The 71,518-nt window shown below is 48.3% G+C and overlaps 1 protein-coding gene and 1 pseudogene across 1 annotated transcript; one reads left to right on the forward strand and one right to left on the reverse strand.

Annotated features, from left to right (window-relative positions):
* Positions 1-22,624: 22,624 nt before the first annotated feature.
* On the reverse strand, positions 22,625-28,441 carry DMBX1 (diencephalon/mesencephalon homeobox 1). Its single transcript, XM_007521364.2, has 4 exons — positions 28,290-28,441; positions 24,758-24,953; positions 24,142-24,487; positions 22,625-23,362 (listed from the first exon to the last, which is right to left on the reverse strand). Exons 1-4 carry the CDS (start codon positions 28,439-28,441, stop codon positions 22,905-22,907), a joined length of 1,152 nt encoding a protein of 383 aa, XP_007521426.1. The 3' UTR covers positions 22,625-22,904.
* A 2,718-nt stretch (positions 28,442-31,159) lies between these two features.
* LOC103112035 (proteasome subunit beta type-10-like) lies at positions 31,160-32,114 on the forward strand (annotated as a pseudogene).
* Positions 32,115-71,518: the final 39,404 nt, after the last annotated feature.

The raw sequence follows: 71,518 nt of genomic DNA on the forward strand, positions 1-71,518 counted from the left end.
ACCTCCCAAACATAACCACCATAGTTCTCACAAGTCTTACAGTTTGCTTGCTTCTATTTTGTTTGAATTTTTTTTTTTGCAAGTTCATGTAAATCAGATCTCTAGATTCCACATAGGAGTGAAACCATCTGGTAGTTAGTTGCCTTTTATCTCCTATTTCACTAAGCATAACCACCTCCAGTTCCATCCATTTTGTCCCAAAGGACACAGTCTGATCCTGACAGCAACATAGGAATATTAAGCTCCCTGGCTGCTACTGAGGGGGTCTTCGCAGGGGCTGGGTGCTCATGCAGGGACACTGCAGAAGGCTCTTGTAGGCTAAACCCTCCCAGCCCCACTCCTGACCAAGACAGAATGGAGTCCCCAGAGCTTGTCCTCAGAGGTCAGGGGGCTAGAATGGAGCACACATCCCTAGGGCCTGGGGGAGCCCTGGGGGAGCCACAGTGAACCCACCTCCCAGAGAGAGCTACTGATAGCCTGGCCAAGGAAGCTCACTAAGAGGCAAGAACTCAGATCCCTACACTTACTTCCCACTATAAGAAATGAAAGAAGTTGCCAAGAACTTAAAAAACAAACAAATAAACAAAAATCTCTACAAATAAACCCTGAGTCCTTCTATGTACCCAGCAGTTGGAATATAGTGGTAGACATGTTCTGGTGGAACTTCCATTCTACCTGGGGAAGACAGACAATGAAGAGATGATAAGCAAGCAAGACCAAAAATGTTCGTTTAAAAACATGCAGAGGGGGAGTCGGGCGGTAGCGCAGTGGGTAAAGCGCAGGTGGCACAAAGCGCAAGGACCAGCATACGGATCTCGGTTTGAGCCCCGGCTCCCCACCTGCAGGGGAGTCGCTTCACAAACGGTGAAGCAGGTCTGAGGTGTCTATCTTTCTCTCCCCTCTCTGTCTTCCCCTTCTCTCTCCATTTCTCTCTGTCCTATCTAACGATGACATCAATAACAACAATAATAATAACTACAACAATAAAAAAACAAGGGCAACAAAAGGGAATAAATAAATAAATATTTTTAAAAAATGCATACAGAGAATCACTCATGACAGGAAGGTGATTGAGGGATGGTGCAGGAGGTATGAGAGCCAACACTTAAACTACCCTCTGACTGTGAGTCAGCCATCAAAGACCTAGAGCAAAGTGGCAAGCTCCAGAAATAGCCAGTGACCTCAGGTGCGAATGAACTCAACATCTATGTGTCAGATGAAGAAATGATTATGTAGGGATCAGGCAGTGGTACACCTGGTTGAGCACTTCATGTAAGGACCCAGATTCAAATCCCCGGTCCCCATCTGTGGGGTGGGGGGGAGCTTCACAAGTGGTAAGGCAGTACTGCAGGTATCTCTCTCTCTTTAAAATTTGTTTATTTATTTATTATTGGATAGAGACATAATGTGCACTTGTAATCTGTGTGACTGAGTGCACCACTACCTGGCTTCTCTCTCTCCCTCTCCTTCCCCTTTCCCTCTCCCCTCTCAATTTCTCTCAGTCTTATGAAATAATAACTTTTAAAAAATGGCCACTAGGAGCAGTGAATGTTTTGTAAAAGCACTGAACCCCAGAATAATCCTGGAAACGAAAAAAACTAACTAACTAACTAACTAAAGGTTGTGTGCTGGGGTTAGCACAGCAGCAGCAGAACAACTGCCTTGCATTACTGATGCCCCAGTTCTATCCCCAGCACCACACAGGAGCAGCTCCATGATGTCTCTGATGATGGAACAGTGCTTTGCTCTCCTGCGTGTACTCTGTCCTTGCTTTAAAATTTTTTTTAAGTGTTTAATTTTTCAAATATTTTGTTTCATTTTTATTTTTGGGTAGAGACAGAGAAATTGAGAGGGAGGAGGAAAGACTGAGAGAGAAAGACACCGGCAGCACTGCTTCAATACTTGTGAAGCTTCTTCCCGACAGGTGGGGACTGGGGGGCTTGAACCTGGATCCTTGCACATTGTAGTGTGTGTGCTCTATCAGATGCACCACTGCCCAGCCCCTTTTTCTGTCCTTCTCTCTTGCTTTCTTACTTTCACTCTAAAAATAGAAAGAGGGAAAAAAGTTAGACTGGGGTGGTGGTTCAGTGGTGATGTATATGCAAGAGACGTTGGCTTTGACCTCCTGCATCATATTAGAACAAATAAAGAAGGACTCACAGAGATGCAGGTGAGAGATGAAGTTGACAAGAATGGGAAGGGTTTAATGTTCAATTCATATAAAGCTTAGTGTGTCAGGGTGGAGAGCTGGGATTTTATTCTTGGTAATGTGGGAGCCACTGGAGGGTTTTAAGCAGGGAAATGACATGATCTGATTTATTATTGTAAAGATCACTCTGCCTGCTGTGTGGAAAATAGAGTGTTGAGGGGCAAGAGGGGAAATGGGGTGGGTTAGAAGGTTATGGCAGAGACACACTGTGGGCTCGGCCTGGAGTGTTGACTGTTAAGTAGACGGAGTCTACACCCATTTTTCAAGAGGTCTCCCTGTTAAGGGGGATGGGGTGTTTAAGAACAGTGAAAGAAATCTGGGAGACATTTTATAATTTTGGTTTGAGTGACTGGCTCTAAGGGAAAGGGAAAAATGTGACTGTGGTAAAGGAAAGGTCAGTTGACTTCAGTTTTCTAGGAGCTGGAGTCATAGTCAGTTTTGGGAAAAGGAGACCACAGAGCTGCAGCATTAGAAGCCACTGGCAAGGGAGTTGGGTTAAGCGCAGTGGGTTAAGTGCAGGTAGCACAAAGCGCAAGGACTGGTGAAAGGATCCTGGTTCAAGCCCCCGGCTCCTGCAGGGGAGTTGCAGGTAAGCAACTCTTTCTCTCCCTCTCTCTGTTTTTCCCTCCTCTCTCCATTTCTCTCTGTCCTATCCGACAACAACAATAATACTAATAACCACAACAATGATAAAACAAGGGCAACAAAAGGGAATAATAAATAAATAAATAAATAAATAAAAGCAACCCACTAGCCAAGACTCTGATTTTAGGGATCATTTCTGTAGTTTCTTAGAAACCATAACTCCAGCTGAAGAGAAATGAAAATAGAAAACTCAGAACTGGCCCATTTCTGAATCTTACCCAATCTTCTACTGGGAGGAGATAGGGAGAAATGAGTGGAATGTCAGCATCCAGAGGTAGTAACTTTGCTTTCTACTCAGTGCCTACCTGGCCCAAGGTAGGTGATCAAATGACTGAATGACTTAAAGGTGTGACTCTTTTTTTTTAATATAGTGATTTAATAATGATAAACAAGATTGTAGGATAAAAGGAGTACAATTCCATACAGTTCCCACCACCAGAGTTCTGGGTTCCATCCCCTCCATGGAAAGATTCTCTATTCTTTCCCTCTGAGAGTATGGACCAAAGATCTTTATGGAGTGCAGAAGGTGGAAGGTCTAAGTCCTGTAATTGCTTCTCCACTGAACATGGGCAGTGACAGATAACCCCATCCTGTTTCTAGCTTTCCCTGATGGGACAGGACTCTGGGGAGGTGAGGTTCCAGGACACATTGGTGAGGTCATTTGCCCAGGGAAGTCAAGTTGGCATCATGGTAGCATCTTCAACTTGGCTGAAAAGCATTAAGATACAAAGCAAAACATTGTTTAATAATCAGGAACTTAAAGGTAAGAGTAGAGCAGATGGAACAGATGGTCTTCATGTGGGAAGAAGCTACAAAGCCTATTTTAGGTATTCCGAGGTGCCTATGACTTTACTAATTTTTTTAATATTTATTTATTTCCTTTTTGTTACTCTTGTTGTTTTATTGTTGTAGTTACTTTTGTTGTTATTAATGTCATTGTTGTTGGATAGGACAGAGAAATGGAGAGAGATGGGGAAGACAGAGGGGGGAGAGAAAGATAGACCCATGCAGACCTGCTTTACCACTTGTGAAGCAACTCCCCTGCAGGTGGGGAGCAGGGGGCTCGAACCGGGATCCTTATGCCGATCCTTGCACTTTGCGCCACATGCACTTAACCAACTGCGCTACCACTTGACTCCCAACTTTACTAATTTTTTTTTTTTTTTTTGCCTGAGCCCAACAGCTAACATGCAGGTGGGCTAAAAGTATAATCTGGTAAGATGCTGTCAGAGTTGAGAATAGGACTAGAAAGCTGGATCAGGGAAGAGAGTAGATCCCAAATATAGGAAAAGTATATAAATACCACTAACTGCAAAATGTGTGACTCTTACCACACTACTGAGGCTTCAGGTCCTCAGTGAAAAGGAATTACCAAGATGTTTGAATTCTGGGCAGGAAGGGAAGTTCCTTATGTGTGTGAGAGAGTTTCCTAGCCAATTCCTGTTTTCTCCTTTTTTGTAGGGAGGTGCAGTGGTGCAGAAATGTAGCTCTGACTAGATGGGCATTGGTAGGCACACACACACAAGGATTAGGCTCCCCAGAGTAGCAATGAACCATCTGAGGAAATCAACACTGTTATAAGAGTGCCACCAGAGGGCACCCTGGGCACATGACAGGGGGGCTAAGGGGACAGCCCAAGTCTGCCTTTTCCACTCTGAAGGGTCTGGGCCCAGAGGAATAAAGATAGTGGGTGGAGGGAGCAGGGTTGTTCAGTCACTGACATTTACTAAGTGAACCTCCAGCCCTGGAACCTCACCTGTTACGGAGGGAGCCAGGTAAATCCTGAATCTGGCCAAAGACAGAGCCCACAAAAAGATCTTAGACTTAACTTTGACTCTGGTCTATACCGAGTTCTGATCTTAATCATAGATTGACCTTGATTTTAGTCTTACTCTGAGCTCATATACTTATAAGCCCAGTCCATACACTGAATTCTGGTCCTGATCTTAGTCTGAATTCTAATTCAGTCTTTAGACTGAATTCTTGCCTTCTCATGTGGAGACAGGCTGTCTTGATTTCACACATACATTAAACTCTTTTCTGCTAACAGGCTGAGCCTGAGCCTGGTCACAGAGCCCTGAATCTGATGCCTCTTTAACCTCAGACTCTGATCCATACATTGAACTCTGACCCTGGGGAAAGACTAAGCTTTCATCTTGGCCACAAACTGAGCCTTGATCCCTAAGACTTGCTCCCCCAACACCCCAGAAGAGACTCCAGACTTCAGCTATCCCCAAAAGAACCACCTCCGAAAGGGGAGAGAAAGAATCTCTTTAAATGATTCATAAACTCCTGAATATTGGACCTCCAGAAGATCAAGCTAAGAAAAAAGTCAATCCTGGATGGAGCATGAAGGAATCATGTTAAGTGACATAAGCCAAAGAGAAGGATGAATACCAAATGATCTCACTTACTGGTGAAATGTGAGAAACAAAGATAGAAAGGGAAAACACAACATGAAATTTGGACCATTTGGCCCTGTAAGTAGCTAAAATACAAAGTGGGGGTGGGGGTTAGGCGGTAGCGCAGTGGGTTAAGCACATGGTGCTAAGACCGGCATACCGGTCCAGACTCAAGCCCCTGACTCCCCACCTGCAGGGGGGTCACTTCACAAGTAATGAAGCAGGTCTGCAGGTGTCTATCTTTCTCTCCTCTCTCCATTTCTCTGTCCTATCCAACAACGAACAACATCAACAACAATAATAACCACAACAAGGCTACAACAACAAAAAGGGCAACAAAAAGGGGGAAAAATGGCCTCCAGGAGCAGTGGACTAGTGGTGCAGGCACTGAGCCCCAGCAATAACCCTGGAGGAAGAAAAAAAAAAAGCTAAAATGCAAAGAGGTTCAGATTCCACTAAAAGGGTTCAAAGCATAGTGAAGTCAAGTATACTAATACAGATACTAACCACTCAATTGTCATAGAAAAACAAATGCCCAGCTAACCTGGTTATAATAATAATTAATAATTGATATTCTAAACTCTTTCTAAGACTATAAGAAACAACTTGCACTCTCTTTAAGATCCTCATTTCTGGGGAGTTGGGTGGTAGCGCAGTGGATTAAGCGCACATGGCACAAAGCACAAGGACTGGCATAAGGATTCCGGTTCGAGCCCCTGGCTCCCCACCTACAGGTGGGTTGCTTCACAATTGGCGAAGCAGGTCTGCAGGTGTCTATCTTTTTCTCTTCCTCTCTGTCTTCCCCTCCTCTCTCCATTTCTCTCTGTCTTATCCAACTATGATGACATTAACAACACCAATAATAACTACAACAACAATAAAAAACAACAAAGGCAACAAAAGGGAAAATAAATGAATATTTTAAAAATAAAGAAATATATATTTTTTTTTATTTAAGAAAGGAGACATTAACAAAACCATAGAATAAGAGGGGTACAATTCCGTACAATTCCCATAACCCGATCTCCATATCCCATCCCCTCCCCTGATAGTCTTCCCATTCTCTATCTTTCTGGGAGTATGGATCCAGGGTAAAGAAATATATTTTAAAAAATCCTCATTTCTCCTAGTTCTGGTACTCCTAGACTATGCCCATAGTTCTTGATATTTCTTCTCTATGATTCCTTACCACCATACCACCTCTGTTACCTCCAACCAAATCGCTACTGGTGCTGCCACCCCGCATTATGCTGCTATTGAAATCCTACTGTGGACTGTAACCTGAGATACCAGCCTGAGAAGTCAACCTCTTGACTCTTCAAATCTGGTGAGACCTTTCCTAACACCTGGGACTACCTACATCCAAGTTAGATGGTGTGTCATTTAACTAAGTAACAGAAACCAGATATAGGCTAGGGTTTAGGGTACTGGGTACAGGTATTCATGTATCCATAAACAAGGGGCAATCATATAACTCAAAGTCAAAGTGCTCAGTAATGGTTGAAGTGCCTAAAGAAGGCATCATAAATTCTCTAATTGAATGGACTTAGATTAAATTAGCTGGGCAGCCTAGCACAAAGGCCCAAAAAAAGACAGATCCCCAAAACCTAATTCTGGCTGGTCTCAACAAATGATACTCAATGTCTAAATAACTGAGAGGAAGTCTAAAGTCATCAGATAAAGAGAGGACTACAAAAGTTGGATTAAGGGCAAGAGACTGGCCCACTTAATAATGGCCTGTTTGGTTAATATCATACCACCTCATCATCTGGGGCTCTAGCAAGGGATTTCCACACACATATGATGAGCCTAGACCTCTAAGGGATCCCTCTCTCCACAACCAGTGGTCACTTCCATCAGGAACGGCATCTTGTGGGCCCTCCCAGGACCTTGTCCTCACCATAAAGCAATGGCAGTAGAGATAGCCCCAGTCTCCGAAGAGAGAGGTTGGGGTATTCTGCCTTGCCAGTTGAGGAAGACTGGTCCTGAAATGAGTGCAGCCTGCAATGTTCCTCAAATGTGACCATGAGCTATAAGCTCAGACCACTAGAGGTTACACAGGTTCTGGTGCTAAATATATATATATATATACATATATATATATATATGTATATATATATATATATATATACATATATATATATATATATATTACCTGGAGCAGGTAGATGGAGGTAAACAGTTAATTTTAGCCACAGAACTTTTTTTTGAATTTTAAAAGTTTTATTCTTAATTTTTATTTCCAAAAACAGAATTTTTTTTCAAGAACGGGAGCTACTCTCTGCCCTAATCCAACTTTCCAGCCCTTTTCTCTACTCTGATACCATTCTCTCAGACAATATTCTTATCCAACTTCAGGCTAGCTATCAAACTCAAGCAAAACTACCATAGTTCTGTGCCCCCAAGAACATGCATAAAATGGATTTCCTAGCTTTCTTTTACCCTAAAATCCCTAATCTCATTTGCTCTGATCCTGCTTTTTGGTTCCTGTTCATTAACCATTTTTTCTCAACTTAGGTCATGCCACCTTCCAGACACCAAGTTACAGATGCTACTACCATGACTCCACTCCAACTTCTCTGGGCAGACAGCCTCACCAATGTGTCCTGGATCCTCACACCTACAGAGCTCCAGTCCACTAGGGAAAGAGAGAAACTGGCTGGGGCATGGATCGACCTGTCAACGCCCATGCTCAGTGGAGAAGCAGCTACAGAAGCTAGACCTCCTACCTTTTGCTCCCCATAAACAACCTTGATCTATACTCCCAGTAGGGGAGAAGTAATAGGATGAAGATAAGAGGGCTCTGCACTCCAGCTCCATCAGCACCCAGAGAGAGAGAAGGAAAAGGAGAGGGACATATGGAGGTAGTTATGTTGCCATGAGTAGCTTGAAGTGGAAGAGAAGATTAAAGCAGAAAAAAAGAAGAAAAAAAACAACACTAGTATAGCTACAAGCCCTTTGGAAGATAACTAAAATATGCCTACTAGCTATCTACAAAATAGAGGACCCCCCCCAACACTTCATCTGGACTATTCAGCCTTTATGTCCATGATTGTTAACAATACGTTTGGCTTTGTATGTTAACTGTCTTTTCAGCCAACAAGTTCCAGATGCTAGCAGGATACGACCAGACTTCCCCAGACAGACAACCCCACCAATGTGCCTTGGACCTCCGCTTCCCCAGAGCCCTTCCCCACTAGGGAAAGAGAGAGATAGGCTGGGACAACCTGTCAACGCCCATGTTTAGTGGGGAAGCAATTACAGAAGCCAGACCTTCAACTTTCTGCATCCCACAATGATCTTGGGTCCATACTCCCAGAGGGGTAAAGAATCGGAAAGCTACCAGTGAAGGGGATGGTATAACAGAGGTCTGGTGGTGGGAATTGTGTGAAGCTGTACCCCTCATATCCTATGGTTTTGTCAGTTTCCTTTTTATAAATAAAAAATTTAAAAAAGAGAAAAATAATAAATAAATCAGAAAAAGGGAGCCATTATGTATAAATGTGGACAAATAGTTGTAGAGATGATGGTTGACCCATGTCTAGAACCTTAGGGGAACTGTGATGGATTGCAGTGGGGAGACTGAAGATTCAGAGCTCTGGTGGTAGGAATGGTCACACACACAGATTTAAACCCCTGTTGACATGTAATTTTGTAAAATAAAATTAACTTTTAAAAAAGTGAAAGGTGCCATGCCTGCAAGGGGGTTGCTTCACAGGCAGTGAAGCAGGTCTTCAGGTGTCTTTCTCTCCTCCTCTCTGTCTTCCCCTCCTCTCTCCATTTCTCTCTGTCCTAACAACAACAACAAAGTGAAAGGTGGTGTATTGCACCAAAGCAAAGGACTCTGTGGAAGGAGGGTGGGGGAGGCTGGGGGTCCTGGTGCATGATGAAGAAGGACCTATGTTGGGGGTGAGAGTGTTTTGCAGACACTAATCATAGTGAGATGAGAAATAATACCGCCTGTGTGTCAACAACTGTACTGTAAGCCAGTAACACCCCCCCCCCCCAATAAGAATTGTTTTTAAAAAGAAGAAGGAAACTCAGTCCTAGGTCTCCAGGAAGAAGAAAAAGTGAGGGGATATGAGCTCATAAAGGAGGAAGGAGCAACTGGTCTCTCTCCAAGTACCCCTGGAGCTCCAGGGTGGGGCCTTCTGCACCTGGGTGTATGTGTATGTGGGAAGAGGGGGTGTAAGCTGGGAGCCTCTTTTAACTGCATTTCTGACTCCTTAAGAACCTTGAGTCAGTCCCTTACATTCCACCTCTTGTTAATTTTTGGTGGAAATGTGAGAGGACCGAGACCTTCCGGGGGAGGAGAATGGGATAAACCTGATGGCCCAAGCGGGAAGAGATGCCCACTCACTCTGGCTAGTCAGGTAGCACTAGCAGCCAGACCTCAAATGGGGAGTGGCTGAGAGTTAGGGTCACACACAGATTTGTGGGCCAAAAGATGGGAAGTCCAAGGGGTCCCTGTAGAGTCCTAGAGTGTGATGTACTAGGGGCCACAGGTCCACAAGGGCCCACACAGTCCTTCCTGAGGGCACACAGGCTAAACCAGTTTCTGCCCTAAACAGAATTAGACCTGGGTGTCTTGCCCTTATGGACCAACCTGGCCTCTCCAGGCCCACTTAACTCCCAGCTCACCTTGGAAGGCACCAAGGACAGGGAGGGGCGAGCCAGGCGGGAGCCCCAGCGGGGGAGGGGGCTGCTAGAGTCAAAAAACGCTGACGCTGAAGACAATGAGCTCTCCGAAGCTGAGGCAACTCATTTGGTGCTGGCCACGCTTTATTAAATTCTCATAAACCTGTCAGGGGGGACAGGGCTCGCTTCAGTTTACCTCATTAGCCCGACACAATGACAGTGGGTGGGTGGGGGGGTTGGCAGAAGGAGGGGGTGGCAACGGGAGGCCCAGCCAGTGCTGAGAACCGAGCCAGCCGGGAAGATAATTGAATTAAGTGGCTTTTGTTAATGGTTTTTAAGACTCCGAAGTGTAAATAACATTTAGGGGCTTTCTTTTAATGTGGCTGGGTTTTAGAGGCCCACGGAGCTTAGAGAAGGCCGGGATGGTCCTGGCCCCCCACCTCCCACACCAGGGAAACTTTGGAGGAAAGAGCCCAGGGACCAGGAAAGTTAGGCTGGGAGGAGCCAGGGGAGGGGCCAACAAGGTAAGACAATTTCCTGGTGGGTCTCTGAAGGGGGGTGGGGCCCAATGATTCTCTTGCACAGAAGCAGGGTCAGACCAAAGTGACTGTCCAGGGCCTGCGGAATGGCATGACCAGTGATTTCATGTTGCTGGAGCCATAGCTATGAATGTTCAGGGAACCTGGCCCCTTGGGGTGCCAACTTCCATTCTTCATTGAGAGGTCAGTGGAACTAGGCATTTAGGGTTTTATGGATTACTGTCCTTGGGGGGGGCTCCCCTGGAAGGTAGTGGGAAATGAGGAAGGCTGTGAATCCTGTTTCCAGCCTATGAGAGGGAGGGGTGGTAGATTCAATTTGCCAGCCCCACTTCCTGAATGAATTTGAACTGTGCTATAAGAAAACTCATGGGTCAGAGTAGGGACCTCGTTTTTGTTTGTGTATGTTTTTTTTTTATTATTATTTCAGAGAGGGACCTGAGGCACTGTGTGTAATGGAACAAGGACATGGACACGCTGTTATTGACTCCAAGCCCTGGCTGGCTTCTGTGACAGCCCCTCTTTCCCAGCAAACGAACTGGGTCCAGCTAGGCTGAAGGCAAATGGCTCTGAGCTAGGTCCCAAAGGGCTGGAAGTGAGATGGGGTAGTGCTGCCCCTACCTCTTGAGTTTGGCTACCTTCTTCTTTGAAGTTTTAGAGCTGTTTTACTCATGCACCCCCACCCCCACCCCCCCACTGCACACATACACAATGGCATCAGGTTTACATAAAAACTTTACACATACCTTCTGGGATAACTAAATACCAAAGAGTCATTCTAGTCAAAATTATTGATTGAGCATCTTCTAGATAAGGGTTTATTAGAAGAGGCTGTGAGTAACTCAGGATTAACAGAAATAAAGCTTAAAAATTATTACAGATAACAGATGTTTACTAAGGGACTTCTGATGGACCATAGCTGGTCCAGAAAGGGTTAAGGTGTTAATCGCCCTGCATGCGACAAAGGGAAGTGGGTTTTCTGATCCAGAAAGGATCAGTCCCTGGGATGCACCATCAGGCCCTTCAGCGTGAAATTACACCCCAGCGGGGTGCTCCCCTCCCCCCACCCCCACATTATTTGCCTATGCCTGGCATGGGATTAGGGCCTGAATTATCAGTTTAATAGTTCCCCCCTGCCCCTTTCCCCTAGCCAGTCTCTTTCCTTCTGGCTGGTGATCTCTCTGGTCATCTTTGGTCTCACTCTTGGTCTGATTATTCCATCTGTCACCTCAGCTGAGCCCAGACTGTAGTCATGCATTTAACCCCAAATCCCATTCCTTATTTTGGTTTCTTCATTACTTTTTAAAAATTTGTTATTAATGATTTAATAATGATTAACAAGATTGTAAGATAACAGGGATATAATTCCACACAGCTCCCATCACCAGAGTTCTGGATCCCATCCCCTCCATTGGAAGCTTCCCTATACTTTACCCCTCTGGAAGTATGGACAAAATTCTTTTTTAAAATTATCTTTATTTATTGGGTAGAGACAGCTAGAAATCAAGAGGGAGGCGTGATAGAGAGGGAGAGAGACAGAGAGATACCTGCAGCCCTACTTCATCACTTACAAAGCTTTCTCCCTGCAGTTGGGGACCAGGGGCTCGAACCCCGGTCCTTGTGCATTGTAACATGTGCACTCAACCAGGTGTACCACCCCAACAAAATTCTTTATGGGATGCAGAAGGTGGAAGGCCTCACTTCTGTAATGGATTCTCAGGCTGGGAGACAGCATAATGGTTATGCAAAAAACTTTTATGCCTGGGGATTTGAAGTCCCAGGTTCAATCTCCAGCACCACCTGTTGGTATGCTTTTATAAACCTCTTCTGTTTCATTTGGTTTAATCCTCCCTGCTTAACACTATTCTATTTACATAACCACTGTATTCTATTTACATAACCACTGCAGGGCATTGGTTCAATCCCCACTGGTTCATGATATGTTTTTGCTCCACCCCCTCTCCTTGTCACACTCTGATTTTCACCAGTCACTTTTCTCTCCACCCTCTCTGTGTCACATCCTGTTTCCACCCTACTTGGCAAGTATATATAGAGACAGCATTGTGAGTTTTAGGGTACTTTAGTTTAGCTTAGCTTGACATAGATTGTGCTGCGTCCTGCAGAGATGCTGCGTACAACCCAGCCATGAGTCCCTGGTCGTCTGTTACCCGCCCGTGAAGCCAGCCCGGATAAAACAACAACCACCATCATAAACCAGAGCTGAAAAGTGCTTCTGTCCACCCCCTCAGTCTCTCTTTCTCTCTCTATCATTCTGTGTCTCTCATTAAAATAAATATTTTTTTAAAAAAAGGAAATTGTAGTCACTTCTCTGCTGGACATGGACATTGGCAGGTCAATCCATACCCTCCAGCCTGTTTCTATCTTTCTCTAGTGGGGTAGGGCTCTGGTTAGGTGAGACATCAGAACACACTGGTGAGGTCATCTTCCCAGGGAAGCCAGGACAGTATCATAGTGTGTCTGCAACTTGGTGGTGAAAGGTGGTAAGATATAAAGCAGGACAAATTGCTTAATAAGCAGGAACCTGAAGGTAGGAATAGAGCAAGGGACTGGGAGCTTGAACCCAGATCTTTGCACATACTCATGTGTGCTCTCAACCTGATGTGTCACTGCCTGGCCCCTTCATTACCTTTTTTTTTTTTTCACCAGCACTCCAAGTGTATTTATTTCATCATTTATCTCTTTGCTACCTGTCTTCTCGATAGCCCCGAAAAGCCCTGAGCTCACAAGGACCACCTCCTGAAGCACTGTCTCCCCAGCACCCAGGCTGAGTCTGGCCGGGAGATGCTGCTCTATATGGATTAGTTGGCAGATGGCCCTCCCACCCAGTTCACAAAGACTGGGGCTGTGGTTCCTGAACTCTGGACATTGGTGCTCCAGTCAGAGAAGGGAGCTAAAGCTGTGTCAGGACAGGATCCTGTTCTCAGAAAAGGTTAGAGTGGTGGTATGAGGTGTGGCTTCTGCCTAAGGCTCAGCCTTATTACTTAAGGATGCCAGGGGTGAGACAGACCAAAGGCTGTTTATTCATCCCTGGGTTCCATCCTAGGATACTGTTCCTTGGTTTATTTTTATTTATCTAATTAGTTAGTTATTTGCCACAAGGGTTAATGCTGAGGCTTGGTGCCTACACAATTCCACTGTTCCTGGTAGGTACATTTTTTTTTCCTTTCTGCTTTTGATAGTGAAAGACAGAAAGTTAGAGAAAGAGAGACACCTGCAGCACTGTTCCATGCTTTTGAAGCTTCCTTTTTACAGGTAGGGACTGGGGATTTGAACCCATGTCCTTACGCATAACATATGTACTATACTGTGTGCACAATCATCTGCCCCCTACACACACACACATACACACACACACACACACACACACACTCCATTAGGATGCTGGTCCTTCGCCTCTTAAGTGTCTCTAAGCCCCATCTACACAGCTGAGTGTACCCAGCATAGGAAGAGGTCTGGAATGGGATAACTGAGGAATGGGGAGGTGTCTATCACATGGAAGAGAAACCCAGTAGGACCTTTAGAAATCGAGGCTGTCCAAGGCAGGGGAGGGTGATCTTTATAGATTGCCCTTCAACCTCTATATGAGAAGTAGAAGCCCAGAAAATGCCAGGTTTGTGCAAAGCCACACATCATGGTTAGATAGGAGCCAGGTCCCAGAGGTCCCAGCTGAACCTGTCCCTCACACTGTTTTTCCAGTTCATTTAGACAATTGTGGTACTGGTTGAACACCAGTGTTTAGCCTGGTCATAGCAACTCCTGCTGAGTGAGCTCCACGTAGATGGACACAGATAAGAACTGCACATTGGGGGTTGGGTGGTAGCACAGTGGCTTAAGTGCATGTGGCACAAAGCACAAGGGCCCACTTAAGGATCCCGGTTTGAGCCCCCAGTTCCCCAGCTGCAGGGGAGTCACTTCACAGACGATGAAGCAGGTCTGCAGGTGTCTATCTTTCTCTCCCCCTCTCTGTCTTCCCCTCTTCTCTTCATTTCTCTCTGTCCTATCTAACAACAACAACATCAATAACAACAACAATAATAACTACAGCAACAATAAAAACCAAGGGTAACAAAAGGAAAAATAAATTAAAAAATTAAATATATATATATATATATATTGCACACTAAGGGTGGGGAAAACAGCATAATGGTTTCATAGCATAAAGACTCTTGCCTGAGGTGTCAAAGCCCCAGGTTCAGTCCCTCACACCACCAAAAGCCAGAGTTGAGCATTGCTCTGTCCTCTCTCTCTCTCCCTCTCTCTCTCTTTCTCTGTGTGTATGTGTGTCTATCTCATCAAAATAAAACAAAATATATTTTTAAAAAAATGCACACCATGGCCAGAGAGGGTCATTATATCCCCAATAAAGTATTTTAAATATTTTTAAATTATAAATAAATAAACTCACACTCCTTTTCATCTTTCCTTGTCAGGCATCCACATCAGCCTAACTGGAATTCATCTGAAGGCCCTAGGACTCCTTGTTGTGAATTCTCACCTCTGAGAGACTCTCATAGTGAAAAAGATCATCTTCAGCTAGGGGAAGAGTTCCACTGGTAGAGCATTGAACTTGCATGTCTGAGGTTCCTGGTTCGTTCCTGGTTCAGTCCTTGGCATTGCATATGCCAGAGTGGTGCTGACTTGTCTTTCTCTCATTCTACCTGCCTCTGTGAAACTATGTAATTAATCTTAAGGGGAAAAAAAGTATGGGTTCATTCCCTACTGTCTGCCCAGCCTCTATGTACAGAAGGAAGGGAATGGAGAGGGTGACCTGTGAAGGACTCAGGCCTCCAGGTTTGCCAGCCTGCTCAGATAGGGGTGATAACAAAGAGTAGCTTTGTGCGCACACACACATGCAAGCTCACACACACCCACACATGCCCGCCCATACTGGCTCTTTCCAAGAACAGCTCTTCCAGCCCACTTGCCAAGATAAAGGAGCCACTAGGCGGTCGGCCCCCAGGAGGAAATATCGCTGCTGTGGCCTTTGTTGATCAAAGGGTTTTGTGAAACCTCCAGATTCCTCTTGGACAGGATCCCAGGCTGAGGTGGTGATCTCCACAGCTGGAGACATGAACAAGGCCTAGCAGGGGAGGGAGCCTCAGGGAGCAGCAGGCTTGGAGTCCTTAGTGGCAGCTCAGTTCACTAAATTCCCACCAGCCTGGGAGTAGTCAGTGATCTCCCCATTTTACAGATGATAAAACAGAGGTCCAGAGAAGCCTAGTAGCTTCTTAACTGGTCTTACCATGACTCACTGCTAAAAATGAGACAGTCTTGGCACCAGTCACAAACTTAACTCAGTCCTCTTCCTCCTGGCCCTATTCTAAGCCCCAATTTTGATCTCTAATTGAGCAGTGATCTTAGGCTAATCTCTAATTAGCCTAAGCTGAACCCTATCCACAGCTCCAACTGACCCCTGGTCCCAGTCATAGGCCTAGCTCTAAGTATGACTGCATTCTTAGCCACAGCTCTGGCCCTTAATTCACAGAGCTGTGACTCTAGCCCTGCAAGAGCTCATTTACCCCTGCCACTTACCCTCCTTGTACATATGGCTACTAGAGTAATCTCTTCTTTACTCACTGACTATACAAAGGGCCAGGGGGCTAGTTCTACTTTTGTTTGCTATCACTTATATTGCTGCCATAATAGTAACAATGGAAAGCATATATCAAGCATTTCCTAAATGCCAGACTTTGTCCTTAAATGGTTTACAGATGTTATCTTATTTAATCCTCAACCAAACCATCCCAAAGTAGGTGTTATCATTAACCTGACTCACACATGAGGACATGGGTCCAAGGCCATACCAGGAGATGTGTAGAGGTTGTCCTATATGTCCACCACATTCACCTGCCTGCTGAGGCAGGGCCTTGTGTAAGGACGCCTCAACTTTAAGAAGTGGGAGAAGCTACAGGCTTTCTAGGGACCCTGGGTTTCTGAAATCACAGAAGGGCTGGTGGATCCAACTGAAGGAGGGAGGGTGCATGAACAGAAATTAGACCAGCTATATTATTTGTGGAGTCCCGTTACCTGGGAAGGTATCTGGTTTGTCTGCATGCAGTCCAGGTTCAGGCCACAGGCCCCCAGATCATATGCTCAAAAGTGGCCCCCATGGGAGGGCAGTGGGGAGATTCAAGGCATTCCCACAGGGTGGATTGTGGGCCAGAGTGCATGGTGCTATGGGGCTGTAAACTGGGTCTGACTCTCCAGCAGGCTCAGGTCAGTATCATGGGGTTTCTCAGGCACCAAACTGTCAGTGTGGCTGAGAAGGCCTGTCTGTGGAGGAGAATCAATGCCCCTGTCTGAATGTTTGACGGTGGGAATGTCTGGTGTATGTGGATCAAGAGGGCTGTTTGCAGTGGGGCAGAGGGCATGGAAGATCAAGGTGACAGACCAGGACTCTGTGTGTGTGTGTGTGTGTGTGTGTGTGTGTGTGTGTGTGTGTGTGTGTGTAGAGAGAGAGAGAGAGAGAGAGAGAGATGGGGGGGAGGTAGATGAAAACACACTCCAAGACCATATGGCCTAATGCAGAAGTCAACATATCTCATGTGTATGGGACAAAGTACGTATGTGCATGTGTGTGCTTGTGAACAGTGTGTGAGTGTAGTTGGAAGTGTGTGTGTGTGTGTGGGGGGGAGACTGTGTGAGAGTGCATGTCTAGCCCTACCTGTCCTTCTCCGTGCCTGGCTGGCTGCTTCCTAGCTGTGAGAAGCTCCCAGGCAAACATACACCCCCAGACTTACCCTAGCCAAGCCCTGAGGCCTGCCTGGGGCCAGGCCTCCTCTGAGAGACATTCCTGCCTGCCATAGGGAGGGCAGAGTTGCAGAGCAGCCTCCCAGGCTGCTGGGTTGATCCTGGGCTGTGGTGTCAGGTTCCTATACTCAGTTCTGCCCCTGAAGCCCTCTGAGGGCCTTTGTTGGAAATTCAGACAAACTTGTCAGGGGGCCGGACAGGAGGCCACCTCATAATCGGCTTTCCCAGAAAGGAGAGAATGAAAGATTGGGGGTGGAGGGCTCTGTGGGGAAGTGGAAGGACAGGCCTGGCTGCCAATCTCACATACCCTAGGAACCCCTCAGCAAGTGCCCTTTCTACAGGGCTTCAAGAAACCAGGCCCCAGACTGAAGGGGCCTTGGGGCCAAGACCTAAGGAAAAGAGAAGCTGCAGGGAGCCACCCTGCCTTTCCCACCTCCCCCACCACAGATACCTCACTCATTCCCCCTGAAACTCCTCCAAGTCTTTTCCACTTCCTCTTTTCTGAGCCTCCCAGGAAGCAAGCTGGGCATGATTAATGATTCCCATTCAGTGGAAGAGAAGACTGAGGACAAGAGAAGGGAAGTTATTTGTCCACAGTCAACAGCCAGCTAGGAGTAGTTTGCCCCAACTCCACAATACAACCCTTATTGCTTCAGAGCCAATGTTATCCTGAGGCCCCATCCATTCCTGTGCAATCTCATTTAATAAGAACTTCATTCATCGTGTCTGTTGACAACCAACAATGTTAACAGTGTAGAATATGAGGCAAGCCTGGTGCCTGCTTCGGTTCATCCATCACTGTGTGTCCATGAGCAAATTATTTAACCACCCTGTGTCTGTTTCCTCATCTGTAAAGTGGAAAGTAATAGTAGTACCTATGACACAGAGTCGGACAGAACCAAGTGCTTAGCATTTGCAAAATGCCAGGCACATAGAACGTCTATGTAAACATGACACAAAATTCTTGAAATGCAAACAGTGCAGGCAGATCTTGCTCTTGAGACTCCACTCACTGCCTCCTACCATCTTCCCTTGAATGAATCAAAGGCTCTTCAAAAGCTGCAGACCAGACCTGAGCTCAGACTCATCCCCCCACACTTGCCCCAGCTCTGGCTCCTCACCCACCTGTTGCCATGGCAACAGTCACCTAGACATGCACCCCCCCCCATATCTGCTTTCACCAGTGTAAGTCTACTTTCTAATTGCTCATCAATCTGTTGCTGGTCTCTCACCCAGTCCACATTGATCCCACGCTCTTCTCACTAGAGCCCCCTTTCAGGTCTCCCTGCCTCTGTAGAAACCACTATGTACCACAAATGTGAGAAAGGAAGTTACTAAAATGCAAGTCTGCTCATCCCATTCCCCTCCAGGAATTGCTTCCAGTGCTCCCTATGGTCCTCAGGCTTGAGTTCAAGCTACTTGCTTCCCTTTCCATCCTCAGCCCGATACCACCCCTTCAGTGTCTGCAAACCCCACCCAGACAGGCCACTCACTGGGGGTTCAGAATGGTCCCCCCTCCACCACTCAGCTCTGAAGTTTTGTGTGCTGTGCCTTTCCCAGACCCACCTCTCCTGGTGCACTTAGTGATCAATGGACCTGTGGGACTTAGTTCAAAAGACCCCTCCCAAGGGTCCTTCTGACCATCTCCAGAATGTGCTTGGAAGCCCTCTTCTGACTCTCATGGTTCTCTACTTTATGAACCCCAAACCCCAATGTGTTGTCATAGTCCCAGTTCCAGGGCCTACATTTCCCTGACTTGTTTCTTTTTCCTTTTTTTAATTTTTTTTTATCTTTAATTTATTGGATAGAGACAGCTAGAAATTGAGAGGGAACCGGATGATAGAGAAGGAGAAAAACAGGGAGACACCTGCAACACTGTTTCACCACTCACTAAGTTTCCCCCCTGTAGTTGGGGACCAGGAGCTTAAAACTGGATCCCTGCGCATTGTTACATGTGTACTCAACCAGGTGTGCCACCACCTGCCCCCTGCCCCCTGTTACCCCCCTTGTTTCTATGTGCTGAGCACAGGGCCAACAATAATTGCTCTCAGGCGTGTGTGTGTGTGTGTGTGTGTGTGTGTGTGTGTGTTACATGTACATGGGCTGACATGTAAGAAGCATTGATAGAGGAGCAGTGGGAGATTTAGGACAGACATTTGATCTGCCAGTCCCTTTCAGGGAGGTGGGGAGGAGAGGCCCAGGGGGGTGCTCCTGCCCTAATCCTCTGTCCCACTGGTGAGAGAGGAATGCATCTCCTGGGGTCTACAGTGACCTGGGATCATGGATATCAGGGTGCTCCCTAAGCCCCTGGAAGGGCAACAGGCTATGCAAGCAGGGGGTGAGAAGGGGAGACACTCACCCACTTCCACCCCTTTGCTTGCATCACCCCTTCTTGGCTCCAGGACCCTGTGCAGAGACTCTGTGAACCTGGAAAAGGAGAGTGAAGCCAAGGGCCAAGAATGAGTAGGGGAGATTTCCTGGCATATTTTTCTTGAAATGTGCTTGGGAAGGGTAAGAGAGGGTGTGTGTGTGTGTGTGTGTGTGTGTGTGTGTGTGTGTGTGTGTGTGTGTGTGTGTGTGTGTATTTCACATCTAGAAGAACATCCACACTGTGCACTTGACTTGCAGTTAGGAAATAATAGTCTCGTGGTCTAGGAGGTGGCACAGTGGCTACGGCATTAGACTCTCAAACATGAGGTCCTGAGTTCAGTCCCCAGCAGCACATGTACTAGAGTGATGTCTGGTTTTTTTTTTTTTCTCTCCTATTTTTCTAATAAATAAGTAAATAATCTTAAAAGAAAAAAAGGAAATAATAGTCTCGTCCCCACTTGCATGTGCCCACAACAGACACTGGTGAATTTCATGAGGCATATATGCACATAGACTTACAGGTGACAGTCACACACCTCACTGGGAGCTAGGGGCACCTTCTTAAAGCTCCACAGCTCCACACCATCCAGCCACCCATAGCAGGACTCCCTTCTGCTTCTGCTGCTGCTGCTGCTTGTTTCTCTCTGAGGACAATGCGCTCCCTCCCTCCCATCCTGCTCAACAGCTCCAGTTTAAATTCAAAAGTGGCCCCCTCCCTGCCAGTCCCTTTTAGTCCAGGGATCACCTGGAGTTTCCTACAGAAGCCCCTGCCACCCTGTGTCCAGTAGACCCAGTAACACTCCCTAGTTCCCTTAGTACACCAGATACCCCCTGCCACATGTGTTTGGGTGAGGACCATGCAGCCCAGAGAAGATGGAGCCTTCCCAGCCCTACACCTCTGCTCCCCTCCACCATCACAGAATAGTAATATGTCTGTTGGAAGAACAAGGACAACAGCTGCACAGCTGGGGCAGGAGTGGCTGACTTCCTCCCCGCCTCTTGCCACAGGCCAGACTTGGACAGGCCACCTGCAGGCACCTCTGGGAATGAACCTGGACTGAGAATTGTGCTGCCAGATTCTCTTTTATTAGCCAAATAGGACAAAGACCAGTTCACAACATCACATAAAGTCAGACAGAAGAACAGATACATAGGGCACAGTGTCATGCTGCACTACGCAGGGGGCAGGGCAGGGGAAGTGGGGACTTGAGTCTTGCTTATTCAACTAACAGAATAAATAAATATGGTACACAAAGTCTTTGCCACAGGCTGGCATGACTTCTAAGCACAGACAGTCACAAAGGAGCTGGTTTGGAAAGCAGTCTGCACCAGCCCCTGCCACTATGTGGGAGAGGTGTCTAGGCCCCTGGACCATGCTCTAGGGAAGTGAGGGGGCAGGGAGTGGAGACCTCAGGTGGGAGGGCAAGGTGGGGATGGGGATGAAGCTTCCTGGAAGGGGCAATCAGAGCCTGGGACTTGCAGCCCTCTCAGAGTGGCCCAGCAGACCTAGGAGAACCTACAGCTTCAGTCTGTGATTCTGCAGCATCTTCTAAATGCAGGATCCCAGGCCCTGGACCAACTGTGCATAAGCCCACACCTGCTGTCCAGAAGCAGACCCCAGGGAGATGAGGTGCTCAGCCTGGATTCTAGATCCCCACCTCTCATGGAGTCACCCAACCCTTCCTCACCACCCTGTTAGTCTTACGCCATTGCCTCCTGCACATAGTTTTCCTAGCCCAGGATACTGCCCTCCTCAATTTCTCCCTAACTGAAGCTTCTCATCTGCCCCAGCCCAAATGCACCCTCAATTGCTCTGCAGGGCAGTCTAGCCAGGACACCCTTATATCCCTTCTGGGAGAGGAGACAAACCTTAGGAAGATTTGCCCTTTTTTTCTGTTGCAAGTTCTCCAAGGAGGTTGAGGGTTCTGTGGTGAGTCAGAAAAGGAAGAAAATTATAACCCAGACTCTGCACAAACTGTCCCCCTCTCTCTACCCTGAGTCCCTGAGCCTACCAAAAGGCATGGGGAAGGAGTGGATGCAGAGATTGGGACTGGGACTCAAGAAAAGCAGGACCAAATCCAGATGGTCTCAGCTAGATGGGACCCCTTTATACCTATTGGGAAATTGAGGCCCAGAGACTGTGACTGCCTGCCACAATGAGGCTTGTGGGCAATACCCACTACTAATTAGCAAGGCAGCAACAATTTCTGCCTACAAGGCTATGAGTACTGGCTCTGGAAAAGGAGGCCAACAGTAGCCCAAGAGTACACATCACTGTGTGGCTCAGTCTCACTGTGGTTTTTGCTGGCTGAGTGCCAGGATTCTGGAAAGGAGCCTATCTAAGTTCACTGCAGAAACCTCATCCCCTGCCGCTCCTGTGATCAGTTCTGGGTAAACACAGTGCTTGAGGCCCTGTAGGCAGGGCTGCTGCCTGCCTCAGTCTGTCTGATGCCTCTACTCCCTGTCTCCTAAGTCTTGGGAACTGAAGTTTCAAGGCTGAGACAGAACACTCATGATCCACACTTCTAGATGGCAGCTCCAGGGAAAGAAGGGGGGGGGGGGCAGGTGCCGCTTCCTGCCTGTAGCTCCAGTGGCTATGAGGTCTCACTTCTAATAGTAACTGGGAAGGAACAGTTGCCTAGAGAGGAGGTGAGTGGGGTAGGTGACTGAAGCAGAAGGAGAGGCCAGGAGAAGTAAAAACACTAAACTAAAATACCACAACCCCAAACAAAGCTTAGTTAGGAATTGACAACACCAGCAAGCCGACACCAGAAGAAAGCAAAATAAGGAAGCGAGAGGCTAGGGAGAGGGGGGCTAGGAGACAGGATAGATGCAGGGAGAAGGGGGCGAGGTTAGAGAAGCAGGAAAGTGGGGAGAGTGACAGAGAGATGGGGAGCTCCAGGAGGTGTGAAAGCTATAGTTTGGGGCAAGGGGAGAAGTGGAGCCTGGAGCAGGCAGAGCCTGAAAATATAGCTTTATATATTTATATTTATATCTCACATTCCACACATCAACTTACTAGGGGGCAGAAGGGTGGGAGGGGGAGAGGGAAGGAAGGAGGCAACACCGAGGCGGGAATCTAGCCAGTGAGAATATATCTCACTGTCCAGCCTCTGGCCTCCTGCCCATGCAGCCTCCACAGGATCCAAGCAGGGCCATGCAGAGGGCGTGAAGGTGGGGTTCCCCAGGGCTCTGGGAGGGGGGGCCAGGGAGAAGATGCCAAGCCCCAGAATCCCTGGGCTTGTAGAGTGAGCTTGCAAGTCATCTGGGGATAATGTGGGGCTTCAGAAGTGGGGGGCACCCAAGCCCCCTGGCTGGGCCAGAGGCCAGCAGTCAATTAGGCAGTGTATCAAGTCCCAGGGAGGCCGCGTGCTGCTTGGCCCTGAGCCGCAGGTTCTCGATGCTTGTGGTTTTACTGTTCAGGGCAGCAGAGGCAGGTGCCAGGCCAGTAGGGGGTGCAGGCAGCAGTGGGGATCCCCACACTCCCTGGTGGGCAGCAGCAGCTGCAGACAGGGACTGGTAATAGGACTGGCAGTGCAGCGAGCCCAGTGGGGCCATGTTGACACCCAAGTAGGGCACAGCAGCAGCAGCGGCGGCGGCAGCAGCTGCGGGGGCAGGGCCCCCCACTTCGAAGGATGAGTAGTGCACCAGGTTGTTGGTGGCTGCCATGTGCTGACGGAATTGCTCCTGTAGACGGAAGAGGCTCAGTGGAGAGGAGGAGTAGGAGTGGGAGGGGCCCAGGAGGCCACCCCCAGGGGCTGCAGGAGCCAGGGCCAGGCTGCCAGGGGAATCTGTAAGCAGAGAACAGAGGACTCAGGACCAGGCACAGACTGGGCTGCCAAGAAGGGCTCCCTCAGCTTCCCCAGCTCTGGGGGCTGCAGACAGGTACACTGTGGCTGAAATCAGAGTCCTCTGAAGCATCCATCAGGAACCTGAGAAGGAAGGCCCCAGGTTTCCTGGGGGAGTCCAAGGTCCCCACTTCTGACTTCCTGGGAGATGCCTGTACTCTTTTTTGCCTCCAGGGTTATCACTGTACTCTTAAGGCTTTCACCTCTCCCATCCCTGGCTCCCATAACACCCTCATTCTCAGTCCCCCCACAGTCCTAATGTCACAGAACCCTCCCTCCCTGGGCTCAGGGTTTGTGTCTGAGTTATGCCTCATGCCAGAGCTTTTTGTCCCTTCAAAAGTAGCTCACAGTCTCTGTGTGTGGGGAATTCTGGGACAAACATGTTATCATCCACTATGTACTGGGGAAGTCTGTAAACACATCAAACTAATGCCCATAGTGGTTAAGTAACTTTTGCTCTAAGTTCCCTGGGTACTCTCCCCTGTCACACAACCCCTCCTCTGCAGCCTCCTCATTTTCTCAGGAGTCAACACTGGGCACAGGCTCTGTGTGGCCAGATCCTTTCAAATGGTTCAGGTCCCAATGCCATATGCAAAACCTGGTGTTCCCCTACCCCACCCCTGCCCCAATACACACCTGCTCTAAGCCACCTTATATACCCTGGCTGCTTTCCTTGGACTGCCCACAACCCAAAGCCTGCCCACAGCACCCCTGAGCCTCACCTGCCTTGGGGCTGCCCCTCTTGCAGCCCAGCCCCTTGCTCTCAGCCCCAGGGCTCTTCTCAGTCTTGGGATCCTCAGTTCCTGCCCTGGCATCCTCCTCCCGTTCGGGCTGGTCCTCAGGGGCTGACTCACTGGCTGACTGCTCAGACAGGCTCAGGTGAAGCTCAGCAGGAGGGTCACCACTGGCCAGGCTGGAGGGCTGGTCAGTCTCCAGTTGGGCTTCTGGGGTTGGGGCCTCGGTGGTCTTGCCATCCACATGGCAAGCCTCTTTCTGCTTCTGAAGCTGTTCTTTTTGCAGGCTGCGCTGTTTCTTCCGGAACTTGGCCCTGCGGTTCTTGAACCACACCTGGGACAGGGAGAGGTGTGGCAGGAGGTAAGATGCCAAGAAGAAGCAAGGCTGTGAAACAGAGTGCTCCAAGAGGGGATACACAAAATGCCAGGGTCCGCCCCTAGGGAACCCACTCCCTAACCTCCTCCAGAGCCCTTTCCAGAATGGCCTCCTCTCACTGAAGGCTTCCATGGAGCAATCACTGCAGGCAGGGAGGCAGTGCTAGCCCCAGACAATGGGAAGGCAGATTGATGGCTGCAAGGACTAGCCAAGGAACCCGACTCCTACCTGTACCCGGGCCTCAGGCAGGTTGGTGCACATGGCCAGCCTCTCGCGCATTACCACGTCTGGGTAGTGAGTTTTCTGGAAGGTCTTCTCTAGAGCCTCGAGCTGCTGAGCTGTGAAGGCAGTGCGGCTGCGACGCTGTTTGCGGTGCTGGGAGCCATAGCGGGCCTCCAAGATGATGTCTTGAAATGTACAGCCGTTGGAGGGCAAGCAGAGGGGGCCCATTTAATTATGGGAAATAAGCTCTGAAGCTTGCCCTGCTCTGACCCACTGTGCACACACAAGACTCCCAGCAGGGCTGCACGCTGGCCCTCTGCCCTCAGAAGTCACCCTCTGCCTCTGTGTGGCTGGATTTTCAAGCTCATTGACCATGGGGTCTGACTCATCTCCATGCATGACTGTCAGGAATGTAACATTCCTGGGAAGGAGGTTGGTTGTGAGGGTGGTTCCTCATTTGGCTCAGGAGGTAAGTGGGCCTTGTCCTAAACTCCTTAATGTCCCAGGATATGATGTATATAATATTCTGAAACTACAAGCTTCCAGGAATCTAGAAGTCCATATTGCAAAGGTTCTAATATGCTATGACCCTTGGACTCTGGCTACAATCACTAGGTGGCCATGAAAAGGAGACAGACTTCCAGAGGCATGGCCATGGGGTAGTAGCTGCCGTATGTTGCTCCCCTGAACAACTAGCTAAACCAATGAAAAAAATCACCTGAAAACTCATCCAATTACAACCGGGACTTCTTCAGAAATTAAGTGGCCAAGAAAAGCTGGCCCTGCACTGATGCTCATCTGTGGGGTTGAGCTGGGAGAGGAATGACTCTGCAGACAGTCTTCGCTGGCACTAAGCTCTATGTCCTCTGGGGATGGCCTATGAGTCTCTGAGACTCCTGTACTTAGGCCTTCTCAACAGAAAACCTGCTTCTGACAGGGACCTCAGGATAAGGGAATCTTGATGCATCCCCTTTTCACTCTTCTAGGCATTTCCTCAAGGAGAAAAAGATAAATGTCCTAGTACCACATACTTGGGGCAGAGGCAGGGCAGCTAGAGCACTGATTCATAAAAGGTCTCAGGATAGATGTCTGCCCTTGCACTGGAATCTAACTTGACTATCTCTGAAGGGTGGACAGCAACGTCTCTGTCATTGATCTCTATCACCTGAAAGTGCAGATTGTATATGGAAAGCTGTGTCCATCTCTTCACAGGGCTGCCAGAGTCCCCCCACTTCCCCCACACACACACATAACAGGCCTTGGGAGTCATCCACAACCCTCTAAACCAGGAACACAGGCAAATGGTGTCCAGGAAGCCTCAGATTCTGGGCTGATATTTCTTTAATTTAAAGAAAGAAGCTTACAGCGGCAGAACACACAATTTGCCTGTGTGAGGCCCTGCTTTCAATCTTTGGTATAGCACAAAATAACAAAACAGGGCTGGCAAAATAGCTCATTTGGAGAATGCACTTCTGTATTTATTTGTTTTTAAATAACAGCTTTTAAAAAAAAGATTTTATTTATCTTATTAATGAGAAAGATAGGAAGAGAGAGAGAAAGAGCCAGACATCACTCTGGTCCATGTGCTGCCAGGGATTGAACTCAGAACCTCATTCTTGACAGTCTAGTTCCTTAACCACTGCGTCACCTCCCAGATCACTGGAGAATGCACTTCTTTGTCATATTCATAGTACAACCTCTATCTCACGGAAGGAAGGAAGTTTCAGTGCTCTAGTTTCTTTCCTGCTGTCTCTATCTCTGTCTCTCTCTGAAAAAGCTGATCCAGTGGTGAAACCCTTATAACAATAAAAAACAGAGCTCTACTGTTTCTCACTCTCTCAAAAGTATTTTTGTTAAAAATTTATTGATGCAGGAGTCAGGCGGTAGCACAGTGGGTTAAGCGCAGGTGGTGCAAAGTGCAAGGACCAGCTTAAGGATACCGGTTCGAGCCCCCGGCTCCCTATCTGCAGGGGAGTCACTTCACAGGTAGTGAAACAAGTCTGCAGGTGTCTATCTTTCTCTCCCCCTCTCCGTCTTCCCCTCTTCTCTCCATTTCTCTCTGTCCTATCCAACAACAATGACATCAATTACAACAACAATAACTACAACAATAAAAAATGACAAGGACAACAAAAGGGAATAAATAAATAAGTAAATAAAATACATATTAAAAATGTTTTTAAATGTATTGATGCATTAACACAAGAGTGATGGAGAAAAAGAGAGCGTTAGTCTCAAGAGCATTACTCAAAAGAGATGCTGGGGATCGAGCTCAGGAGGCCAAGCTTTCAAATCCAAAACTCTAGCCTCTGAACCACTTCTCAGATCATAAAAATATAAATAAATTAATTGATAATTGGTTAAGAAAATAAAATAAGGAAGAACCCTGAAGCTGTGGCATAGCAAAGTGCTTCATATATATGCAATCCTGTGTTCAATTTTCAGTATTCCAAAACAAAAAAAAAAAAACTAAAAGGAACCTCTACACTGCCTTTGCCATCACACCCTTCCTATGCCCACTGAGAAGCTGTCATAGCAGAGCAGCAATCTGCTGAACCGGGAGTGGAGCGGCCAGGATGCAGCTCTCTCATGGGCACTTAGTTCTTTGGACTTGGGGGCTAATGGCCTCTGAGTACCTACCTGCCACTCTGTTGGGTACTTTCCATATCTCAAATGACTTTCCAGCCACCCTGGGGATTGAGCATCCCCTACTTATAAAGAAGGAAACTGAGGATTACAGAAGTGAGGGAAATGGGCAGACCCTACCTAGACTACATCTGTGACTTCCAAGCTCATACTTTTAGCCATAATGCCACATCTTAGCCCCTGGCCAGATACAACTTCTCTGAGCCTCAGTTCCTTTGCCCACAACAGGGAGATGATAACATCTGTATATCAGGGTTATATGTCTTTTTTTTAAGATTTTATTTATTTATTAATGAGAGATAGGAGAGAGAGAAAGAATCAGACATCACTCTGGCACATGGGCTGCTGGAGATTGAACTCAGGACCTCATGTTTGAGAGTCCAGTGCTTTAGCCACTTTAGCCACTGCACCACCTCCTGGACCACAGGGCTATATGTCTTAATGCAGAGAGAGACAGCCTCCTTCACACTGTGCCTTCCTCAAGCTGGTGTTCAAACAAAGGTGTTACTGCTATTTCTGTGGCTTCTAGTGTTCCAGCCTTCTTCCTCTGCTTCCTTGCTATAACACTCTGGCCTAGTCCCTTACTCTCATGCTGGAGTTTCTTTATCTGTGAGATAGGCTAATGAATCCCTCTTTCAGGTTGCTCTGGCAATTTGAAGGCTTCTGACAGCCCTGTGCTGGAAAACAAGGGGTGCCCAGGATCTTCACACAAAGGTTTTGATTTGATAGCTCTCTGTGTTACTAAGTGACCAGGGTCTTCCTGAGCCAACCCAGGAAACTTTCTCAGTGCTTCCTCCCATCTGCAACTTCTGGAGCCTCCACCCAGACCTCACACCAACCCCCACTCCCTGGAGTCCTGTCCCAGAAGTCCCCATCCCCATGGCCCTTACCAGCCAGGCGCTCGGCCAGTGTAAGCGCGTGCACGGAAGGCCGATAGTCAGGAGCATGCTGGGCCTGCTGAGCTGCCTGCTGGTGCAAATTGTACATGGCACTGAGTGAATTCATGGCGTGCAGAGAGTAGCCGTTCACCCCGTAGTGCTGCATCACGGCATGCGTCTATAGACAGGGAAGAGGGAGAGGGACATGAGACAGAGCTATCACACTCTGCTCTGGGCTCCAGAGACACCATCCCAGCCTAGATCTTGGTTGCCCAACTCAACTCTAAAGAGCTTCTGCTTCCCCACTGGAAAGTGACCTGTCTTGCTCATGGCTGAGTGATGGAGGGCTCCAGCTTTTATTTATTAATCTATCCACCTACTTACTGATTCACTCACCCACTGACAGAGTCTTGTGGATTGTTTAACACTCTGGGCTAGGGAGTCAGACTAACTGGGCTAGAGTCTCTCTGTCTCTCTCTCTCTCTCTCTCTTTCTCTCTCTCTGTATCTCCCTCTCCCCCCCCCCTATTTATTTAGTTGTTTTTTTTTTTACCAGAACACTGTTCAGGTCTGGCTTATGGTGGTGCAGGGGATTAGACCTGGGACTGTAGAGCCTCAGGCTCGAGTCTCTTTGCATAACCATTATGCTATCTACTCCCGTGCTCTCTATTTTTTTAGTGGTTTAATACTGATTTACAAAATTACAAAATAACAGGGGTACAACTCCACACCATTCACACTACCAGAATTCTGGACCCCAATTTCTCCATTGTAAGCTACAGCAGTTTTCCTAAGGTTGCACATATGGGTTAACTATTATTTCTTTTTTTTTAATATTTATTTATTCCCTTTTGTTGCCCTTGTTTTTTTATTGTTGTAATTATTATTGCTCCTGATGTCATTGTTGTTGGATAGGACAGAGAGAAATCAAGAGAGGAGGGGAAGACAGAGAGGGAGAGAGAAAGACAGACACCTGCAGACCTGCCTCACTGCCTGTGAAGCAACTCCCCTGCAGGTGGGGATCCTTATGCTGGTCCTTGCGCTTTGCATGCCAAGTGCGCTTAACCTGTGGCACTACCACCAACTCCCAGGCTAACCATTATTTCTACAACTATCTGTCTATATTTATATATATTTGACCTTTTTAAAAATATTTATTTATTTTTCCCTTTTGTTGCCCTTGTTTTGTTGTTGTAGTTATTACTGTTGTTGTTGGATAGGACAGAGAGAAATGGAGAGAGGAGGGGAAGATAGAGAGGGGGAGAGAAAGACAGACATCTGCAGACCTGCTTCACTGCTTGTGAAGCGACTCCCCTGCAGGTGGGGAGCCGGGGGCTCGAACCGGGATCCTTAGGCCAGTCCTTGCAACTTGCTGTGCTACTGTCCAATCCCCAACCTTTTTTGTTTTTTTAGGTCCCATCTTCTCTTTTATTTCTAAGCCACACATACACCTATTATTACATCCAAATGTAATAATACATTTTATCCTCCTCTCTCCGATTCCTGGTGAAATTGAAGTTCAGAGCCTTCTGGTCATCTTCCTCTATCATTTCTCCCCCACTGGGCAAATGGATCAAAGTTATTTTTAGGGTACAGAAGGTGGGAGGTCTGGCTTATATAATTGCTACTTCACTAGACGTGAGCATTGGCAGGCTGATTTATATCCCAGCCTGCTTCTGTCTTTCCCTAGTGATGGGAAGAGTTCTGAAGCAGTGAGGTTCCAAGACACATGGGTGAGGTCATCTGCCTCTATCTGCTAGAATCTCTACTCCACCACTAGGAGCTCTGCGTCTTTGGACAGTCACTTAACTGCTCTGACAACTCCTCCCTCCCCCTGCCCACCCCTTTCTCTATCTGGGGCTACTAACCATATTTATTTCACTGAGTTGCTATAAGAAGCAAAATAGAAGCCTTGACAATAGGGCCTGCACACACTGTGTGCTCAGAAACATCTGTCATTGTGATGCATCAATCCATTTTCAGCTTTATTCACTCATCTCCTCATTTAATCACCCAGGCACCTGTTTATTTGTACATCCATTGATTCACTCACATACCCATTTATTTATTCACCCAACACCCATCGAGGCCCACCTGAGGCTAAGTTCAGAACTGGACTGGGGACATTGAAGCATTTGATCTGAAGTGACAGAATTAAAGCTCTCATGTACTGTACAGACATGAAGACACTACTTCATTATATTTATTGCCCTTCCCTCTCTCTATTCTCACACATCTCCCAAATCAAGCAGAATAAGAGCAATACACTCCAATTACAAATTAATCTTCTGGGACCTAAACAGAGAGCAGTGAGTGACACGTTGAGTTCACATGGTCGGCCAGAGCCTGTCCTATCCTACATGGCTTCAGACTAATTTTCTGTCAGCCTGATCCTCTGCCAGTGCCTCACAGTCCTCTTCCTCTGAACTTACATACTGTGTCAATCACAAATGTAGAGTGTGGTCTACTATCTCTAGGTTCCCAAAGACACAGATACTTCTTGCTTCTTGGGTGTAGGAAAGAGAAGGGAAATGTTAGTGCAATGGCAGATCCTCTGATAAGAAGGAGAATGTACTGGGAGATAGCTCACCCAGTACAGCACACACTATACCATGCCTAAGGATCCAGGTTCAAACCCAGCCACTAAATGGAAGCATCATGAATGGGGGTAGTATCACAGCAGTGAAGTAGTGCTATGGTATTGATCTCTCTCTCTCTTCCCTCTTTCCAGCCCTCTACCCCCTCCCTCCCTCCCTCCCTGTATCTCAACCTTTATCTCAAAGAAAACAAACAAAAAAACCCTAAAGATTCCGATGGATCCGTGGAACTGTGCAGGTGTAAAACCCCAGAGAACAAACAAACAAAACGTACAAAACTGTGCCCAGATGTCGCAGGCCTGGCCCCTCTGCTGAAATAGACACTGGATACACATAACCAGACAACCACAGCACATGCACTTGCACATACACACACACCATGAACACATAGCCATACCTGTGGGCAAGCAGATGTTTCACACATACACTTATGTAGACCTTCTCAGTAAGACATCTGTAGAAAATGTCATATTCACACACAGACTCAGCAATAATCACAGATCTAATAACATCATTCTTTCAGTCTCATACACATTCTCACAGACATACATTCAGGCAACAGATGCATTAACATGCAAGCATGATACTCACACTTATCCATGGGTTACAAAATCATTCAGTAAATATTTGTAAAATGCCTACCTAGTGACTACCAAAATCCCTTCCTCCATAGAATTTATATCCCAAGGAGGAGAGCTACAAAATAAATAAATTTTTTTCCAGCAAGAAATAAGTGCTCTGAAGGAAAAAAAAAAAAAAAAAAGGACAGAAATAATAATAATAAATAAGGGGGGTAGACTGCTCTGCAAAATGGTACCAGGGTCATGTGGGCACTTTGACGATCATGGGCAACATCGATGTGACAGGACTGCAAGGCTATACAGCACGAACTTCCATAGCTCCTGCAGTTGTTGGCCCTTCACTGCCCTGGGCTCCAGCCAAGATGTGGCCTTAGTGGTGCTGGAGGACCATTTCCAACCAAACCTAACACTGGAGGCTGCCCAGGTGCTACTGGTGGAAGCTGTCACTGCAGGGATCCTAGGTGACCTGGGCTCGGGGGCAGTGTGGATACATGTCTGATTACCCAGACTGGTGCCTGATGCTGCAAACCCTGAGCTCTCCCACAAAGCCCATAGAGAGGTCCAGCTGGTATAGTTTTGTCTCTGGGACCACAGCCGTACTATCTCAGACGCAGACCCTGGAGCTGCGAGAGGAAACTATGCAGGCCATGGAGGTGGAGTGAAGTAGGCTTAGGCTTAGTGTTCATTTTTGCTCTTATTGCTTATTGTGGAATAAAGCCAGAGAATATGAGAGAGAAAGAGAAAGAAGCAGGAACACATAAGCAGGAAATTTTTCTGACATTTGAAGTAGAACATGTGTGGTTCAGGAGGTAAGGATTTCCAGACAGAAGAACAGCAAAGACAAAGGCCCAGGGGCAGAAACATGGATCCAGTGTGTGTGTGTGTGTGTGTGTGTGTGTGTGTGTGTGTGTGTGTGTGTGTGTGTGTGTGTACATGTATCTAGTAAGAAAACCAGGACAACTGGGGCACAGAGAGGAAGTCAGATGGAACTGGAGGAAGAAAGGATGCCAGATCTTCCCAACCTATCATGAGGAGCTTGGATTTTACTCTTAGTGTGAAAGGAAGCTTCTGGAGGGTCATGAATAGGCAGTAACATGATATGATTCATTGTTAAAAGCTCGCTTTGACTGCAGTATAGAGAACACATTGCAGAGAGTTAAAAAAAAAATGCTGAAAGACCAAGCTACAGGAAGGCTAGATTGACCTGACTGGGAGGCCCTTCAGTGGGGCAGTAGGGGCGGAGGTGTTAAGAAAAGGTCAGATTCAGGACATAGTTTGATGGTAGAATTGACATGATTGCTGATAGGTTAATTATAGGTGTGAAAAAAAAGAAGGCAAAAAAAAATGACTCAAGCTTGGGTCCTGAAGACAGGCTTTTTTCTTCAATTGGGAGCACTGAGAAGTGAATATGAGAGGTAGAAATGGAAAGGAAAGTTTTGGAAGAACATGGGGAGTATGAAAAAAAAAAAATATATATATATATATATTCCCCAGGCAATAATGTTGGATTGGCAATTAGATATACAAGCCAGGAGCTGAAGGTTGGCTTCACAGATTTCTGAGCTGACATACACACATTACACATCACACATTCACTTACAGAAGCCCTCTCTATGCACCTTAAACATGAACCCAAAGGCAGAGATCTGAGCACGAGAGCTCTCTTAGTAGAGCACACAAACTACCATAAGAAAGGGAGAGTCCAGCCCCAGCTCTATAGAGGAGTTAGCACATCATTGAGGGGAAACTCCCACAGATGGTGGAACAGTGCTGTGGTCTCTCCCTCCCTTTTTCTATCTCAACCTGAAATTCTAAAAAAATGTTATCCCGAGAACACATGAATGTGGAATTTCACATTTGTGAGCACTTGCCTTGCTATGCACAAACAAGGCCCAAGTTTTAGCTCTGATGCCACAAGGGAGGTGGTGTGGTACTGAGGAAAGCTTCAGTGCTGTGCTATCTCTCTCTGTCTCTCTGAGTGAAAAACAACACAGGTTCAGTGACATTACACATGTACAAGGCCCTGTCTACACACACACACACACACACACACACACACCAGTAATAATAATTTAAAATTAAATCTTTTGTCTTTTAACCAGAGCACTTGCCCAGCTTTGATTTATGGTAATTTAACCTGGGACTCAGAGACTCAGGCATGAGAGTCTCTTTGCATAACCATTATGCTATCTCCCCTGCCCTAAAAATTAAATATAAATAACAACCAAAAAGAATATTCATAATTTAGTTGTATATAAGAAGATGGCCACTTTAATAAAAATGGACTGAGTAAATGAAGAGACAACCTACTAAGGAACACAAACAGCTGGCTGGCATAAGACAAAAAGCTCAGCCTCACTTGTAACCCAAGAAATAAAAAGGGAAGTAATACCACTCTCCCATCAATACAATTGGCAAAGCTGAGGACAAATTATTGCCCAGCATCATCTAGGAGAGTGGGAAATGGTCCTTCTCCCTCACTGATGAAGAAACTCTTTATTCCCTGCATCAAAAACCTTGGGAGAGAGCATCATTCGACTCAGCAATTCCATTTCCAGCAATTCATCCTTCAGGTATGCAGAGATATGTGTACAGGAATATTTATTTCAGCTTTGCTTGAGATGGCAAACAATTGCAAACCTCACAGTCCGTGGAGAGAGGATTAGTTCAGCAGATGAGGGGAAAGTTGCACCCATGATGGAATGTGGTACCACAGCTGAAAACAATAACGTGTATGTGCTGATGCTCTCTCAATATATTGTTGAGCAGAAACGATAGGTAACACTATGCCTGATGGAATCCCATTTTTGTAATGTATGCATAAATATGCATAGAAAAAAATCTGAAAGGTTTTGTCCCACAGTGTTAACAGAGGTTACCTCTGGGAATAGCAGATGAGATTACAGGTGATTTTCACATTGGAATTTGCTCTCCTTTTCTTGTTTTGGGGTGGGGGGATATGTTCCAAAGGATGTGGGTCTGACCAGTCTCTAAAAGGTGTCACAAGCTCCTGGTGGGGAGCAACAAGGGACAAAAGTTAGAAGTGATTTTCTCCTTTCCCTCCCCCCAACCCAACCCTGGCAGGCAGAAAGCCCTCCCCCCACCAAATTCAGGGTCTTTGTTGCTTTAAAACTTTCTGCAGTTAATATGTGGTAAGTGACGTTTTAATTGATTTAATTATTGCTGATCTCACAGTTCTTGATGCACAACAAGGACTAACTGAAGCCAGAAGAGATGACTCTCTTGGTCCCACAACAGCCTCAGCCCACTGACCCTCTAAAGGTCTCCAAAATCTCTTCAGTCTGACCACAGCTCACTACCCCACCCGTCCAGCACCAAACAAACACTACTAGGTTACCTCCCATTCCTTCGAGGCCCTCCACCCAAAACACTATCACCCTTCTTCTTCGCCTGAAAACTCCTCCCTCTCCACCAGGAGCTAGCTCAGCTGACACCTCTGAAACGGGGCCTTTATCATCTCTCCCCACCTAGGCTCCAGGTAACTTAAGTCCAGTTCATAGAAATGAAGGTGACAATAATAGTTACCATTTTCTTGAACACATTCTGAACCTGTTGTGGATTTTCTTTAATTCTAGCATCCGGACTTCTCCTTCACTAGGCTGAGCTCCTTAAGGACAGAAAGTATATCCCATTTCTAGAATTTTCAGACTCCTCCAGCCCCCAGCCCAAATCTCAGGGCTGGTATAGAAGTGGAGAGTAGATGAGAACTGGGTGCATGGATTAATAACAACAACAATTATATGTATTTACCGTCACCAGGGTTGTCGCTAGGGCTTGATGCCTGCACAACAAATCCACTACCAAATCTATGACCAATTTTCTTTCTTCCTTGCTCTCTTTCTTTCAATTACAGAGGACAGAGAGAAAATGCAAGGGGAGGAAGGAGATAAATAGGGAGATAGAGACACCTGCAGACCTGTTTTGCCACTTGGGAAGCTCCCCCCTACAGATGGGGAAAGGAGGTTGAACCCAGGTCCTTGCACACAGTAATGGGTGTGCTCAACTGGGTGCACCACGGCTCAGTCCCCACAATAAGTCAGCACTTATTTATTAAGTGCTACAGATATAGTAGTCACCTCCATCAATCTTCCCAATTCCATGGGAAGAGCAGATGATTCTCCTCATCCTATGGATGCAGAAATATGAGAAGGACTGGATGATTTTTAAAGGCTAGGCAGCCAGGAAGTGGTAGAACAGGTTTCCACAGGTGAGGTTCTTCCTACCAGCTAGGATTTCCAAGCCTCAGTCACACAGGCCCTTATTCCAGCATGCTGCCTTCTCTAACTTCTAGTGTCTCCGATCTGATCCAAGGCAATGGAATGACAAAGACAAGACAATTCCTCCAGTATGTGTGCTGGTCTGTGTGTGCACAAGACTATATGTGCATGTGTGTCTCCTCTCTTCACAGCTGTACACTCCTTCTCACTTCAATTGAACATCAGACCCTCCACTCCCCACAGACCTCCTGAGGCCACAAAAGGGCCCTTGTCTGTAGCTGCTACTCACCATCAAGCTATACACAATTGCTACCAACAATTACATGTTTTATATATTTTCAGTTAATCTCAGTCAGTGGTCACACATGGCCAGCTGTGTCCAGTCTGGCTGAAATCAGTGTGTGTGTGTGTGTGGGGGGGGTGTTTCTTTATACGTCTCAGTAGCTGTACATGACTGTGGTCCCATGTATGTAAAGAAAGTGGGGGGGGCAGGCAGTGGTGCATCTAGTTAAGTGTACACACTACAGTGTGCAAGGGTCTGGGTTCAAGCCCCTGGTCCCCACCCGCAGGGGGCAAGCTTCACAAGTGGTGAAGTAGAGCTTCAGGTGTCTTTCTGTCTCTCTACCTCCTTCCCCTCTCAATTTCTCTATCTTTCCAATAATAAATAAATAAATATGCAAGGATTGGCATAAGGATCCCGGTTCAAGCCCCTGGCTCCCCACCTGCAAAGGGGTCGATTTGCAATCAGTGAAGAAGGTCTGCTGATGTCTATCTTTCTCTCCCTCTCTGTCTTCCCATCCTCTCTCCATTTCTCTCTGTCCTATCCAAAAATAATAACTACAATAAAATAACAAGGGCAACAAAAGAGAATAAATAAATAGCACATACTTATTTTAGGGCTGGGTTGTGGCGTACCTGGTTGAACACACGTGTTACAATGTGTAAGGACCAGGGTTTGAGCCCTTGTGTTCCCACCTGTAGGGGGAAAGCTTTGTGAGTGGTGAAGCAGGGCTGCTGGTGACTTTCTGTCTCTCTTCCTAGCTCCCCCTTTCCTCTCAATTTCTAACTGTCTCTATCCAATAAATAAATAAAGACAATAAAATTAAGAAAAGAAAAAGAGAATGTGTGTGTGTGTGTGTGTGTGTGTGCTGGTGAAATAGCTCACTTGGATAGTGTGCTTCCTTCCTGGCCTCTACTACCTGGAAGGAAGCTTTTAGCATTGTGGTCTCTTTCACTCTTTCTCTCTGTCTGTCTCTGTCTGTAAAATAAAAAATAAAAAAATAAAGTATGTGTGCATAGAGTATCCTATGTGGTACCCTCAAAGTTACATGACTCTGAATAGGGTCTGGGAGAAAATAAGAGAGAAGCACATTAAAAAGAATTAGAGTTGATACAGAGGAAAGACAGATCAGTACAGACAAAACAGATTTTTTTCATCTGCTTTTCATTTCTGCAATGCATAGCACAGAGCGTGGCACACAACCATTGTTTAGTAAACAATAAATACTCAGTGGATAAGAAGAACTATCTGCTAAGAGATGATGCGGGAAGCAAGTCCTATAGAACCCTGTTTGGTGCTTGGGAAGGAAGGAAGCCAGATCCCAGGATTATAAGCCCAGGCTTTGGATCCCTACCCAATGGGCCTTTTTTCCAGTAATATAGCAGTCCAGACCTGCATTTTGGGGTCCTCAGTTCAGTTCAACTAGATGTGTAGCCCCATCAACATCCAGTTCTGGTCATAGAGGGGCCAAGAAGGCCCAGGCTAGAGTCCTGCAGGGCCTGCGGGAGCCTCTAAACAGGGCCCTGCACTCCTGGCCCCAGGCCGGACCCTGCGTGGGCTCAGCCCACTGCACACTCCAAACAGAATCAATTATATATTTAAAAGGTGCCGCCCTGCAATTCCTGGCGAGCCAGGAGAGCCATCCATCATGGCACGGCTGCGTTTCACAAGCTGTCGAATTGTGCTTACATTGGTTAAAAGAATCTTTATATTTCATTAAGCAAGCAGATCGGCGGATCTCCCGCCACAGGCGCCATATAGATGGCTTTAATTTTCCAAATCTGCAAATGCATCCGTTATGTCCCCGCGTCGCTGCTGGCTGCGGCCTAATGCCCAGCCAATCGAAGAATCAAGCAGAATTTTATTAGGGGGCCTTTTTTAAAATAAATTAACAGCAGCACTACTAGGAAACCACACACAAGACATCTCTGATTAAATGGAAAGTGAACCTTTCTTTCGGTCACACCCTGCTCAGCGCTCTAGAAGCCTGCCTCGTCTCTCTTCAACTCTCCTTTCCTTTGCTGAACTTCTCATTCTCCCTTAGTTTCTTCTCACTCACATACACACAAAGGGAAACAAGGCAGAACAAGTGTTTAAGGGGCAGAGAAGAGAAACCTGCTCCTGCGGGACTTCTGTCCTAGTTATAAGCAGAAAACTACATGATCTCACTAACAACCTTCAGGCCAGGCCTTACTCTACCCTGACAAGCTTCAACACAGATAGTCATTATCCCCACTGCATGGGAGAGAACATTGAGATCCAGAAAGGTAAAGTGGCTGCCCAAGGTCCCATGGCTCATAAATGGTGGAGGCAGGACAGGAATCCCAGATCACTGAGGTTCTACGTGTATATTTATTTCCATAGTGTGACCAAGAGAGATGCCTGGGTAAGGACTTGCCTTGGGTGTGACTGGCAGCAAGAAAGACTGAAGGTAGATGGTTGCTGGTTGCCATGAACCTCCTTCCCTGAAAACCACTGCTGCTCCTTCAGACCCAGTGACCGTCTGCAGCTGTCCCTTCAAGTTAGCAGTAAAGAGACCAAAAGGACTTTCACTCTGAAGGCAGAAAAACACAAATACATGATGAACCAAAGAATGCCAGGCCAGGGCTCCTTCCCTAACCCTAGATTGCTAGGTACTTTATAGCTTGCTGAAGGCCTTATCATGGCTGAGCTCTGATACATAACACTGACCCAACAGCTGTCTCTGGGAAGAGAGGAATCTTGATCATGAGAAGTGTGTGACGCAGGACTGACCAGCCACCCAAAGGAGGCTTGAGAGATTCCTTCGTGTGTGCATGTGCGTGTGTGGTGCGTGTGCGTTGCATGTGCATGTACAAGAGAGATAGAGATAGATAGATAGATAGATAGATAGATAGATAGATAGATAGATTGAAAAGGCATCCTAGAAGTCTTCCAGTTCTGAGCTACTAGATCCAAGATTTTAAAAGAATTTCTGTGACTGGCATGTGCCAGGTCAGAAACTCCAGTTTTGTGACATCACTTAATTTTTTATATTTTTATTAACTTTATTTATTTGATAGAGACAGCCAGAAATCAAGAGAGAAAGAGGAGGTAGAGAGGAGAGAGAGAGACACCTGCAGCCCTGCTTTACCACTTATGAAGCTTTCCCTCTGCAAGTGGGGACCAGGGATTTGAACCTGGGTCTTTATGCACTGTAATGTGTGTGCTTAACCACATGCACTGCCACATGGCCTCAGTGACATCACTTTCTTACCCCAACTTGATAAGGGAGATCTCCATCTCACAGAGGATGGGCTGAGGGTTCATGAAAGTGAATCACCCTTGACTGATATGTCTGGTAAGGGGGAAGACTAGTCCCATGCCAGTAAGGCTTATTTCCACCTCTGCTCTTACATTTCACTGTCTATAAATTAGTATGGGAGCATATGATGTAAGGCGGGTACAAATATCCTGACTGTCCTTGACAAAGGACCCCATAAATATAGGTCTGGGGCACACTTGAGATAAGGCTACTCCCACCTGAGTCCTCTCAGATGCTCTTCATTTTATGGAATCTCTGGTGTTAGATCCGTTCTATGGTCACTTTTGAATCCTCAGTCTCCCAGAATCTCTAATGTTAGTCACTCAAAGGTGCAGAAATTGCAATAACTAGTCACCCCTCCCCCCTTTGCCAAAGACCAATTTCCCCCTATTTATTCTAATCTCCAGAGGGGTGGGTCAGGGCAGCAACAGTTCAGAAATGTGGCATGGCCAGCAAGGCCATAAGCAACAGCCAAAGACACATTCTAGAAACACATGGCAGCATTTGCTTCCGTATGAGATGGACCAAGGGAATCTGGGCACACTCACCTTCCTCAAATCCTCACTCTCTAGGCTGTGAACCTCCTCCCCACTGCTCCTATCAGTAAACACTTAAATCCATTCCCATCTTCCAGTTTAAAACAAATGAATCCAACTCTAAAACTGGTTATCTTGGGTCCCTTCAAAGCCAAATTTTTTGAGAGGCATTTCCAAATTCATCATTGTCACATTCCTTCCTCCTGCTCATTCTCAACCCCTGCGCCACCAACCTCCCACCCATCACTAAACCCCAAATCTCTAATGCTACCAAGTTGTTGCCTCCTCCTCTGGAAACACTGTCCTTCTACTGGCATTACATGGAGAACTGATATTAGGCTTAGGGGACATATGACACTAGGTCCTCACACTAGACTTGGGCACCCCATTCTCCAGGAAGTCTCTCCTGATAACCCAGCTGGGTCAGGTCAGTGCTTTGCATTCCTACCACCCCAAATCATAGCATTCCATTTGCTTGACATCCACCAGAGATATATAGTAAGAACAAAATTTACCAGTTACCTTGACAGAGACCTGGCAGGAAGTATATCATTCAATCCTCACGACAACCTCAAAATTTGCTTGACTAATAAGGAAGTAGAGGCCCAGAGAGGTCATGTCATTTTGCCAAAGACACACAACTAAGCAGTTTAATAAGGACAGAATCCAGGGAGTTTTAACTCAGTGCTAACCAAGAACCCTCAACCTTATCATTCTGTGGCTTCTGCAGAGCAGAGTCTCACTTCAGAGTCAGTAACTAGCAAAGGGACTAGAAGACATTTATTCCATAAGTGAAGGCAGAGCCACTATCTGTCAAGCAATGGACTCTGGGTGTATACTGCAATAGCTCTAGGAGCAGAGGTTCTGAAGAAATGGCTAGATGCTTAGGTGCCCTGGATAAGGGAAGAGAGGCTTTTTGATCTGTGAGAAGGGCAGCTGAGTCCAGAATTGTGTGAACCAAGACTGGCCCTGCCTTACCTCTGTGGGAAGGCCCTGTCTCCCCACCAGAAACCAAGCCATCCACCAGGCATAGCAGCAGCCCTGCCTTAGGTTGTGCCCTGAGCCCATCTCCCACTGAACCTTGATCACTGCTCTCACTTTAGCCAAACTGTATTCCCCACTGATTGTGCTACAAGCACTATCTCATTCCCACTGCCACAATTATCCCCGACCCATGTAGGGAGGGAAAAAAGTGTGCTGAGATTCAGAATCTTGGGCCAGAGACACAGCATAGTGGTTATGCAAATGACTTTCATATCTGAGGCTCCCAAGACCCAGGTTCAATCCCCAGAACCACCCTAAACCAGAGATAAGTAGTGCTCTGGCAATAAAACAAATATTTTAAACTGAAATACATTTGAGATTCAGAATCTCTGACATCCCCACTCCAGCTCAGCTGAGACATCCCAAGGTCATCCTGGAGAGGAAGCCAAGACTCGACAAGTGGCCTTCAGGATGTGTGTCTTTACAAGAGTCAAATGGAAGGAGTGCTGGATTCCAAACACCAGAGCAGGAGGGCTCCTGGGAGGAGGATCTCGCCTCGGGGTTTAGACTTAAGTTTACGCTTAGCTTTAGGGGTGGGGGGCGGGGCGAGGCAGCCAGACGAACTCCACGGTTTGGAGTGCGTCTCGGGACAGACCCCGCCCCCGTGGCCCTTGGAGGAGCCCAAGAGCTTAGTTAGTTAGCTACACAAACTGTTATCCATTAACATCCAATTATCCCTCGGTCCGAGCCATTAATTATAAATCAGCCGCTAATTGGGGTAATTAGCCCCCCGCCGGCTAATGGGCCGAGACTCAGGGACGCACCCCAGCCTAGTGTCCACGGGTTTTCTGAGGTGCTTAATGTTATTATTATTTTTGAGGGGGAAGGGAGCAAAGAAATCAGGAAGCGGAGGTTTCTTTCTTTTTAAGACTTTGAAATATGGCAGGAGATGAGAAAGACCACTTTTTGTTGTGCCTCCCCCCCACACACACACACACACCATCCCGGTTCCTGCGGAGCGAACGAGAGCTGCCCGGGTGGGGAGGCCTGGCCGCAGGCCCCCGGAGCAGAACCACTGGGTTATTGTTTCGGTCTCCGCTTCTTAACTGAGACATGGACCGAGACTTCCGCGGGGCCTGGGTGGAGCCAGGGCAGAGTGGGCACCTACAGGCTCCTCAGCTCCCTTGCCGCCTTTCCCCGCCTGGGAGTCCCGCCGGGCCCCGTAGACCCAGGCAGGGCAGGAGGCATGGCCCGCAGAGCCCCCGCGCAGCCTGGCCCCAGGCCTGGGTCGGAGCCTTGGTGCCGCTGGGGACTCGGGTCAGGGGGCGTCCTGCAGGTTTCGAAAGCCGGGTTTCGTCTAGCGAGCTGACAGATTCAGGGAAAGACTGACTGACCCGAGGCGGCCAAAGCTGCGGCGCAGGCGACACCCGGCGGGCTCGGTGACCTTGCAGAGGTGGCCCCGTCTGGGGAAGGAGCTCGGGACTGGAGGCGGCGGCTCCAGAGGACGCTCTTTCCTCGGCTGTCGCTGGGGGCCTGGCTTAAGTCCACAGGACAAACTGTCGGGAACAGCGACGGTCTCCCGGTCGGCGCGAGCTGGCCCTTCCCCCCATCTGTCAGTTCTGTTCTTAGACGAAAGGACGGGACTGCGGGATTAGCCCTGAGCCCAATTATGTGCTCCTCTGACGCAAGGGGAAACTGGCGCCTCTTGCCCAAGGGGTAGTTATTGCGGCTGTAAGGTGCAGACCGGACCCCAAGCTCCGACAACGCTCCCCGGCCGGCATTACCCCACCCCCGCACCTCTGCCCACCCCGCCCGCAAGCCTGCCCCGTAATGGGCTAGGAAGAGCGGCGGCGTTGCCCCCGGCCTTGATTAGATATTTATTGCTGTCATTTACATGAGCAACGTGGGGCCGCCGAGGGGAAGAGGAGAGGGAAGAATAGGAATGGAGTGGGTGATGGAGGCTGGTTCAGAGGACTGGAGACCCCGCACAGGGAAGCGATGTGCAGAGAGGGAGTGGTGAGGATGCGGGAGCCCCAAGGCACTCCTGAAAGTGGGGGCTGCCGTTCAGGGCTGGTGTTGGGCATGGGGCTGCTGCACCTTCTAGCTCTACCCTGGAGTGTCTCTGCATGTGAAGGTGTGAGTGCCCCCTGTAAGTTTGACTTGTGGGTGTTCAACTATCAGAGGGACTCTGTGTGTGTCTAGAAGATCTGCCTATGTGTACCTTTGCCTGTGTGATTTGTCACCTCCTCGTCAAGTGAGTTCAACCCATGGGTGTAGCTCTGTGGTGTCAGCAAGTGTTTGTGTCCCCCCTCATCTGGGACAGCTCACGATGTGCACTGGCACTGGGATTGGAGAGCTGTGACCCTTGATGTGACTCCCCTCTGTGCATCCCAGACTCTCAACAGGTTCAGGTGATCCCCATCGCCAAACCTGACCAAGTGTCCCCCAGGACCTAGGTTTTGTGGAAGCTGGCAGATAGGACAGTGGTCCTCATGTTTGTCCTGGCCTGGCCAGAGCACAGTAGGTCTCCTCCCGCCCTCCGTAAACTTTGTGTCCTGCTCCAGGCCCTCTGAGCATCTGGTAAATGATGGTAGCCAGCCAGATTCCCAAATGCAACTTGTTTGTCACTGGGGAAGACAAACAATTCCAGTTTCCTGGCTATCTGAAATAGTGTGTGAGAAAGTGCTGGGGTGGAGACTCCTGGTCGCCCTCAGACACTCACTCACCAGTGGCCCTTGAAGCTGTCCGGGGAGGCTGCCCATTCAGAGGCACCCTGTATTTGTCTTCCGGGTGGCATTCGCTGAGGGCGGGTTTCCTCACCTAGATGTCTTGGCCATGAGTCCCATTTAGATGTGGCTGCAGCCGGCTTGCACATCCTTGGAGGTGGCCCAGCCCTGAAGGTCTGCCGGGATTGGAGACAGTGTTTACCTCTCTCCTGAGTTGCCAGCCCTGACTTCTTCTCCAGAGAAGACTGTGCCTTACCCCCAGCCACAGAGGAAAGAAATTTGAGCCAATTATTTGGATAATTTACTCTCAGTAGGCAGTAAATTCGATTCTTTCTGACCGCCTACGCACACATTAACTCAGCTCTTCGCAAAGAAGAGGAGATAGGAAGTAAATCCATCCGTCCTCAGGTCAAAACACCCACCTTTCCCCTTTGCGGGTGACTGGAGATGCAACCAAGCACCACACCAGACTCCGCAAAATTGAATCCAGCTCTCACTTTGCCCCCACCACCCACCCCCTAAAAGCACACGCTGAGAAGCGACAGGACTTCCTAGCAAGACACCAGCCCCGCCAACCCGCCTGCAGCACACGGAGTCCCCCGCCTGGGTGAAGAGAAGGCAATGGCCACCCCGCCGTCGCAACGTCGGAGAACCGACTTGCTGAGTTTCTACCGCTGCTCAGCAGTGCGAAAGGCCTCTTTCCTCCAAGGCCCATAGGGTCTGCGGAGCCCTGCTCTGTCCCGACGTCCAGAAAGAAGAGCCGGCCCAGAAAACCAGCCCCGACCCCGCCGACCTAGGGCCTCTGCAGATCTTCTTAAAAAACGAAAAAGCCGGTCGGGAACCCCGGGTGGACAGGGCCCTGAAGCTGCGCCCGAGGCTTGGCGGGCTCACAGCTTTACGGGGTGGGGGGAGCCAAACACAGACAGGTAGGAAAAGGCCGCGTCCTTCTCCCACTCCCCCCCCCCCCGCCCCAGTCCCAGATTCCCTCCTCCAAACCACAGGCCCGGCTAGCCCACTTCCCCCAAGTCTACTTTTCGCAGAATGGAGAACAGTTGGGAGCGAAGGTGAAGGCGGAGAGGCTGCGCTAAGGCCCCGATGCGCACCGCCCGGGCTGCAGCGGCCCAGGCACGGGGTCCTCGAACCTGAGATGGGAGGAGGCGAGAAAATTCAGGACGCAGCCGGCTGCGGTTCAGGGCCAGGCACAAGGTCCCAGCCGGGCGCAAGGGTCGAGACGCGGAGAGGAGAGAGCCCGGCGAAGCCCCCAACGCCTTGGCTGCCCAGTTCAGGCCGGGCCAGAGCGGCTCAGAGGACCGGCCCACGCCCTCCGAAGCTGCGGGGAACAGAACGAATTCCAGGGGTGCAGGCCCGCTGCACCCCAAACACCCACCTGGGAGAGCCTGGCCTGAGGCCACTTTTCCGGGGACAAGGGCAGGCGGAGCGCCCAGCCACCCCAAGCTGGAGGCTTCGCGCGGACTCGCAGTCCCAGAGGGGAGGCGCCCTCTCCGCAGCCGCAGAGTTTGAGCGGGAACCTCGCTCCCCAGAGCGGAGCTGACCCCGTAATGCCCACCCACCCCGCACCGCACCGCACCGCGGGGCTCCGGGGGTCCGCGTGGCCTCGGCGGCCCCTGAGCTCCCAGGCGGCGACCCGGGCTGTCGGCCGCGTCTCCTCCCCAGCCCCCGGCCCCGGGCTACGCGACGCCCTGGGCCGCATCTGCTCCGCATTACCCCGGCCACCTCCTCCCCACCCCCTCCAAACTGAGAAGGATTTGTCTCCGCTTAATATCCAAACCTTTTTTGTATTTATTTTTTTTCAGGGTCGAAGTAATATCTTCCAAATGAGGCACAACCGTGACGGATCCGAAGCGTTCTCTGCGGGTGCCTGGGTCTCGGCGGGCCAGGGCTCCCGGCTCGGACTCGGGGCGCTTCTACCCAAGACACACTCTCTTCTCTCTTTGCATCAAAATTTCGAGTTCTGAGCTTTTTCTTTGGTCTCCTTGGGCTACTTGCTCGTTCTGAGTCCATTATCAACTCCCCCTGTCTCCCCCTGTCTGCATCTCTGTCTCTCCCTGACAGTCTCTCTAGCCGCTCTCTTCTTCAACAGTCCGTCCGTCGGTCTGTCTCCAAGCCCCTGACCCCAAGCAAACTTTCTGATCCTCTAAATGGTCCAGGGACTGCAGGACCCCTCGAGGGGAGGCGGTCCCGGGAGCTTCGGCCCAGATCCTCCCCCCACCCCGGCGCCCCGCCCGCTCGCACCTGGTCTCAGCGGCCCGAGCCGCCGCCGCTGCCATCTACGCACTCAGCCACCGAGGCTGGAGTTTTAAACCTCGTTTCCCGGGCGCCGGGGCGCGGGCCCACTCGCTCCCTAATGGCCCCGGTGGCTGCCAATCACGCGCCACCCCGCCCCCGGCCTGCCCCGCCTCCGGGTGCTGCAGAGGCGCTCAAGGCCTAGGCTACCCGGGTCGGGCCGTCTAGGGGTCTATAGGCTCGACCCTCGACTTGCACCTCCGAACCTCCCCAGACTCCAGGCCCCCGGACCCCGGACCCCAGCCCCCCGGCCCCGGGATCTCAGCCTCTCCAGAGTCCGCAGAAGCCGCAGGCCCATCTTTGGGGCGGGGAGAGTTCCCGCGAGGCATCGTGGAAGGCTTAATTCTGGGGTCAGCAGGAATGGCTTGGGAGCACCTTGACTCCCACCTCCACTGTCCCTCCAGGATTGACCCTGAGTTGCGCGGGCACGGGCGCACACACATACACACACGCGTGCGCGCGCACACACACACCACCCACAACCCTGTCACCCCAGCGCAGCAGCACCACCCCACAGCCGGCAACCAGAGCTCACCGCCCTCACCATCAGTCCTGGCACCAGACAGAGCGCGCCGGAGCAGCCTGCCACCTGCCTAGCAGCTGGAGAGACAGTGGGTGGGTCCCACACACCTGTCTCCAGGGAGACAGACACAAGGTGCGTGGCCCAAATGGGGACGATTTCGGGCCTGGAGCCCTCTGGTTCCTTTCAGTGTCACACTTTCTCCAGGCAGGCCCAGTTCTAGGGCAGGGGATGTCCTGATTCTGGCTCTGGCTCTGGCTCTGGGTCCCGGCTGTGATCAGGTTCGGCCTCCTGAAAGGTGTGTGTCTGAGGTGTGTGCCAGAGGGCCGTGTTAACGCCCAAGTTGCTGGAGGTGCCAGTGACAAGTAGCTGCAGAGAGGCGCAGTCTATCTCAGTGGTTGTGTGGTGAATGTCAGTGTGTGGTGTGTGGAGTGCATATGTCCCTATATGGCTGGGATTTTATGTCCCTGCATGTTGCCACAGTAGCAGTGAATCGTGTGTGTGTGTGTGTGTGTGTGTGTGTGTGTGTGTTCTTGTGACTGGTGTGCCCATGACCACAAGTCTGTAACTGCAGCCTCATACAGCCAAGTCTTTCCCTGAAGACAGAAACAGAAGAGGTAAGGAGTGGTGGGGGCTAGGAGGTTAGGTGGGAAGATTAAAGCACTGAAGCTTTCTTCAGTGGGGTGGGGAATGTCTCAAATCTGCAAAGCATCACACTATCCAAGTGAGCTATTTTGCCAGTCCTAGCTAAATCCTTTCCTTGTTCACAGCCAACCCTTGTTTCAATTGTGAGTTTAAGCATAGCTGTGAGTCCAGATAACTGCTTGAAGGACAGACACAGGGCTGATGCATGGTCTTACACTTGCCCCTCCCCCCCCCCCCAGCTGCTGCACCACAGCTGGGGCATTCCCTCTAGACTTAAATGAAGCTCCTGCACCTAGCTCCAGGGAGTAGTGATGTTTGCTAAAGGGCAAAGGCATGGGAATGGAAGAGGTGTTAGTTACCCCTTCTGCCAGTAGATTATGTTATAGAGTCCAGGCCTGACTATGGAGGTCAGGAATTTTGGCCTGGGCAGGGCAGAAGGGGCCATGGATACATTCGAAGATTGACCCAAGCAGAGTTAAGGGCTGAGTGGCTCAGAGGGGGTAGGGAGCAGTGGGCCTCAGAAAGGAGGGGAGAGAAGGGGGGTGGTAAGAGGATTAGACCGCTTAGACCCTTCTCTCCCACCAGGATCCCCCACCCCCACCCCAAAGCTCCAGAAAAGATTTCTTCTGCCAAAGCAAAACCATTTAGACTCCATTTAAAGGGACAAGAAAGGTGGAGGCGGGAGCTTTAAATAACCTTTTAATTTCCCTTCAGGGATCCAGCTCTGTGAGGGAGGGGAGTGGACAGGAGGGAAGGGGAAAAGAAGAGAGAAAAAGGAAAGGGCAGGGGAAGAGAGGAAATGGGAGAGAGGAGAGTGAAGTGGGAAAGCAAAGGGAGGGAAGGGGAATGAGGCTGTCTCCACACCAGTTGGAGAAATGATGGGAGGACACAACTCCCCCCCCCCACCTGACTGCCCTTCATACACAAATACATGCACATAGATCATCCTGGAGAAGATCTTGACGACCCTGACACAAAGGTAGTCAGTCATTCAGCCACACACAGAGAGACATGAATTCAAGTATGCATATGACAAGTTACATATTGAAAAACACAGACAAAAGGGGGTCACCAATGTACTTTTCACGTAGCCCAGATTTTTACTTCCACATGCCCCTAACCAGCCCCACTTTGTGGTGGTGGGTGGCTTTGCTGAGGGTACTTCTATGAAGGGGAAGCCAGGCTTTCAGCTGAGGTTCACCATCCAGCAGAAGGGGGTATCCTCTTTCTTTGCCAATTCTCCCTAGCTGGTATCACAAACAGCTCAAGGGCTGCTGGGCAGAAAGAAAGGGTGAGCACCCCAGCCCAGCTCTGCCTTGGGGCCGAGTGTATCAGGTCCAGACCAGAGGATGGAGCTGCTAAAGGTGACACAGATTCTGAAGGTGAGAAGAGGGCTGCTGGGGGCTTTGAGCTGTAGGGGCACAGGGCTCAACTAGGCACCTGCTCTTTGAAGGAATGTGCCTGCCACCAAAAGTCTCAGCCTAGTTAGGAAATCCCTTGCTTGCCCCCTCTACCTATGCTCCTGTCCTTGGTCCAGAGATGTGGACTCCACACACTGAGAGCCCCAGACATCCAGAGAAGCCCACACTCCCAGGCTAGGCCAGACCCACCCTATCAGTGGTGCACAGGCCTCCTCCACAGGTGAGACTCCATGAACACATATCCTCCCTCCGTCCCCATCCTGCACCTCCGAAGACACTGCAGTTCAGGACTAGGCTCTGGGTCGATCGTGAATTTTTTGGGGGGAGGGGTTGCAAAATCCCTTGCATGCAGTGAGACAGACAGTTCAAGAGGAAAAGGGTTAGGTGTCCTTTAGGGAAGCCTGGAGCAGCGAGGAAATTGGCATGCCATAGTGTGGGTGGGTTTTTACTGATTTTACAAAATGATTCCAAAGGTGCCACCGTCTAGACAGGAGCTAAGTAGTGGAAATGATTCAGGGCCTCCCTCCCTAGCCTGTTCCTTCAAACTCCCCACCCGCCTGGCTGCCTCGGGCTGTAGCTGACACCTTCAAAGGGCTTAAAAGGTAGGCGTCCCCAGACTGGCTGCGGACCCGCCCCAATAGACTTTCCTGGACTGCTGGGGCTGGGAGTGGAGGCAGCGGTGCATTTCGGGAGGTGCAGTTAGTTGGCATTCATTATCTCAGGGATGAAGCGTGTGGGAATCGCTCCATGCAGAGACCTCTTATTTGCAAGTGACATATATGTGCACATTTACGTGTGGAATCTGTGAAAGTAAACTGCCTACCTGGATTGCGCGGTGGGGGGGCGGGCAGGGTGATGCAGATGTTGGGGAGACCTCTCTAAACTGGTGTGAGGGGCTGGGGGCGGGGCGAGTAGGAGGTTGGCAAGAGGTGGGTTGCTTGGCAGTTCTGATAACTCCAAGACCAATGGCTCCCAGGCCTGCTGTGTGGATATCTGGAGATTGAGGGTCTAAGGTGTCCCCTACAGTTCCAGGCCTGACCCGGGTCCTGCAGTTTCTGAGGCCTAACCCAGCCCCTGGAATGCTCGCCCACCGGGGCACCGAGAGGGACTTTCTGCACAGCAGCTTGTGGCCTCCCGGATCCTCGCAGTGCAGTGGCTGGTGCCGCCCAGGAGGAAGCAGTCTGGGGTAGCCCTAGACGAGGGCTATGTGTGAGGGGTGCCTTGGAAAAGCCAAACGCCGGCTGCTGGGAAAGGACTCTGCAGAGGCGGGGGGGGGGGGGGGTGCAGGAGGGCGGGGGGACGCTCCCTCCTGCAGGCCCCGCTGCTCCGCGAGAACGCGTGTGGGGAGCCAAGTCCCGGGCCCCTGGTCCGGGGTCCGAGTGGGGGCCCCTCTCCCCGCCTCGGCGGGCGCCCCCGGGGGCAGCGGCTGGGTGGCCAGCGGCTTAGAGCTAATTCTCGAGTTAATGGCTGCGGCGGGCCCCCCGCGGCCCCCACCCCCCACCCCCGGGCAAGCCCGCGGGCCGCCCGCATCTGCGCGGGCCGGGCGATTCATCATCTTGATCCATGGCTCGCGCTGACTGCGGCCCCGGCCGCGCTGACAAGACTAACAAAGCAATTTGCCACGAGCCATCTCCTGGACAGGTTATTAGCGCGACCGCTTAAACAGCCCTCCCCGCCGCCGCCACCCCCTCCCGGCGCGACCAGCTACCTGCTCGGTCCCCGCCCTAGGACCCGCAGCCCCCTCAACCCACACCCCCTGCTCAGAGACACCCCCACACATTCCTCTACGACACCCCATAGAGCAAGCCCCCCCCCCCGTACACGCCCTGTGAGTTGCCCCGAGAATCCCTTCCTTCTCCAGGCTGGGGTCACTGTCTGTCCCATCCCTCCTACCCATTCCTGCACCCCACCCCATCTGTGCTAGCGGGCGGGGCACTTCTATCCTTTGCTCTCCTCACCTCTCCTGGCCACCCCACCAACAGGGATTGGAAAACTATTTATTCCCAACTCAGGAGGAAGGGGTTATCTCCCAGTGGGTCTTTCCGAACAACCAGATTCCCCTAAACACGGCTCGCCTCCACCTCCCCCCCCACACACCCTCACATACACTTTACTGTAGGGGGTGGTTTGTCCAAAAGCCATGATGGAAAGACACTCCTGCCCATGCTGTTCCTGGTGGGGGGAGGCCAGGAATGGGGGGCGTGGCTATCCAAATAGAGGCTTAGAGAAACACAGGGTGGCATAGCAGGGGAGATGCTGAGACCAATTGTGTGGCCTCCCCACCGGGACTTTATCTCACCTACACCCCTTTTTGGGGGTAAGGACACCCTGCAGTGAGGGGGGGAGTAGTGTGTGCAAGTGTGTTTGTGTGGCACCAAGATCTATCTTATATATATAATGAGGGAGGAGAGAGTATCACACATTCAGATCCCCAAAAGCAAAGTAACTATTTTGTCATTTCAGACAGTAGTCTATTTCTTGAAAGAATTCTCTGGGTAGAATAGATGTGGTCTGGTTCTGTAGCTATGTAGCAGTCTGTGTGAAGGAACTGGTCTCTACTAGGTGATTTCGTGGGTGTGTGTGGTGTGTGTGTGTGTGTGTGTGTGTATACTGGCATGAAGTCAGGTGTTGTATGCACTCTTTCTTCTGTGTATGTGGGGGGAGGGCATCGAAAGCATCCCTCTTGAGGCTCAGGATGTGCTGCAGTGGTTAAAGCTTTTGACTTTCAAACATGAGGTCCGGAGTTCATCTGTGTCAGTGATGTTGTGATCCCCCCACACACACACTCCCATAATAAACAAACCTGTAAAAAATAAAGAGCCCCTCTGACTAGATGTGGGGGTGGCTCTGTGTTACATGTGCTTTGGGGACTCAATGAATCCTTTCGTGTGTACACAGAGGTCTGGAGAGGCCAGTTTGTGGCACTGTGGCACATGTGTCTGTCCACTGCTGAGGTGGCCAGGCCACAAACCAGAGGCCACCCCACCACCACTACAACTCTTTCATCCAGCCTCAACATTCTAAACTCAGCCATGAAAGCCGAATGATGAGGAGAGACACAGCTCTGCTTCAGGGGTTGAGGAGTTCCCTTTGAAGGGTCTGGATAGAGGAGGGGATGCTCTGTCTGCAGGGTAGACACTCTGAATCCTTCCTCCCCCCACAGCCTGGGTCAGTGCTGAGGACCTAGATGGGGGCGACATTGGAAATGAACTGTGTGCCGGAAACCTGGCTTTTTCCTTTTCCTCTGGCCAACTAGACCTTATCTCCACCCGCAGGGAGGCCCAGCTCTGCTGCTGCCTGCGCCACCACTGTGTCCCTGACGTGAAATATGGGGGGCGCAGGCTGTGCTGGGGAGATTTGTCATCTGTGCTCAGCGGGCGACTCTATCTGCAGACTATTAGAGTATAAAATATATTTTACAAGAGTTTTAGCTACAGGTGACTTGCTCTTTATTACTAGATGTGGGCAAAATCAATACTTCTGTAACTAAAAGATCATTTATTTTGCTTTTTGAAACATTTTTCAACAGGGGCACTGGCTAAGCTTGCAAAGCTATGATTAAGAGTTATGGTGGCGCCTGTTTCCCTTAACCCATTGAGGACCGCAGTCCAGATGCTCTTAGCCTTGGGACCTGCCCCTAGAAAGCCAAATACACAGACACACATTCCAAAAAACAGACAGAAGTACCCAGGCCCAACTCTGATAAAGCCACAGATTCTCATGTACATGTGTACTCTGCTATGTACCCACAGAAATATAGCTGAATACATACTCCTGACCACTCAGTAAGCCACAAATCAATGCCCATGTGCACAGATACATGACCAGCAGCACAAACACCTACACATATCCCACATCTCATGTCCCCACATACCCACACATCAGAACACTGAATGTGCAGTCATACATGCTAATTTCTTTCTGTCTCTAAGTCTCTGAACAGCTAAAGGCAGAGACTCTAAAAATTCTTTTACTTTCTTCTTATTATTATAAAACAGAGAGAAACTGGGTGGGGGGAGGAACAAGGGAGAAAGAGATACCTGCAACAGTCCTTCGTCACTTGTGAAGCTTCTCCCCTGCAGGTGGGGCCCAGGAGCTTGACTGTGGGTCCTTTCACACTGTAATGTGTGCATTCTACCAGGTGTGCCACCTCCCAGCCCCGGTTGGGGACTCTTAAAGGAGGCTGAAAGATGCTGGGGAGGGTCTTGTGAATGCAGCTACAATGCTGAATGGAGAGTCCAGGAATATCAGGGCCCAAAGATGATATCTGTAGAGATTGAGCCCCATCCCTGCCACTGTCCATTCTCTTTAAGTCCTCATTCCTATGACACCTCTGTCCCTTTTCTGTCAGCTAAAGAAAAGGGTGCTCAATGAAAAAGTGGGTCAAAGCATTAAACAGACAGTTTTCTTTTTTTTTTTTTAAACTTTTTTTTTCCTTTTTTATTTTTTATTATTTATTTATTCCCTTTTGTTGCCCTTGCTGTTTTATTGTTGTAGTCACCATTGACGTCATTGTTGTTGGATAGGACAGAGAGAAATGGAGAGAGGAGGGGAAGACAGAGAGGGGGAGAGAAAGATAGACACCTGCAAACCTGCTTCACCGCTTGTGATGCGACTCCCCTGCAGGTGGGGAGCCGGGGGCTTGAACCGGGATCCTTACGCCGGTCCTTGTGCAAACAGACAGTTTTCTAAAGAAAAGTTGCATAGGGCCCACAGACACATGAAGAAATGCTCCACTTCACTTATCACTAGAGAAATGCAAATTAAAACTACACTGAGATACCATCTCACACTTGAGAGAATGGCATCCATCAACAAACCAGGAGATGGCAGGTGTTGGAGAGATTGTGGAGAAAAGGGAACTCTGCTACATTGCTGGTGGGAATGCAAGCTGGTACAGCCCCTCTGGAAGACAGTATGGACAGTTCTTAGATAAATTAAAATGGAAGTACCTGGAAGCACAGCAGGTTAAGCGCAGGTGGTGTGAAGCGCAAGGACTGGCGTAAGGATCCCGGTAAGGATCCCAGTTCGAGCCCCAGGCTCCCCACGTGCAGGGGAGTCGCTTCACAGGCGGTGAAGCAGGTCTGCAGGTGTCTATCTTTCTCTCCCCCTCTCTGTCTTTCCCTCCTGTCTCCATTTCTGTCCTATCTAACAATGACGGCATCAATAACAACAACAGGAATAACTACAACAAGGGCAACAAAAGGGAAAATAAATAAATAAATTTTTTAAAAAAGAAAGAAAGACAACTACCAGATGATTTCACTCATATGTGGAATCTAGAGATCTGATTTACATGAACTCGGCAGAGGCAAGCAAATTGTGAGACTTGTGAGAACTATGGTGGTTATACTTGGGAGGTGGGAGAGTGGGGAGACAGAACTTGGGTGGTGGGTGTGGTGTGGAACTATACATTGTAATCTTATAATAATGTAGGAAACTATTAATAGCAAAGAAAATATTAAAAGAGAGAAAGAAAAGAAAGAGAGCTTTTTTTCTTGGTAGTGTTAAATAATAGAGATGTGAAATCATTCAATTCTGTGAAAGTTGTTCATTGGTGTCCACTCTTGGTCTGGATGGGTTCAGAACATGATTGGTTGGCTATATACCACCACCACCCTTAAATGACATGACCCAAACAGATTGGAGATATCCCCTAACTGGTGACTGATTCAACAAATCAGCACTAGCCAGTTGTTGTTATATCCCAGAGTTAAGAAGAAACATGGTAGAGGCAGAGACTTAATGCACCCATGGCTGAAATTATCATGGTAAAATGCTACACAATTAGACTGGTCAAGTGGGTTCACTAACCATTATTACACAACAGTGTGCCCCCAAAGCTGGTGACTTAAAACAAACATTTCTTGGAATAGGCGAGATGGCTCACCTGGAGAGTGCATCTGCTTTGGCACGTGAACAACCCAGGTTCAAATCTGACCTTCACTGCAATGGAGGAAGCTTCAGTGCTTTGGTGTCTGTCCTGTTCTTCCTATGTCTTTCTGTCTTTTTCTAATTGAAAAAGAAAAGTCATATTAGAGCAGTGAAGTCCAACGATAACAAAAAAATGTTTATTAAAATCACAGTTTCTAAATAAAAAAATAAATAAAATCACAGTTTCTGAAGTTCAGGAATCCAGGAACTGCTTACCTGGGTGGTCTTGGCCAAGCATCTCAAATGGATTGTGGTTATATCAGTTAGGGTTATACCATCTGATATCTTGAATGGAAGTAGAAAATCCTCTTTCAAGAAGGCTCTTAAAACAGTTCAAAGTTGCTGGCAGCTAGGGCACCTCATTTCTTCTCTTTGTGGCAAGAAGAGTAGTATAGACAGGACATTTTTAATATTTTATTTATTTATTCCTTTTTGTTGCCCTTGTTTTTTATTGTTGTAGTTATTAATTATTGTTGTTATTGATGTCATTGTTGTTGGATAGGATAGAGAGAAATGGAGAGAGGAGGGGAAGACAGAGGGGGGAGAGAAAGATAGACAACTGCAGACCTGCTTCACTGCTTGTGAAGTGACCCCCCTGTAGGTGGGGAGCTGGGGGCTCTAACCGGGATCCTTACTCTGGTCCTTGTGCATTGTGCCACCTGCACTTAACCCACTGTGCTACCACCAGACTCCCAGGACTTCTTTTTGTGGGGGTGGAATCCAACAGCATAGAACAAAAGGTAAAAATAGAAACTAGTCATTTATAAGAAACATCCTAACACTTCTGCAAGAGACTAGTCACTATAAGAAAGTCACTAGATCTAGTCCATACTCACAGAGAATTAAACTCCACCACTCAAACGAAGAAATTTCAAAGAATTTGTGACTGTGTTTTTAAAACCACCACAACTAGGCAAGAGGACGTTTGCCTTATATCCAATATCTACAAGATGATGAATACCTCTTGACAACTCCAAGCCTTGGGTAAACTGTGTAGAGCATGACCAGATGATGGTGGAGACTCAGATGACCCTTATTCAGGACCATAGGATAGCACTACATAACACACACAATGTATGGAGGGGCTGGGCTGTGGTACGCATTACCATGCCAAGTTCCTGGGTTCAAACCCCTGTTCCACAACTTCAGGGGAAAAGATTCACAAGTGGTGAAGCAGTGCTGCAGGTGCCACTTTCTTCCTCTGTCTCACCATTTCCTCTCAACTTCTCTGTCTCTATGCAAAAAAGAAAGAGAGAAAGAAAGAAAGAAAGAAAGAAAGAAAGAATGAGAAAATGGTTACCAGAAGCAATAAATTCTTCATGCAGGCATCAAGCCCCAGTGATAACCCTAGAGGCAATTAATTTTTTTCCCTCCAGGTTTATTGCTGGGGCTCAGTGCCTGCACTACAAATCCGGTGCTCCTGGTGGCTATCTTTTTCCCATTGTTGTTGCTATTATTATTGTTGTTGTTGCTGTTGGACAGGACAGAGAGAAATTGAGAGAGGAAGGGAAGACAGGGAGGGAGAAAGATAGACACCTGCTGACCTGCTTCACCGCTTGTGAAGTGACCCCCCTGTAGGTGGGGAACTGGGGACTTAAACAGGGATCCTTGCACCAGTCCTTGTGCTTCGCACTATATGTGCTTAATCCGGAGTGCTACTGCCTGGTCCCCGCAACCCAAAATTTTAAAATAAATATAAGTGTAAATAAATGTATGGACCCTGGAGTCAGCCACTCTGAGTTCAAGTCCAAGCTCTCCCACTTACTAGTTATGTGACCTTGGGCAAGTCACTTGACCTCCGAGATCATAGTTTTCTTATTTGCAAAGTGGGGAAATAGTGGTACTTATCTTAGGACTGTTATGTATTAATATTTACTAGAGTTCCTGACAAGGAGTAAATATTGCATGGACACTTTATCAGAAGGGGCTTATTGAGCATCTTCAATATCCCTCCAGCTTATAACCAACACCACAGTTGCCCTGGACCCCTCTTAATCCCCAAACCCATGGGTTTGGGGATTAAGCAGAAAGGCTGGGGTTCATGAGTTCATTTGACCCTGCCAGTCCAGCACTGCTTTTTTGTGGTCTCTCTGGGAATGTTGTACAATATGTTAGCCACAAACATTTTATGAGCAAGGGGACAGAAAGAAATTTTCCTCTATCGACTGACAGGTCTGTCCCCTCCCCCTTCTCCCTGTGAGTCTCCTTTATGATGAGGGGACCAAGGGACATGGCTGAGACTACCCTCTCCACAGAACCCGGACTCAAGGCCCCTTCCTCCAACCTCCTCAATGTCAGAGCTGAAGCAGCTTTCACCCCCATCCACCTCTGACATGGGAGATCCCCAAACTTGAATCTAGGAGACCTGAATGCTCCTTAGGGCAGGCGTTAGCTACCTCCAAGGTCACCTGGACTAGAAGTCCCAAGACATTTCATTCAAACAGCAAGAAAGAAGAAAAAGAAGTGATTTGTTGGGAACTAGAAATTGTTCAGAAATCTATATCTATTCAATTTGAAACTTTATCTTCTCTATGCTTGGAATTTTTACTTTATTTTATTTCTTTTAATGAACTGATGCTGATGGCAGTTGGTAGTTTTCCCTTAGTGCCCTTACCTGTCAAATTTCATAACTGGAAACTTCACACCAGAAACCACATTTACAAAACATCGTACTGGGTTGGGGAGATAGCATAATGGTCATGCAAGATGATTTTTAAAAGTTTTTTAAATATTTATTTATTTATTTTCCCTTTTGTTGCCTGTGTTTTATTGTTGTAGTTATTGTTGTTTTTATTGATGTCATCGTTGTTGGATAGGACAGAGAGAAATGGAAAGAGGAGGGGAAGACAGAGAGAGGTAGAGAAAGATAGACACCTGCAGACCTGCTTCACCGCCTGTGAAGCAACTCCCCTGCAGGTGGGGAGCGAGGGCTGGAACTTGCACTTTGCGCCACTTTCGCTTAACCCACTACGCTATCGCCGGACTCCCTTAAAATGATTTTTTAATGCCTGAGGCTCTGAGATCCCAAGTTCAGTCCCAGAGCTGAGCTATACTATGGTAAAAATACTACTACTAATAGTAATAATAATAGCCCAGGAGATGCATAATGAATAAAGGTCCAGAGCTCAATTCCCAGCTACACATGTACCAGAATGATGACCTGGTTCTCTTTTTCCCTTCTCTTCCTCCTTCTCCTTTTTCTGCTCTTCTCTCACTAATAAGTAACATCTGTCTCACCCTTTTTTGTTTGTTTGCCACCAGGGTTCATGGAATTCAATGTCTGCATAATGAATCTGTTGCTGGTGGTGGCCTTTTCTTTCTTCCTTCCTTCCTTTCTTTCTTTCTTTTTTTTTCCACTTTATTTAATAAGACAGCAAGAAATTGAGAAGGGAAGAAAATAAGGAGTGGGAGCGAGAGAGACACCTTCAGCTTTTTCTTCACCATGTGTTAAGTCTCCCCCCTGCAGATGGGGAGCAGGGACTCTAACCTGGCGCCCTGCACATGGCAACATATGGACTTAACCATGTGCACCACTGCCTGTCCCCAATAAATAAAATCTTTAAAATAAGAATAATTTGGGACTGGGTGGTGGTGCAGTGGGTTAAGTGCACATGACGCAAAGTGCAAGGGCTGGGTTAAGGATGCCGGTTCAAGCCTACAGCTCCCCACCTACAGGGGGTTGCCTCGCAAGTGGTAAAGCAGATCTGCAGGTGCCTTTCTTTCTCTTTTCTTTAATTTTCTTTATTTTTTATATTTTTATATTACAGAATTATATGTCGACAGGGGTTTGAATCTATACCATTCCCACCACCAGAGCTCTGAATCTTCACTCTCCCCACTGTAATCCACCGCACTTCCCCTAAAGTTTTAGACATGGGCCAACCATCTTCTCTACAACTATCTGCCCACATTTATACATAGTTGCCTCTTCTTTTTCTGATTCGATTCTTTCTTTCCCTCTAAGTCTCTCATGACAATATAACTACTTCTATGTGTCCCTCTCCATTTCCTTCTCTCTCTGGGTGCTGATGAAACTGGAGTGCAGAGTCCTCTTATCTTCATCCTATCACTTCTCCCCTCCTCCCAAGGGAGTTTAGATCATGGTTGTTTATGGGGAGCAGAAGGTAGGGGTTCTGGCTTCTGTAGCTGCTTCTCCACTGAGCATGGGCGTTGACAGGTAGATCCATGCCCCCAGCCTGTTTCTATCTTTTTCTAGTGGACCATAGCACTGAAGATGTGAGAGTCCCAGGACACATTGGTGAGGTCATCTGCCCAGAAAAGTCAAGGTGGAATCTGCATTCTGGTGTTTGGAAGGTGGAACGACCTAAGTTGAGACAAGATGGTTAATGAACAGGAACCAGAAAGTAGGATCAGAGCAGACGAAATTAGAGATTTTAGGGTAGAAGAAAGCTAGGGAAACCATTTTGGGCATGTTCCTGGGGGCAGACAACTATACTAGTTTTGCTTGAATTTGGTAGCTAGCCTGAGGTTGAGTGAGAATAGTGTCTGAGAGAATGGTGTCAGAGTGGAGAAAAGGGCTAGAAAGTTGGATTAGGGAAGGGAGTAGCTCCCATTCTTATAAAAAAAAAATTTGTGGCTAAAATTAACTATTTACTTCTATCCAATGGGTTAAGTGCATGTGGCACAAAGTGCAAGGACTGGCATAAGGATCCCAGTTCGATCCCCCAGCTCCCCACCTGCAGGGGAGTCACTTCACAAGCGGTGAAGCAGGGCTGCAGGTGTCTCTCTTTCTCTCCCCCTCTCTGTCTTCCCCTCCTCTCTCCCTTTCTCTCTGTCCTATCTAACAATGACAACATCAATAACAACAACAATAATAACTACAACAACAATAAAAACAAGGACAACAAAAGGGAAAATAAATAAATATTTTAAAAAAATTTTTAAACTACCTCTATCTACTTCCTCCAGGGCCCATATGTAAATGCATATTTATATTTAGTGCCAGAGCCTATGTAAACTCTAAGTCCCTGTTGGTCTGAGCTTATAGCTCATGGTCACATCTGAGAAACATTGCAGGCCTGCACTCACTTCAGGACCAGTTTTTTTCAAGTGGCAGGGTAGGATACCCCCAGCCTTCCTTCAGAGACTTAGGTTATCCCTACCATCATTGCTTTTTGGTGATGTCTTTCTCTCCCCCTCTCTGTCTTCCCCTCCTTTCTTTATTTCTCTCTGTCCTATCCAACAACAACAGCTATAACAACAATACAATAACAACCACAACAAGGGCAACAAAATAGGAAAAATAGCCTCCGGGAGCAGTGGATTTGTAGTGCTGGCACTGAGCCCCAGCAATAACCCTGGAGGCAAAAAAAAAAAAGGAAAAGAAAGAAAGAAAGAAAGAAAGAAAGAAAGAAAGAAAGAAAGAAAGAAAGAAAAAGAATAATAAGTCGCTTTTTCTATGCAGAGAGCATAAAACCATCCCCACCTCATCAAAAACACCTGCAAACTGCTAACCTAGACTCCGACACAGGGTGGGAAGGGGAAGCTCATCACCTATCAACTCGATGGGACTGGGGACAAGCCCTTTCCAGTCAGCCCCTAGCCCTTATTGTCTCTCCATCTACTCAGTGAACAGGTTAGACAGATGTTTTCTTCCCCTCCCCCACTAGGATTATTGCTAAGGCTCCATGCCTACACAGCTCCACCATTCATAGTAGTCATTTTTTTCTTTATTGGGGGGATTAATACTTTACAGTCAACAGTAAAGTACAGTAGTTGGTACATGCATAACATTTCTCAGTTTTCCACATAACAATTCAACTCCCTCTAGGTCCTTTGCCATCATATTCTAGGATCTGACCCCACCACCACCACCACCCTAGAGTCTTTTACTTTGGTGCAATACACCAAGCCCAGTCCAAGTTTTGCTTTGTGTTTTCTTATTTTTTTTAAAATAAATTTTCCCCTTTTATTACCCTTCATGTTGTTTGTCGACGTTGTTGTTACTGTTGTTATTGCTGTCATTGCTGTTGGATAGGACAGACAGAAATCAAGAGAGGAGGGGAAGACAGGGGGGAGAGAAAGATAGACACCTGCGGACCTGTTAAACTGCCTATGAAGGAGCCCTCTGCAGGTGGGGAGCTGGGGGCTCAAATCGGGATCCTGAACCTGGTCTGTGCGCTTTGAGCCATGTGTACTTAACTTGCTGCACCACCGCCCGGCTCCCAGTGTTTTCTTTTTTTTTTTTTTAAAGACTTTCTTTTTTTTTAATTTAATTTGCTTTTCCCCCCTTTTGTTGCCCTTGTTGTTTTATTCTTGTTGTAGTTATTGTTGTTATTGATATTGTAGCTGTTGGATAGGACAGAGAGAAATGGAGAGAGGAGGGGAAGACAGAGAGGGGGAGAGAAATATAGACACCTGCAGACCTGCTTCACCTCCAGTGAATCGACTCCTCTGCTGGTGGGGAGCCGGGGGCTTGAACCGGGATCCTTACACCGGTCCTAGCACTTAGCGCCACGTGCGCTTAACCCATTGCGCTACTGCCTGACCCCCCCCCCCCAGCGTTTTCTTATTTTTCAACTTCCTTTTTTATTAGTGATTTAATAATGATCAATAAGACTGTGGGATAAGAGGGGTACATTCATACAATTCCCACCACCAGAATGCCATATCCCATCCCCTCCATTGGAAACTTCCTTATTCTTTATTCCTTTGGGAGCATGGACCAAAATTCTTTATGTGGTACAGAAGGTGGGAGTTCTGGCTTCTGTAACTGCTTCTCCACTAGACATATGCATTGGTAGGTTGATCCATATGCCCAACCTATCTCTACCTTTCCCTAGTGGGGTAGGGCTCTGGGGAGGTGGGGTTCCAGGACACACTGGAGAGATCATCTGCCCAGAGAAGGCAGGTTGAGTAGCTATTTTTATTTATTTGTTTATTTATTTATTCCCGTTTGTTGCCCTAGTTGTTTTATTGTTGTAGTTATTTTTGTTGTCGTCATTGTTGGATAAGACAGAGAGAAATGGAGAGAGGAGGGGAAGACAGAGAAAGAGAGAGAAAGATAGACATCTGCAGACCTGCTTCACCACCTGTAAAGGGACTCCCCTGCAGGTGGGGAGCCAGGGGTTCGAACTGGGATTCTTATGCCGGTCCTTAAGCTTTGCGCCATGTGTGCTTAACCCACTACGCTACTGCCCCACTCCCGAGTAGCTATTTTTTAAAGGGTGAGAGACAGAGAAAGGGAGAGGGACAGAGAGAGAGAAGGGAAGACACTTGGGATGGAGAGACAGCATAATAGTTATGCAAAAGACTTTAATGCCTGAGGTCCTAAGGTCCTAGGGTCAATCCCCAGCACCACTATAAGCCAGAGCTGGGCTTTGCCCTTGTCTCTTTCTTTCTCTCTGCATCTGTATCTCATAAAATAAAATAAAGAAAATATTTATTTAAAAGGAGGGGAAAGACAGCTGCAATACTGCTCTATAACTTCTGAGGCTTTCTGCCCTGCAGGTGGAGACCTAGGACTCCAGTCATCACACATGGTGATGTTTGTGCTGTACCAGGTGCACCACTGCCCAGCCTCAGACAGATGTTTCTTCTTAGTCTATGATCCAGATCTGCTCTGATTCAAACCCAGAGCTCTCGTCAGTCCATCCTGCATTTCTCCCTCATCTACACTACCCTCAGATGACCACAGATGGATGCCAACATTTTGGTGGAGGTAGGCTAGGCCTGGGGTCACCTCCAGCTGGCCTGAGATGTGCCTTGGCCAGGAAGATACAGCCTTTGAGCTGGGGGCAGAGAGATGGGAAGGGTCTTCACCTTCAGCTGGGGGCATTTGGTGATACACTAGAGAGGGAGAAAAGGATTTGTCTCAGGGGCTTGGTCTGCACTGAGTTCTCGAGACCCCCTCCTTTCTCTGCCCCCAAGGCTTGGCTAGAGCACAAGGGGCCCCTTTGTGGGGCCTAATCTCAAAGCACTGAGGCTTTAGCGACCTTCAGGGATGAAAGCGCCAGGAGCTGGCGGCTGGCCGGGGAGGTGGTGTGGGGGCAGCCCCACTAATCCCTGTGCTTTCGCCAAACAAAGCTGCCAGGAGGGGCCGGCTCCCAGGAGATGATCCAGAGAACCAATTCCTCAAGTCTAACCCACTCTGACAGCCTGAAAAGGAGAGGCTCACTGCCCACCCCAGTGTCCCAGCTTGGTCATACGTGGGGACATGGCTGGGAGACCTTCTGCAGGTCCTCCCAGTTACATATAAAACCTGAATTTCTCTAGTCCTTTCTCTCTGGGTCCAGCTCCACTGACCTCCTAGTCTCAAAGACCCCAAACACCTCAACCTCTATTAGGCCCTGATTACCTGGTCCCCCAGCATCACAGTTCTCAACCTTAAGTTTCTAAATTCCCTAGTGTTTCAAATCCTCACCCCACCCCCTGCAGTATCTGAATCCTCACTACCCCATATCCAAATCCATTAGCCTCCAATCTTCTGTCTTCTAATTTCACAGCCCTACTTCCAACCCCAGACTCCCAAGTCCTCAGCCTCATAGTCCCCACCTCCTTAGAGCTTCATCCCAATCCTACAACCCCCAATCTCCAGTCTTCCTGCTCTCGCCCCTTCCCCAGCACCCCCAGTTCTAGCTCCAACAGAAATCACCAGCCCCTGTTCTCCCCTGTCCTCCTGCTGTTATCCTGCAGTCTCACTTCTGCTCTCTCTGCCCCATTCCCTCTGAACAGGCTTCTCAGCACCCCTTGTGTGCTTGGCCACAGAGAAGAGCGAGGAGGGAAATGATCCTGCTTCATCGCTAAATAAACCCGAGCCTCCTCCCACCAGCCATGCAGCTCCATCACCTGGAATCCTGAATCTGCTTTCTGGTTTCAGAGGTGAGCACATCAGGATGAGAAGAGGGTGGTCTGGGGATGCCTATTAGCTTAGTAGTCTGAGAAAAGGAATCCAAGGGAAGGGGGTGCTAGCAGGGCAGGTCATCAGGCTGCCCCATTTCTCTCCTAGGTGGAGGAAACCCCAAATGCAGAAATCTGCAGATGGTTCAGCACCAGGTAGGAAGACCCAAGCCAGCAGAGGCTACTAAGGAGTCATGGTGACTTTGGGGCCCACACAGAGGACTTGGGCAGAGCATGAGTGCTGGATTCCCAGGAGGAAGGCGGGGGCCAGGCCAACTCAGAGCATTTTCCCACCATAGCCTCTACTGTCTCCACTCCACTAATCTGATTACGGTATTTACCAACCTCCCATGGCCTGCTTGGGGTGGAGGGGGTATTACACTGAGAATCTCAGTTCTAGTTCCCAGCAGAACAGGAGGCCCAAAAAGGTGTTTAGAAGCAAGGAAGTGACTGAGCCCCACCAGGAGGCAGGGAGAACTGAAAGACTCCAGCCTACAGAGGAGGTTTCCCTGCTGCCCTGAACCCAAATGCCTGAGTCTTCCCCAAACCATGTCTGCATTCCTCACACTGAGGTATAATGACTATGCTGTTACTCAAGTCTGGGATGGTACCTTCCTTCCTAAGGTTCAGTATGGTGAGCTTTTAGGCACTTAAGGATTTGTAGCACAAATCTGGTAGCAGTTTCCAAGAGGGCACTCCATTTACTCGGAGCTAATACCTCATACACTTATTTGGACCTCACATTCATGCTTAATTCCAAGTGTGTGTGTATGTGTGTGTGTGTGTTTGTCACATATAACTTTGCAGACACATGTACACACTATTTTGTATCCATAGTCACATGTAGGACAATAGTCACATGTCACACAATAACAGAGGGCAGTCGTCCCCCCCCCACATCCCCCATCAAGCACTCACAGCTCTGCACTGAGTCACTGACTACAGACAGACCTGCTGGGAAGGATGGGAGGGATGGGCTCCTCCTCTGCCCCCCCCCCCAGCTGCTAAGGTGTAAGAATCTGGTGGAGGGAGTGAGAGTGCCCATAGGGAAGAGGGGAGTGGCTTTAAGGGGGCTGGAAGGAAGACTCATTCCTTCACCCACTGCCGGAAGGCAATGAGAGAAGCAGGGCACTGCTTGCCCTGAAGACTGAGGACAGTGGAGTACCTCCCTCTGCCCCCTCCCACTTTCCCCAGAGGGCAAAGGCCCTTCCTGGATTTCAAGTAGAGAAGTTTTTGCTGGAGAGTTGCTTTTAAAAACTAAGGACACAAGCCCAACTTCAGATTGGGGCAATACTCACCAAATCCTGAGGGTTCCCACCTGCAGTGTACTCAACACAGTGAGTTATTCCAGTCTCCTGTAATTACTGCTCTGGGTTCCTGGCAGAGAGAAAGGATCGGGAGCCCCCTGCTGTCTTATCTTGAGAACTGCGCCTTCTCCCTAGGGTGTCCCTTGTGTTCCTTGCCATGCTCAGATTTTTATGTTCCAGTTCGTGCAAGGCCTCCTCCTCTCATCTGCAACACCAGGATGCCTTTGGTTGGATCAACAAAACCTGTTATCTCTTATTCCAATGGAAGGTGATTAGAAAGGGGATGGCCTGACTAAGGCAGAAGCAGTTGCCCAGGTAGAGTTTCCTGAGCTGAATCATAATTTCCTGAGCTATAAGGGAGGAGAGGATAACAACTAAAGCTTGCTAAGAGACTGTAAGTAAGATTTATGCAGAGATCAGGGAGGAGTGGCTAGCTAGGGGATATCTAACAAGGAAAGGAAAGACAAGTCAAAGGGAGCACAGTGAACAGGACAGGTGAAATAGACCCAAGTGGTGGGAGGTGAATGATGTGCATATAGGTCTGGTGGAGCACACACTGCCCCTGGGTTTGAGTCCCAGGCCTTCTCATGGGCACGCAATGTACACAAGATACTTCACACATGGCAGACTGATGCTGTGATGTCTCTCTCTTACTCCCTCTGTCTTTCAGCTTCTATCTGAAAAGAGAGACAGAGCCCACAAGGAGCAATAGAACTGTGCAGATGTGAAGCCTCAGCAAAGCCCTGGCAATACAAAAGGAAAGAAAAAGATAAAGAGTCTCTGGAGGCCACCAACGGGTGCACAGGCAGGAGGTGGTGCCTTCGCTGCAGGCCAGTCATTTACTGGTCCACATCCAGTCCTACATGTCCAGCCAGCCCTGTGACTGATGGCCAGGCCCCCACTGGGACACTGAAGGCAGGCAGAGGCAAACAGCATGGACATCTGTGGCCTCTGCATTAGGGGGCATGGTGAGTTCAGTGGCCAGAACAGATTGAGTTCAGTGCCATGATCAGCAGCCAGACCTGGGGTTGGGGCAGGGGGAGCATGACTGGGCTTCTCTCCTCTCCTACCCTCCAAAGCCTGGCCCAACCTCTCTCTCCTATTTAAAAGCCTGGAAGGGAGCCCTGTCCAGATGGGTTGGAGTCCAGGATGCCAAGGCTTCTAGCCAGTCAAATGCCCTTTAGGGCTAGACAGAGCCCTGCCTTCTGACCACTCTAGAGTATACTCAGCATGATCAGACCCCAGAAAGATAAACTAAGCTCAATTTCTTTCTCTTACTCCTCTTCGTCCTTTTTTTTTCCTTCTTCATCCTTCCTTTTAAGTACTTATTTATTTTTAGCCAGTGCACTTCCTGACTGGTTTATAGTGGTTTAGGGGATTTAAACTGGAGCCTCAGAGCCTCAGGCATGAAAGCCTTCTGCATGACCACTATGCTATCTCCCCACCCCCTAAATTCACTTTCTATTCTTAACCTCATTTTCCTATACTCCTCAATGTTAAATAATGGGAGGTTAGGCCATACTTACAGATGGTCTAGTTCCAAATTCATACTTCTGTCTCCCAAAATATCTACCACCAGCACCAAGCTAGCTTCATCATCTCCTAGCAAGGGCCCTTGGCAGAGAAGGGGGTGCAGGTTACAGTGGGAGTGTGTAACTCTCCTCTCTCACTCAGCAGGCATCCTGGTGGGCATCATGTACTCATCCAGAGCCTCTCAGACTCTCCAGGCTCTGTGATGGGTCTGCCCCACGCACCTCCAGTCTCCTGCTTCCTGTATATAGACATGTAACACAGAAACAGGAAGGACTGTGGCTCCCATGGTAAGGCCTGAGATAGGCAAGTCTGAAACTTGCCTTTAGTCTCCAAATTCTGTGACATTGTTTTGGTTGTGGAATGAGTACCCCAAAGGGGAGTCTCAGGACCCTAGTCTCTATAAAGGCCAGCCATGACTCCAGATGAGGAAGTATTAAGAAATGAATCCTGGGAGTCAGGCGGTAGTGCAGCAGGTTAAGTGCATGTGGCACCAAGCACAGGACTAGCATAAGAATCCTGGTTCAAGCCCTTGGCTCCTCACCTGCAGGGGAGTCGCTTCACAAACAGTGAAGCAGGTCTGCAGGTGTTTGTCTTTCGGTCCCCTTCTCTGTCTTCCCCTCTCCTCCTCTTTCCATGTCTCTCTGTCCTATCCAACAATGACGACATCAATAACAACAACAATAATAACTACAACAATAAAAAAACAAGGGCAACAAAAGGAAATTAATTAATTAATTAATATTTTTTAAAAGTGAGTCCTGGGGGCCTTGGTAGCACAGCAGGTTAAGTGCACAAGGTGCAAAGTGCAAGGACCAGAGCAATGATCCCAGTTTGATTTCCAGCTCCCCATCTGAAGGCAGGTCACTTCACAGGCGATGAAGCAGGTCTGCAGGTGTCTATCTTTCTCTCCCCCTTTCTTTTTTCTTTTTTTTTAAAGAACTTATTTATTTATTCATGAGAAAGACAGGAGGAGAGAAAGAACCAGACATCACTCTGGTACATGTGCTGCCAGGAATCGAACTCAGGAATTCATGGTTGAGAACCCAATGCTTAATCCACCATGCCATCTCCCGGACCACTCTCTCCCCGTTTCTATCTTTCACTCCTCTCTCGATTTCTCTCTGTCCTATTCAACAACAACAGCAATCACAGCAACAAGGGCAAAAAAATGAAAAAAAACGGCCTACAGGAGCAATGGATTTTTAGTGCAGGCACCAGGCACTAAGCCCCCATCTGGAGGCAAAAAAAAAAAAAAGAAAAAAGAAAGAAAGAAAGAAGGAAAAAAGAAAAGAAAAGAGTCTTGCAGTTTCAAGCCCTCAGTCCCTACCTGCAAGGGGAAACTTCATGAGTGGTGCAACTGTCTGCAGGTGTCTCTCTTTCTCTCCCTCCTCCCTTTCCTCTCAATTTCTGTCTCTATCAAAAATAAAATACAACTTTAAAAAAAAAAAAAGGAAAAAAGAAATAAGTCCTGGGTGTCAAAATAGCTCACTCAGATAAATTTGAACCTGGTTCCCACCATACTGGAGGAAGCTTCAGTGTTGTAATCTCTCTCTGCCTCTTTCTCTATCTGAAAAAGTCAACCCGGCCCAGTGAAGCCCTGGTAACTACAAGAAGGAAGGAAGGAAGAAAGAAAGGAGTCCTGGTGGCCAGGGAGTTGCTGAGCCTCCAATGCCTGAGGGAGCCTACAATGGGAGGAGAAGGGAAGCTAAACAGCCACTCCCTCCAGACCCGGAGCCCTAGGAGGCTCCGGGATCTGGGCAGAGCCTGACCCTCAGGCCAGTCCAGAGTTTCCCCATGGCTGGTCCTCCCCAGACACCTGGTCAGAAGAAAGTGTCTGAGTGGCCTCCTTTCTCCAGCACCCGCCCCAGTCCCACCCCCGGGAAGCTTGAGGTCCAAGTTTAAAGATGGTCCAGCCCAACCCCCATACCAGCCCCTCTCCCCCTTGTCTGCCTGAGAGGGAAGGGGGACGCCCAGAGGCCCGGGAAGGGGCTCATCAGCGGTTGCAGGGCTGCTAATAGACTGTCCTCGGCCACATCCTATTACCGTGCAGCCCCTCCCCAGCCCCCCAGCCTGGCCAGCCCGCGCCTCTCCTCGGCCCTGGGGACCAGGCATCAGATTGGAGTCAAGATTTTGAGAGCGTCATTTGCCGCCGTTGATGGTGCTGATAATAGGGACGGGCTGGCAGGCGGGCAGCAGCGGCAGATTCTCTATTAAGCACCCCCCCCCCCCACCAGCAAGCATGTGGGCGGACAGGAGGCAGAGCTCTGAGCCTGGCTGGGCGGCTGCCTCTGCTGCTGGCTGCTGGGTTAGTGCAGACCCGCACTGGCAGGAAACTTAGGCAGTTACGGGGTCAGATGATACCATATATTAGGAGAGAGGTAAAAGACAATTGGAGAGCCCCAGTCCACCCCTTTGCCACATAGTACTCTGAGAGTCTGTCTGTTTCCACCTCAAGCTCCACTGCCAGAGCCCCATGCTCCTGAACAGAAATGGAGTGCCATGTTATCTCACCTGCTTTCAGAGCACAACTTTCCAGACTGTCACCCTCACCTTCTGCCCAGGGAAACCCTCAGCAGCTGAAGGTTCTTCTGGGAGCTTGGCCAGTGGGCATTCCTATAGCGGGACTTCACTGCCCCTGTGTCTTCTCCACAATCACCACCACTCCTAGGGCTCCTCTGCTACATTCTTACACACACACACACACACACACACACACACCCCACTTTCCTGACCCTGGTTTGTAACCCTTATCACTCAGCAAGTGTTCAGAAAGTAGACTCTGGGGCTCCTTTAATTACTAGCCATGTTAGGTGTTTTGTTTTTGTTAGATTTATTCATTCGTTAACAAAGGAGAGATAGAAAGAAACCAGAGCATCACTCTGGCACATGTAATGCTAGGGATCAAACTCAGGACCCCACTGCTTTATTCACTGTGCCACCTCTCAGGCTACACAGCCTGTTAGTTTTGATAATGTACCTCAACTTCTATGTACTAAAACTAATGTATTTTCTTTTAAGATTTATTCATTTATTTCTTTTTTAAATATTTTATCTACTTAATAAAGGAGGGGGGGAGAGAGAGAGAAGAGACACCAAGATCAATTCTGGCTTATGTTCTGGGATTGAACCTTGAACCTCAGTCTCAGACAGGAGAGTTTTTTGCATAAGTTTGTTGTCTCCCCAACCCCATTCATTCATTCATTCATTCATTTATGAGAGAGGACAGAGAATGGTGAAGCAATGTTTCAGGTATCTATCTTTCTCTTGCTCTGTTCTCCCTTCCTTTTTTATTTCTCTGTCTCTATCCTAAAATAATTAATTAAAATTGTGGTCTGGGAGGTGGTGAGTGGATAAAGCACTGGATTCTCAAGCATGAGGTCCTGAGTTCGATCCCCAGCAGCACATGTACCAGAGTGATGTCTGATTCTTTCTCTCCTCCTACCTTTCTAATGAATAAATAAATAAATTCTTTAAAAATTAATTAAAATAATGCTAATGTTAGCTACTTCATAGTATTATAATAATAATGTTAGTATTCATTGAGTACATAGGATATAGTGCAGTGCAAATAGATAGTACTCCCTAAATCTTGTCAGTGTTAGTATTATCTCTGTCCTTACCATCACAAATTTTATCACCATATCCATCCTCATTATCAGCACCTACCAGGCCTTCCTAAAAGCAATATCTGTTCTAAGTATTGCACATACATGCACTATTGTTACAACTATTTTGAAGACGAGAAAGCTGAGGTACAGAAAAGCTATATGACTGTGGGCAGGGGGTGGCGAGCCCAGTTGAATGCACACATTACAGTGAATGAGGATCCAGGTTTAACCCCCTGTCCCCACCTGCAGGGGGGAAGCTTCACAAGCAGTGTAGTGATGCTACAAGTGTCTCTCTGTCTCTTTTCCTCTATATCTTCTCTTTTTTATTTATAAAAAGGAAACATTGACAAAACCATAGGATAAGAGGGGTACAACTCCACACAATTCCCACCACCAGAACTCCATATCCCATCCCCTCTCCTGATAGCTTTCCTATTCTTTAACCCTCTGAGAGTATGGACCCAGGGTCATTGTGGGATGCAGAAGGTGGAAGGTCTGGCTTCTGTAATTGCTTCCCCAATGAACGTGAGTGTTGACAGGTCAATCCATTACTCCCAGCCTGCCTCTCTCTTTCCCCAGTGGGGTGGGGCTCTGGGGAATCTGAGCTTCAGGACACATTGGTGGGGTTGTCTGTCCAGGGAAGTCTGTTCGGCATCATGCTAGCATCTGGAACCTGGTGGCTGAAAAAGAGAGTTAACATACAAAGCCAAACAAATTGTTGACCAGTCATGAACCTAAAGGCTGGAATAATGCAGATGAAGAGTTGGGGGTACTCCATTTTGTAGATAGCATATTTTAATTATATTCCAAAGGGCCTGTGGCTATAGTAGTTTTTTTTTCCCCTGAGCCTGAAACCTGATATGCAGGTGGATCTTAATTATTGTCTGGGGAAGTGATGTCATGGCTGGCAGAAGGACCAGAAAGCTGGATCAGGGAAAAGAGTAGCTCCCAAATATGGGAAAGCTGTATAAATATTGTTGATTGTAAACCCCATTGGTTTGATGTGATCTGGGGCCCATGTTCAGTTTAGGAGCCTATGTGACCTCTGCATCCCTGTAGATCTGAGCTCACATTCTGTGGTCATAAGCAGGAACATTCCAAGCTGTCCCAATATCAATCCATCTTCCTCAGATGTAGCACAGAGTATGTTGTCCATCCCACCTTCAGAGGATGGAACATTCTCTACCGTTGCTGATTCAAATTGAGGGCAAGATCCTATAGGGGGCCCACAAAGGGGTCCATTTTGTTGTTCCTGATAGAAATGACCAGTAACAATGGAGAGAGAGATTTATTCGAGGTCTAGGGCCATCATGTCTGTTTGGGAATCTCTGGACTCCCCAAATAGGTCCCCAGTTGATGGGGTGGCCTGATAGTAACTCAAGAGTCATTGTTAAAGTATGCCAGTCTCTTGCCCTTATGCAGCTTTTGCAGTCTTTGCTTTGATAAGGCTAGCTTTGGAGTGAGAGAACAGTAATAAGAAGTAGGTGAAGAGGGTATCTAAGTCTAATTAGATACTATTTCATTAGGAACTTTATACTGACTCATTGCAGACTATTGTGTACTTTTGCTTTCAGGTATATATTTTGGCCTAATTTATGGATACATGTGAACATATGCTCTATCTCACGGGACCTGGTCTATATCTAGGTTTTGGGACTTTGTTAGGAAGTGAACCACCTGGAATGGAATTAGAGAATATTATGAAAGGAAAGGTCTCACCCGAGTAATGAGGGTGAAGGGTTGACATTCCATGCCTGATATCTCTGGACACAGTCTGAAGTGAAGCATGCTGAGGTGGTACTCATTGCATTGATTAGGTTGGGATCAGCGAATGCAATATCATTTGGTATGAATTGAGAGAAGCGTGCAGGAAAGTGAGCCCCACCCT

The sequence above is a fragment of the Erinaceus europaeus genome, chromosome 13 (assembly GCF_950295315.1).
Source record: "Erinaceus europaeus chromosome 13, mEriEur2.1, whole genome shotgun sequence".
Taxonomy (NCBI): Eukaryota; Metazoa; Chordata; class Mammalia; order Eulipotyphla; family Erinaceidae; genus Erinaceus; species Erinaceus europaeus.

Coding starts and splice junctions, on each gene's coding strand:
- DMBX1 (XM_007521364.2), bottom strand. CDS start 28,441: ATGCAGCACTACGGGGTGAACGGCTACTCTCTGCACGCCATGAATTCA. Junction 24,488..24,757: donor TGCCTGAGGCCCGGGTACAG/GTAGGAGTCGGG, acceptor TCCCTGTCCCAG/GTGTGGTTCAAGAACCGCAG. Junction 23,363..24,141: donor GAGGGGCAGCCCCAAGGCAG/GTGAGGCTCAGG, acceptor CTCTGCTTACAG/ATTCCCCTGGCAGCCTGGCC.